The following is a 69,768-nucleotide window of genomic DNA, read 5'->3' as shown; positions in this document are numbered from 1 at the left end:
TAGTAAACAGTATAAACACAGTATGGAGTGGCTTTGAGGAGAGTCAGTCGAAACAGAGGGTCTGGAAATGTCAGGTTTCTTTCTACTGGACTGGACAGATCCCTCCACTAAAGCCTCTGCACTCAAGTGTAATGGCTACTAATTTCACAGTCTGTCGAAAACTAATGTAAGAGTTTGGAAACACTGTCGCTTCCTGCCGATCTGTGCCTAAAAACATAAAAGACACTGCAGCCCAAGCAGCCACGTCTATTCTTATGAGCGGGGAGGTTGTCCCTTATGTTTAAACAAGAGTCTCAGATTTGCCGATAATTGCCACGGCATGACATGGGGCTCTACCCTGTAATTTCCCCGGCTTCCTGCACAAGATTCTCTTCTTTCTGATGTAATGCAAGCGAGGGGAGAAACACACAATCCAAATCTGATTACGAAACACAGCGACACAGTTTGTTTGAATAAAAGAGGGAGCGAGCCACAATAAATGTCGACGCAAGAAAAAACAACAACAAAAAAAACAAAATATGGATTTTAACACACGCCGCATGCATCTTTTAATTGCCGAGCCGTTTACAAACACACATTCGCCTACATGCTGACTAATTGGAGCCCTCTGTGCAGGAGAAAGAAACTCCTTCAGACATACAGTATAATCACTGTACTCAGAGGAGCATGGAGACATGGGGACATCTTGTGGGCGAGCAGAAATGCAACACCATGAAAAAAAAAAAAAAAAAAAAAAAGAACATCTAATTGACATTCAGCAGGTGTTTTCTGAAGTATGTTCACACATGGCAACCAATTGACTGTTGAAATAGTGGTATTGTGTTTCATTTTAGGTGCCACCCAAAAAAAAAAAACGGTTCACTTAACACCCCCACAAGTGTCTGGAGACTCGATTCCTTGTGAACATTTAATACTTCCTGTGCCGCTGTGTTAGAAAAGTACTGAAACAGATGCTCTCATTTCAGCACGACCTCTTTTACAACACAGCCATTTAGTGGAAAGAAATGTCATTTCACATACGTGAGCTGTGATACGGAGCAATATTAGACAGAGCAACAACAGAAATGCTAAAACTTGAAAGAGTTGTGAAAACAGAACACGTCACATCACGTTTAAAAAAAAATAAACGAAAACGTCAATTCAATTTTTTAAAAGCACAGGCACATTAAAACATTTGGAATATTTTCTTCTCCATATCGTTGACTGTTAAAGGCTCAACAAGTCCAAGCATTCATGACCAATGGCAGCACGTTAAGGCCACATTAATACAACAAAAAAAACTATCTCAGCATTTCTCATAGTTTTAGGATATTTCCACATTATTCAAACATTTTAAATGTTATCACCAAAATGAAATAGCTGTGCTTTGTTCTACCCTCCTCCCGAATAAGTCATTCATCACATATGAACCACAATGTCAGTATCATGATGAGGAAGAAAACTTAGCAGATTTATTTTGTTTTACTTACATTTTTGTTGCGGCCATCTTTTTGTTGTTTCTCCCTCTGGTCCAGCAACCTCTTGGTCCATTCCTCCCTGGGAGGGAGCATCGTGACCTCGGCTGCCTGGTACCTGTCGGAGGGGATCTGGCTCATTGGAGGGGGCAAGTGATTTGTGCTCGCACTCAGGGTAATGGTGGGGGACCAGCTGTTAGGGGGCGTCCCTTGAGATTCAGGGTCACTGCTGGGGACTTTGGGCCACTTTGCCTTGGAGAACCACCTTTGACTGCCGCGGAAAGGCTCGGCAAAAAAGTTTGTTTTCTTAGTCAAAGGCTGGGGAGGCGGCGGGGGCTTGAACTGGAACTCTAGCCTGGGTGGGGGTCCTCCATAAAAGCTGGTGAGGGAATCCGGGCCGGGAAGAGACTCTGAAAGGGAATGTGTGCTGGCACTGTTCTCTGGATGAATTTTTTGGGCTCTCTTGGAGTGGTTTATTGGGGTGAGGTCTTCAGCCGTAGGAGAATCCCATGGACAGCTGGGGAGGTGGGCTCCTGCATGATTGTGGATTGTAGGAGGGAAATCCCTGTCGGCTCTCTCCTCGGGGGGAGAAGCGGTTCCAATGCCGCTGTCCCCGTTGCTACTGGCACTACCTTGTTTGTCAGTGCTGTCGTTTTCCTTGGCTTGCTGCTGCGCCTCTGCATCCAGTTTAACTCTAAGCCTCTCAACAGCCTCCCCCAAGTCGCTGTACAGGACTGCAACGAAGTGAAGAACGTCTGGGGGAGTCTGGGGGAATTCCAGACAGCCTAGAGCGTCTGGATCAGGTGTGCAATCAAAGCCAAAGCGCCCAGCGATTCCGACGTGGTCCTGATGGTTTCCCAGCTGTGGGTCAATGAAAAAAACATGGCAGGAGGCTCGCAGCGGACCGTCCACAGGTACACGGCCATTGATAACATGTGCTGTCGTGACCAAGCAAAAGAAACGGGGGTCTTCAGCACACACTGCCCCTAAGACAAGGTTCTCGGTAGGAAAGGCTGCCAAAACAGCTCCCGCGTCGTCACAAAGTCGTATGCAGTCAAACATGACTTTCATCATCACCAGAGTATGGGTGTCCTGTTCGGTGCCCAACTTCCTTATCCGCTCACGAATGGCTTTCAAACAGTCGTCCTCTGATTCATTCGTGTTCAAAATCAGCTCCGTGGTGCTGAGGTACCCCACAACCAGGGTCACGTTTAAATGGCTCCAGTCTGGATTCGCCTCTTCTGTGTCAGTAAAAACTGAGTCTGCATCCCCGACTGTGGAGGAGGTTTCCTCTTTCGGCTGCTTCGCCAAAACATTCCACTGCTGTGACCACTGAGACATGTCAGGCTCCGAAACTGGCCTCTGCTTCATTGCAGCAACGTGATGAGAGTTAAACGACGACTTGGTCGAATCATGCGAGATGGTGCGGAGAACCCCGGCTTTCTGGTAAATACCACTTTTCCCGACAAACTTGGCATCATTCAGAATGGGGTTCCCCATCGCGCGGCCTTCAGTGAGCACCACCACGCGCAACGGTCCTTTGCAGCCGCCGATCAGCTGCACCACGGTCTCATGTGAAGCCGCGGACACGTCCGTGCCGCTGATGGCCATGATGCGATCCCCTTGCTTGAGTCCAACCAGGTCGGCGGGGCTTCCCTCAAGGATGCCACTCATCACACACGGCCTCTGGCCCGAAATAGTAAAACCATATCCTGCACGACCACGGATGACCTCCACACCCCTGAGCTCGCCAGCAGCGCTCAACTCAAGACGCCTCCTTGCACTTTCAGGCTGTCCTTGTATCCTCATTTTTGAAGGCGGTGGGAACTTTAACTCTTGGAAGTTGCCAACACTACTGTGTTGTTGTCATCCTGGAAACACAGAAGAAAACAAAGCTGGTTTATAAAGTGAATGTCTGTAGCATATTTAAATAATAAGATGAATAATATCCCAGATGATAACCATGTGGGTAGTTAGGAGCATCATTCGCTTATTTTCCTCAATGTAATCATGTCCCAAGATTACTTGTATATTATGTTCGGAGCACTAATGCTGTGTAATAATGCAACTGGAGCGGACTTCTACAGTGACAATCTGAAATGTTCTGGTTCTGAACCGAGTCATTGATTCATTTATTAATTGTATTTATAATTGTTGGTCGTTTATTCCATTAAAACAAGCTGTCGGTCAGATTAAGGTTGGGTTTTTAACCGCATATTTCGGCTGATTTGACAAAGTAATGAAATAAGTAAGAAGTAACCCCTGACATGGATCTAATTTGACCAATTATCTGTCAGATATGAGACAGATCGAGCTTGCCTGTGCCTCCTCTTCACCCCTCCACCTCCATTCCCCCAAAACAAAGTGCCAGCTGGCTCCTACTCACAACCACACTGCTTTGTTTTGGTCGAAAACGGGTTTTAAATGTTACAAATCAGAACCATAAAACACTTGCGGAAACCATGCAATCCTTTTTTTCTCTCTTGTTAATGATATTTAAAACCATTAAAGTAACTAAATAATTTCATATTATGCGGAGTTATGATACGGTGTTTTGGATTAAGTGGTTTCCCTGTTAACTGGTGACCGACTTTCTTTTGCGCCCCTTGTTGCGGATACAACAGCAGATGTTAAAGAGCCGACAGGATACCGTAGCTGTCCGTTTCACCTAATCTACAATAAAGTTTCAAAATTTCGGTGCGTTTGTGAGTCAGTTATTTCAACATCGGCTGTTACGCTAAAACGAGTGGGGTCACCAGATAGCAGGGAAACGAGTTAATCCGAAACACCACAACTATCACAACGAGGCTGTATGAAGACGAAGTTTGAACATTACCCGCTCCAGAGGTGGAAAGTCCCGGAAACAGCTACAGCGGCTAAAAGGTCCACACTCTTTGTATTTTACAAGCCATTCCTTGCTTTTACTCGCTTAATTATTCAAAACCAAAGTTCCCTGCCGTGATTCGGTCGTCCATATGGCCATATGACCTCCTCCTCCCTCCATTCACATACAAAGCGTCTTTCACCGTTACCATGACAGCGTAACGTCTCGCGCGTCACGTGACGTGTTTTCAGGCCAATCACAGCGTCCGTTGTGTTCAATATTCAAACAAAAGGGGGCACGCTATTGGCTGATGGAAATGAAGCTCAAGTACTTTTATTTGCTCCTAAAGTAGATTTAATTTTAATTTTAACAACAGAGCCACTTGCAAACAAAAAGTATCGCCTTAAAACATACATTCCTGAAGCACTAATAATTTATTTTACATCTAGTAAACCGAGAATACAAAATACTATAAATTCTGTATATTACCAGGAAAATGCAACATATTAGAAGAAAGATTCACCTTTTAATTATATTCTACTATACCAATGATACCCAAATATTTTACATTGTAAACCAAGGTGACCCCCGACACGCCTTGTACAATTACAACAAAAAATAAAATGAATCTTGAACAAACTTCATGACACACTGGATATAAAATACAGTTTCTTTGTGATATTCTGCCACAATGAATTCCTTCAGCTTGCAGTTTCAAATGACATTCTACAGCGTTTCACAATGAAAGATGCACAATGATACACTTTTAACACTTAAACTTAGAAATGTTATAAAATAAATACATTTAATGCTGGCTTACCTACTTCCTAATACATACATATAAACATACCAACCCCCCCACCCCCGCCCCCGCCCCCCGCGGTTAAGAATCAGTGTACTATACCTTATTCGTGTCATGTGGAGCAGCGTCTTCCACTCTGGTAGAATCTCTTAGGAGACGTTGGTGTGTAAATATTAACTTAAAGTTCAAAGGGCTGCAATGGCTGGTCACATTTCCTTATTAGACATGCGCAGGCAGTTCACACATTGGTTGAAAACACAGTTTCTAGATCGACATCTTGCTGGGTTTAGTTCAATATATAATTCTTGTCCTTGTGGCATTCGATTCCAATGTCCCTTATTATGATTTTTTTTTTTTTTTTAAACGCTGGCGTGCAGCCTTTGCTCATTTCAATAGAGGAGCAACTTCCATTGAGCTGGTTTAGTGTGATGGAACTAACCTAATCCTTCATTTCTCCAAATCCTCTTAAAATAGGCTGAAAGGCAAAGACCTTAACGTTTCAGCTCCATCACTCTTTTACCCTCCGAGTATTTTGCCTTTCAGCAACTACTCTGCAGATTCACATAATGCTGTTAAAAACAGGAGAAACCACAATGAAATGCGGAGCAAGGAATACTTGCATGGTAATGAAATCAAAGAGAGAAAAAAAGTGCTTCTTTTTCTCCATAATACAGTTTGAATGCTGAGTCGTAGATCGCGGAGTGGCTCAGTGTTAATCTGTGCGGTTAAAGAAAAATAAAACATTGGATATACTATGAAGTGAACCAAACATTTTCATTTTTTTTTGCAATTTATATAAGCCTGATCATATTTCTCACAAACTTCAGGAGCATGTCTTTTGCAGTCAGCCTCTTGTGGAGCCGTGTCAATATGACATTCTGAAATCAAGGCCAGCCGCCATTCATCCTCTACCTCCTGAGACCCAAAGCCAGCGTGCTTTTAGTGAAATTGATGGCATTATAATACGTACGAAGTCAGCTTGTGTTGCATTTTGACAACAGTGCCTTTCACGTCAACAAGAGCAGGAACTATTCCCGAAATCTTTGCTTTCAGTCAAACCCGTTTTGGCATTAGATCTTACCAATGTATAATTATACTGGCAGAAAATGACGTGACAACATTTTTGCGGAGGCTGTTGTTTTCACAGTGATTTTAATAGAGTACTTGGCAAATGATCAAGAACGATCTGATAGAACTATTCCTAGAATGAAAACTCCCATCAGAGCTAGACCTACTGTAGATGCTAAAATGCTAACATATGTCACTGCAGGTACTGATGAGTTCATTATATATATTGATGCTTCTCTGACTCCTTCAAAAAAAGGCAAAAACTTATATTTGTCCCCGTTTATAACAGGCAATCGTTGTACACAATACACAATAAACTGTAAAATTGGCTAACTTTAAACCGAAGTCCAAAATAAATATTTGTTTTCCTGTAAAAGGTAAATGTGAGACAAAGCAATGACCTAAAGATCTCTGGAAAGCACACGTTCGATTTCATGGATTCTCGGGCTCTTTCACCTCACTCTGAACCAACAGCGCCGACATGTTGGCGGGAGGCTGGATCATCTTCTCCAGAAGGTTCATCATTCGCTCCTGCAGCTGCAGACACTGGACCTGCAGGAGGTTCTGTTGGTGCACGACCCGACGCACCTCCCTGCACGTCTCCTCGATGGCCCGGCTCGACCGCTTCTGTTGCATCAGCATGGACTGCATGACTCGAAGCTTCTTCTTCTTTATGGAAAGGTACTTGTTGGCATGTCTCTTCCTGGACGACATCGGATGGGAGCTGAAGTAAAAACAAAACAAAATAAATGTAAAAAGTATTTTAACAAGCCACTCGATCGCAATGGAAGAAGGATAACGGTGCTCGGAACCAGTGAAAACGCAACTTTTTGAAAACGCTTCTAAGGTGGGACTTTTTGAAAATGCTCCAACTCCCGTCACAGTGGGGGAACTTTTCTGAGAAGTTGCTACTGCGGCGTCCAGAGTGTCATGACTCCCAGTGCATATATTCCTGGGACTTGGTAGTTTTATAGTTGACATTCACCGGAACTCAGGAATCGGTTTCCAAACGGTTGCCATGGAAACGGGGCCTTAATCATCACAAAACAGCAGTTCTCCATATCATTACTTTATAATAGAAATAAAATACGGATAAACTGCTAACGATACAACAAATAAAGCTTAATATGGTGAATTTCAAAGGAACACATATTATGAGCAATGGAAAAACCTAAATATGCAAATATTTGATTTTCTGTTTCCATAACATGCATCACATTAGATGACCTAATGTACCGGTACTTTATTTTGAAGTGGCTGGATTAAAAAAGAGCATGTATGTTAAAGCTCATACCAATCCACCGAAGTGGCAGCAATTATCAACTTTTGAGTGCAGTGACTCATCATGAGGGCTGCGAGGTCATTTTAAATCATATGGTTATTAAAGTGTAAAGTGCTATTTTTTGTGTGAAATTTGAATAAATACTGTTAATACGGTTTCCATACAAAATCCATGCTCCTTTTCATAATTAAATCCAGATTGCATACATAGACAGATAAGATTAAAAAAAAAAAAAAACATTAAAGATATTCTAGATAAAAAAGAATAATTATTTCACCTGTTGAAAAAAGAAGAAAATTGATGAATTCCTTTCCTGAAATAATAGAAATACAAAGGTCAGCTGCTTAGCCTGCGATGACCTGCATCAGTCCCAAAAGTGATAAATCACTAATACCACGAATCCATGCAGCACGCCGTCTCGACTTCCTGTTACCTGGAACCCTGCGTGTTCTCGCTGTCGGAGCTCAGGGAGTCCAGCTCTTGTTTGATCTCCATCTCGTCTGACGAGCCCGTGTACTCCGGCAGGAACCCGATCATGCCGTCGTCTGACTGGGGCACCAGGTTCTCCGTGGGCAGGGACGAAGTGGAGGGACCCGGCGTGGAGACCTGAAACTCCAGAGAGTGGCCCCTGCCGTTCTCCAGCGGCTTGGAGAGGATCTTCTCGATGGGCTTGTAGTACGGCCAGTCTGGAACTCCACCTGCGTCGCCAATGGTGGCTTTCAGTCTCCTGTACAGAGCGGGTGCGGTGGGAAAAGAAACAAGAAAAAAGAGGAATGTTTATGGGCATGCAACAGCTGGAGTTTGGTGGAGCGGGTTTGGACGTGGTGCACTTGCCTGTACTGAAAGGACATGTTGGTGATTTTCATCTTGATCTCCTCTTTGAAACGCTGCTCTCCGGTCAGCTGGAAGAACCTCTGGGACATCTTCTCGTAAACCTTGGCGTTCCTCTTGCTCGTTTTCAGTTCGTTGTGGTGTTCCTCCCACACGTAGAGGAGGGCTTTCATTTCTCCGTCCGTCCAGTTCGGGGCCCGTCTGTGCTTCTCATTGTGGCCCGGCAGCAGGTAGCTGAAACCATCTTCTGCAGCCATGTTTTGTTGTTTTTTTTTTGTTGTTGGGTTTTTTTTTTTCTCCCCCCCCCCCCTGAGCAGATTTCTCTTGGCCTGCGATTGCAGGAATAGGATGAGAAGAGGTTGAATTTGAAAGTATTTTTACGGTGCTCAGAGCGGTTTTGAGTCTGCAGGGAGGGAGGGAAACATGCAGGAAGGCAAACACACACACACTCGCACACACACACACACCAGCGTCCTGCCTGTGCCCTTCCCTTTAGCCTAGCTGAAAGAGGACTCAAAATGGGGCCTAAGGCAGGAGAGGAATCCGGTTAAAAGCTTTTAGTACTGCGTGATGTCACCGTGACATCAAGTTGCCTTGGCAACGGGGAGGGAGGCTCATTCTTTTCCCGCCCCTCGCCTCTGACCACTCCCAGCAGCTCTCCTTTCCCCTCCGTTCTCCTCCAGTGGAGGCACAAAAAGCTTTTAGCTGAAAGGCAGCAGTGTATGCGCACAAGATTGCTGACACTTTTGAAATATGAGCCTCCGGGGAGGCGGGAGGGAGGGGAAAAAAAAAAAGGAGCGAGAGCGAGAGAGCCGAGACCACGACTATGCGTTTCCCTGGCAACAAGGCAATAGATTTGGTAGTCAGCCAACACACTGCTCTATTTAAAAGCTTTTAATAATAGACAAGTCATTTAGAGATTGGGGGGGGGGGGGGGGGGGGGGGATCTGGAATCTGCATGAAGCAGAAGAAAAGCAAAACATTTGCAGCCTGCGGTTTCCACCTGGAAAGCAAGAAAAGAGCGATCCGTGGCAATCGTGGAACATTTGAGGTGGAAAGAGAAACTGTAGTCATCCCCGTCTTCAGTAATCTGCTTTCTTTTCATAAGTTGCAGACAATGAACCCCTGCAGGAGGGTTTTGGAAGCCCCCTCCCCCATTTAGGCCTCTGCGTGGGGCGGATCCACCCAGACTCCACCACCTTAATCTGCAATTTTATGGGCTTTTTTTTTTTTTTTTCCCTCTCCCCCCCACCCTCCACCCTTCCATCTGCTTCTCCTTTCTCTCTGCCCCCTCCGCTGTGCTCCGCATATCTTTCAGGAACGCATATGTGCCGAAGCCACGCCGTTTTTTCCCCTTTCTTACCCAAAATAGAGAAATCGCACTGCCACTGCTGCATTTGGATGGAAACAAAGGGCAGTAATAATGCTGCAGTGATACAAATCATCTCATCTCAGCCCATCAATGTGAGATCTCCCGGTTGCCGTCGGTCCGGCTTATCTCAGCTGCAGCCTGATTAGATCCTTGACCCATCTGCTCCTCGGCAACCTGACAGGCGGCCGCTGCATTTCCATACCGCAAATTGGCGGCTTCACTATCAAATCTCTGCAGCAAATGGAGGAGTGAAGGGAATTTGATGTGTTTTTGTTTTTTTTGCAGAAGAAAATTGGAATAATCTTTCTGGTGCAACTCAACATTAGTCTTGTTTTTTTCAGAGTGTATAATCTGCCACCTTGGAAGAGTCGGATAAAATCTCAAAAATACTCCTCTTTTTTGGGATATTGGCCAGGTTGTATATGTTTCCACTTGCTGGGGACCTTTATAATTGTCTTTAGTTACCTCTGTGCATGCTTTGGCTCATTAGGATGCAAGTAATCCAGACTACTAATCCAGCGACCAGACTAATCTACAGATAAAGTGCTCACGCGGTGTTGGGACTGATCTATCCATTTAGTAAAATCTACCCCAATCTACTTTCCAAGAAGTTTTTATAAATCTGTCATTACAGCTCGCCAATGAGCCACAATATAAGAGCGACACAAAGACAGGGTTTTGTCTAATGTATTTATTCCTGAGCAAACCACACTCGAGTCAAACGTATGTGGGATGTAAAAATCATTTTGGCGGATTTCTCTCACTTGCATCCGCCTCCACTATGAAGGGAACTCAAATATGGGTCTGATAACACGGGAGAGCTACAGAGAAGAACTTTGACAGTCATAAAAGCTCGTTCACATTTTGTGTTCCACTATGAGCTTCTGGCCTGAGATAATCAGTCAAAGGGGGCGGGACCGAGGCAAAGTTGCAGCAAAAGACCCTCTAATCCCAGGAAACCACGCAACTCCAGCACGGGGAGCTGCTGCTGATGACACGATGGAAATTCATAGCATGCATAGCAAGTACGCTCAAAAACCCTACCTCAAAAAAAGTGTCACGTTTTCATCATAAAGCAGTGGTGGGGTTTTTTTGTGTGTTTTTTTAATGTTAAAGTTCTCAATGGGCAAAGGTAAGGTACATCAGAGTCCATCACTGGGAAAATGCAAGGATGCAGACTCCCACACCAACTTCTATTCACACTTTTCGCCAATATAGAGACGTGTGTGGAGGAAAGCTGTGCAGGAAATTTGGGAAAACATGCAAAAAGACTCAGAATCTCACTGGGGGATTTTCTTGCAATGAAGTAAAAATGTGTCTACTGTGCAGGTATACGGCCCCGTTTGCACGGCAACGAATACAAGTGTACGCACAAAACCTTCTTCACTTTTAAACGGTGCCTTTACCTGACACCAGGGTGCGGATTCACTGAATCCGTGAAGTTTTTATACCGGCGACCCGCGGTGGACAGATTCTTTCAAGGTCACTATTCCGTCCTGCAGAGACTGCCGTGGGTCATGGAGCACTCTTACTGCTCTGTCCCCATCCTATCCCATTGAAAATAGTTACTTCTGCTCATTAGTGATGAGAAACCCGACTCCTTAAACTGACTCGAGGGTTTTTGAGTCTGAATCATGAGTCATTTCCACTCTGTCCCAGAGCTAGACGCTCAGCTGATGTGCAAAGAAGACCATTCTACATGAGAAACAAAGCCACATGATGCTGTACTCAATACATCTGGACATACGCTAGATATGTGAAACTTATAGAAAAGATAATTTAGGAATAAAATTCTTAAATCTCCTCCGTGGATGAGTTGTCCTTCAGTCATTCGTTCAAACTCGCACATCACTACTGCCTTTTGTAAACAAACATGGCGGACAGTAGCGGTACGACTCACCGTCCGAATTCTAGTTTTATCCTCCATATCGGTAGTTTAATAGTTGAGACTCACCCCTGATAGCGTCATGTTTGTCCTCGACCCATAAGGATGTCGGCACATTTCCTTCAAGTTTTCTTCAAGTATTCTTCTCTGCACATGTCTGTGTGGTTTCATTACAAAAACGAGCAACAGCGCCCTCCCATGGCCCGGCATACTAACCACACCGTTGCAGCGTAAACACATTTTATATTATATCAATATGAGTCACACATTGCACCATAATAAAAACAATTATATATTTCATGTTCTAATATCTTTTCATGTTTTGGTATTTGTGCTCTTTCCGTTTGTCATAGATTTAATCATCATGTGATTTTATTGGGATATGGTTTGATTGATGTGTGATAAATAGATATAATAGAAAATAATTATAGTAAGGTTCGATTATCTCCTTGAGTCTTAGAAAAACATTTAATGCAAATTTGTGCACATAAAACACATACATACAGTACAGTGCATACATAAAGTCTCGTAAAGTATAAATGCTTTGAATGTTGGCCTCTGTCAGCACATACTGTCGTACCTCATGTTAAATCTGAACTGCTTTGGCCACAACGGGACCCGCGTCGATAGTCTCTTGCACCTGCCCACGGTTGGAAATGAACAAACGGATTTCTAGCAGTGTGATTAGAGCGTTTGAGGCTGGTGTGTTGGTGTGTCCCACACAAACGTACAGTAGATACAAGCCGTCTGTCTCCTCTTACATACTAAGTAGAAAGCTCTGTGCAAATCTGAGCTCAGGCAGGAGGTCCAATCCTAGCTTTTTGGGAATTTACTCCTCCTGTGCGGGGGGATAATATAATCCATTGTGAGTTCCCCTCCGTCAGCCTTGCAAATACCAGAAGACATAGAAAGCTAATAAATGCACCCATCCTCTGTGGGCCAGACCATTAAGGAATGTCACTTTATGAGCTTATCAAATACAAAATACTGCAACTGATTGTTTTAAAGAGGGAGGGGGGGGGGCATATAAAGTGTTGAGCAAACTCTCGCAGCTTATCTAAACTTCATGTCTCAGTCTCTCAAGCAACATCCATAGAACAATGCGATGAGATGCACCATAGAAAACAAAATGTAAAGTCAACATATATATATAAAAAAACATGGATAAATGGAAACAATATCATATAATTATATATCAAGTATTCAGAATATACAAGAATACGATTTAAAACTCAAACCTAAACAGGAATGTAGTTCTGGAAAAGTACCACTAGAGGTCAGCAAATATCCATGCTCAGATATCCAGTTATACACTTGAAGGTTTCATCTGCAGTGAAAAGTTGTTTCTGCATGTCAACTAACACAAAGAAAACAAACAAACAAACAAACAAACAAACATACAAACAAACAAAAATTTCTCCTCAGTTTAACTTACTCTCAGTCCCACACAGCAGCAGGAGAGGTAAACACTTCATCAGCTCGGAGAAATTCACTTTGTTTACATTCTTGATATGAAGTCTCACAGTATAAATGACAGATCTTTTTTTTTTTTTTCTTTGTTTGTTTTCTTCTTTGAACTAGCAATGACTCGTATGTGCACAGTGGTCTCAAACGTCTCACCGGATAACATCTGCAATCTTTTCACCGTTACTGCATCAGGAAACAAAAAGGATTCCCTCCACGTAACGAAACTGACTCATGCAGTCATTTGACAAACCGTGATCTCGGCACACGGCCGAAACTGTTTTTTTTGTTTTTGTTCTTCATTTTCGATGTAAATGTTTATTCGAACATTGTAAGGGAATGCATCCAGCTGTGCAGTCGTTTCCCAGAATTGCATGTTTTACTGTCTGCAGCCTGGATTCATGTGTCTTCTGTGCGTTGGATGTCCCTGCTCAGTCTCTGGGTAGACACTCCTCCTCCGTGATGCCCTGAGCCTTCAGCTCCTCGAGAACGTTGTCCAAGTGGCTGGGGTCCGGGTAGCCGTGGCCCGTGAGGTTCGAACCGAACTCAGTCTTGTGGTGCACCTCGTTCCAGATCACCGTGTCGGACTCCCCGGTAGTGCTGGACGTACCCACGGAGAAGATTAGCCTGCGGTCCCAGGCTACCAGAAGCAGCCTCAGAATCTGAAGAAGGGGTTTAAAGAATGCAGACATTTCAATGATACTATCCAACAAAAATACCAACAAAAAAAACAAAAAAAGAAGGAGAAGAAAAGAACTGCTTAGTATTTACCTTGCGCCCCTTTTCACTGTCGGGGAGGTAGCAGTGTCGGGGGAACCCACGTGCTGTGAAGGGTTTTCCTGGGTTTGGGTGTTCTGGGCCCTAAAAGCAACAGCACACATTATCTTTCCATCCAGAAAATAATACTGACATTACTCTATTGACACCTTCAGCGCCACTGCCCTCCACACCGTACCTGGATGCCCGGGGGGATGTTGTAGATGATGCGGATGGTTTTGCAGTCGGGGTGGCCGGGCAGCGAGTGGGGGATAACGTGGTACTCCATCTTGCCAGGGGGCTGATTGCCCGTCTTGACTCCGTAAATGGTCTTGCAGGTGGGGCACTGCAGGCTGCCGTCCTTGTTGCCGTTGTTGTACATGGCGACGAGGCACTGGAGGTGGTACTGGTGACCACACTGTGCCAGGCGGCCCACGGACTCAGCCCGGGAGATGCCACCCACGCCAGGGCCCTTGTAGCCCGATGGTCCCGCCAGGGCCTCCATGCAGATGGTGCAATCCTGAAATGGGAAGCCAATTATTATCCGCTTGCCTGCAGAGACCAACTATCTGATCTGTGCTGAATGCAACATAGGTTTTTCTAACATACTATATCCAGAACAGTCTGGAGAAGAGAGCATAAATGGCTCAGGCTTTAGACTGATTTCACGTGGCAGCATGCTGCTAATGGGCAGGATTAAGGTCAGACCGGACCCGAACCAGCGACTTACAAGCCCCACCTGAGACACAAATGCTGACCCTGAACCAAGCTGGTATTGGCATTACTGATGTAAAAAAACAGCAAAGCACAACTATTGTGACCAAAGCTATTCTTTTATACTCAATCTAAACAAGATCAATTCACCTCTTCTGGTGGGTTGCGGACTTTCTGAAGGTAGCGCTTCACCACTTCCTCTGGGGTCTTACCTAATGGAAGGAAACACAACATTTCATGATCAGATTTATGAGATTTAAGCACATGTAATGACCCACCCACAAGCGCAGGTCAACATTATAGGAATCTTTTATTTAAAGTGCATTTTACACAAAAAAAATCACGTGAACTCATTAAGATTCAGACAGAACTGTCCAGCGGATAAAGTTGAGCTTGATGACTGTTACCATGAGTCAACGTATCAATTGCCATCCTAATTCTTCACGGATTGCTCTCGTTGGAGGCGTGAGGAGAGGAGACACACCTTTGCGGGCTTGTTTCTTTGTGGTCTTGCGACAGCAGTGACCCAGACCGGGCACAGGCTTGATGTCGCTTTTGCTGACAGGTGGAGGATGAAGCACCAGCTTGGGAGGCCGGGTCAGGCAGACAGGAAGTCCCGCTGCGCTCATCAGGATCCCCGTAATACCTGGTGACAGACAGCAGAGGGAGCAAGTGACACCGACACGTTAGTTGTTTACTCAGGAGCTCCAGATCCAGAGAATGATCATCAACTATTATCGATTAACACCACAAACAAAGAACGGGGTTGCATGTGTACCTGCCAGTGCAGGATGTACGGGGCTGGATCCGTTCAGATTCTTCACTGGAACTGTTGGCACACTGAAACACGAGAGAACAAACTTGGATCAGTATACAAAATCGCCGAAACTCTTGAGTCGGCTGGGCCACGCCTGCCTAAAGCGGAGGAGGTCAAAATCTGTCACCTGCTAACAGGTGGGATTACACACAGCTGCTGGTAGCATATGCTCGTTTCCAGATTAGTCCGAGTCAGCGGGTTAAGGAGATTCTGCCGCGTCATGCGACGAAACAAATGGACGTTGCTCATCACAACATGACATACTGTCCCATAATTGCCAAACAAGGTCGAGCCAATCTCTGTGACATGTGACTGTGGCTGTTTGGTCCAGTTGGTATATTCTCCCTGCATGTGACTGGGTTTTATCCAGATACTCGACCTTCCTCACACAGGTCCAAATTCATACGTACAAGGCAAACGCTGTGATTCTAATGTGTCCGTAGGCGAAAATGTGAGTCAGAAGTTCTAACGTGGCTTTACCCAGAGTCAGCTGGGATCATCTGCTGCCCCGACAACCCTACGTTAATTAATATGTAATAGACCAGGAGTGTCAAACACATTTTACTAGACCACTAAAATATTGCCATAGAAACCTTTAAAGTGAAACTTTTTTCTTTTTTGTGGCGCAGAGTATTTATGATTCAGATTCTTACAATCTCAATATAAAATCTATTTATAACGAAACCTTCTGTATATACAGTGACAATATCCAAAAGGCTTCTCCTCTAGCTGTTGCATTGCGCATGTTTTTACAAACGCGCCCTGACAGCACGGCTTCGTGACTAATGCTGGTTTGTTATCTTTAAGAGTGCAGCCTCTTTGGCTTGCGTCGTCTCTTCCCAATACGAGGCGAAGCAGCTGTCAGACCCACGAAACCCACTTCAACCCGCCACAACAACTTCACATTCGGTATCTGTACAGCCAGACGTGGGTACTTACGGTCTGCCCATTTTAATAACCGTCATCTTTCTGGTTTGAAGACAACAGACACGAGTCAAAAACAATAATCCACTCGTTGAGGTGTCAGTGCCTTCGCTCTCCTGCTTCTCAGTTAGTAAGTCGGCTTGTGTGCTCCTGTCACGTCTGCTTCCTCTTTTATAGAGCTAATCCACTTGTTTCCATCTGTTGACCGCGGCCTGGCTGGAGGCTAGAGGCTGGCCCCGCGAGGGGATTACCTGTCAGCGACCACGTCACACGGCCAGGCCGCCATACGGCTGATCAACACTCGCACACACTCACAACAGCAGCACAACAGGTGTGACTCCGTGTTGATGCAGCAGGAACGAGAATTTTGACACTTGGAGAACCGGAAACGTTCAGTCACGTAACGAGGCCTACATAAAGCTGACCAGGCTGCCTTTAAGGCCTTTAAATAGGGTTAGAATTCTTCAACTGCAACGTTCTATTGTTAAAAACTTCATTAGGTTTTATCTCGTGTTGTTATTTAATCAATACTTATTTCAATTTCTACCAGTTGGATTAGTTGTTCTTCTTAATGATGCCACCTTTTGCATTTATAGTCTACCTTTATTATCAGTGAATAATATGAACAGATGCAAAAAATAATGTATCCTACATATTCACAAAGAGTTCTCAACTATAAAATGAAAAACAGTCTCGAATTAGTTTTATATCGGTGACGTTTTGGACAGGGGCGTCAAACATGAGGCCAGTTGGGCCAAAAGCTGGTTCCCAGATTGAAGAGGCTTCATTCTGGGAACCAAATCACCAAGCAAATTGTACAAATGTCAAGGAAAACATAGATCTTTTTTTTTTCTCAAAGTCGTTCTGTCAGGGTGAATTAGTGAAAACGTGCATACCAACAGCGATAGGAGACGTTTCACCGTATTTTGCACCAGAAAGTTTCATTAAAACTGGCTTTCTGTTGAGTTTGGAATCATTATCTATCGTAATTGTTTGGGTTTATGTGAAAATATAGACATTTTCACCATGTATACTCTGAGCCACAACAAAGGGAAACTTCCAAGTTCAAGTTTAAAGGTTAGTATTCCACAGGTCCAACTCAAGAGGAAATCGAGCTGTATGCAGCACCCTGAAGTAAAATGTGTTCAATTAATTTGAGCTATGTTAGAACATTTTAAAATGTTTTATATATTTTTATAGGTTCTCCTATTTCATTTGACGTTTGAATAACAATGTTTTTATGTGGTTAATGCATCGTTGTGTCAGCTTCTGGTATTGGAAAAGAACCATAGATATGTCTTAGAGCCGACTGGGACGTCATTTCACAGCCAGTCAGTGCTTCTTTATGCATAATAAGAATGAAAAACTTTAACAAAAGCCCAAAAGCAGCTTCATTTTCTGTGAGAAGTATAGCTTACAGAGTCATTAGTGATGCTCTTCCTCTCGAGGATGAATTTCAGATGTTTCCCTTAAGGTAAGAAATACATATCATTAAAGGCAAAGAGAATTATTCATAAGAAATCCTTTGTCCTTTTAAGATCTTTTGTTAAAAAAAATATGAGCTTCAAATGGAGGCTTTCTATCTGATTATAAATGAGATGTGACACAATTTTATATCCAGTAAAACAGGTTCTGTTGAGTCTTTCCCTTTTGTGTGTGTGTGTGTGTGGGAAAACTAAATAGAAATGTTCACATTCATAACAATAATAAACTTTCTTATGTTGAAACTTTCTGTGTGCGTTATTTTGATTCCACGTCGACAACAAGGCTCCCTCTGTGAACAGATGATGTAACGTGGAGCCGATAATAACGGCTCGCACTGTTCAGTTCCTGTACCGATCAATCTGATCGCACTGTGCCGTGTCACTGTGCTTACCAACTATCAAAGTGGACCATGGGAAGGTGTGTCAGGTCGGGAAAATGTGAGCAACATGATGAGAGGATTAAAACAGGTTGGGGGGGCAGAGAAAGAAAGGAAACAAGAGGAGAAGACGAGTGTCACCCAGTCACGTTTCTCTGATCTCGGCTCAGCTTGTGGCTTTAGGGCCGCCTCCATCTGGAGCGTTGGATGATGGCGGTGCGCAAGCTGCCGCGTATATGGCAACCACGTGCGGGTGCGAGCTCACACCTTGAATGAAGCCCGATTAAACGCTTAAGGCGGATGCGGGGAAAAAGGAAACCTCTGATCAGGGTCAGGAGAGCAAGACGACACCTGGCGCCACGGCGAGAGGGGAAAGGACCGTGACAGGTACGGGAGGCCGAAGGAGATGCTCGCCACTGATCATCTGTGACGTCGGGGGGACCCTGCAGACTTTAACGCTTGTCAGTGAAACCATCTGTTGCGTCTCACGGAAGGCGAGAGCTTCAAAACAACGGCGAAACGTGAGCATTGTAACTCACACACGCAGCTGATCCTATTAAAAAAAAGAACGCTGTAGTATTAGCAACAGATGCTTCTATGTATCTTCACTGCAAAATCCTGAATCAAGCAAGATTTGCTGTGATTATTGGTTTTGCTACATTTAAAATGGTCACATTCTCCACATTATTGGACATTTTTACATGACTGGTTGTGTCCTGCATACTTTACCTCACAAAAGTAGTGTTTCACAGTGGAAAGAGTAGTTCTTATTTACTCATTTTAAGACAAAGACTTGGAAAGAAACAGAAGTTCATAAAAATCATGTAAAAAATGGCCCTTTGGGAAAACTAAAATTGTATTTTTTGGACACGATAAATGACTGGAGGAAAGTACCCAGAGAAAAGCCCAATGTACAGAAATAACATGCAAAAATTCCACCCGGACTCAAACCAGGTAAATTCACCACTGGACCACGATCTACCGCTTCATTTGCACATATTTTTTATAAAACAGCTCAGCTGCTGCACCAGCTTCAGAAGAGTCTTTCCTCGAGCGCATCGGTGCTCCGGTGAAAACCGCGGGATGAAATTTGGAGAGAGCGAGAGCGCAGCGGGCAGTGAAATCTCAAGCTAGCCAGATCAAACGTCCTCCTGACCTGTGACGTCGACGGATTTACCACAACAGCAGGCGCAACCATCTGCTGGACGAGAAGACCACTCTCACCGGACGTCTCACCTGAATGCTCACGATTGCAGAAATATTCAGCTTTGCCTGTTTGGCGTTAATCTGAGGATTAGCTCTTGTTCAACAGTTTCATGTGTAAGGATTCAGAAAAGTTGGGTTAAAGCTGATTTCGGTCACATGGATAATATCCACCAGCTTGTGAACGCTGTACAAGTTTGTGACGCGAAATATGTGGCAGTAATTTCATTATCAAGAGTCGCATTTTATAACGAGACTTAATGAGTATGAGGAACATGGTTCAAAACAAAGAGTATGACTATATTATATGTTTCAGAATATAAAAAGAATAAAATAAAGAATAATAACAGATCTCCAGAGTGATGAAGACCAAACCAGAAACCAATATTAGCCTCTAATCTAAAACAGCCACGTTTGTTCGACATCTTCCTGCTCCAACACACACATTTCATGACGCTGTCTTCATGAAGCGCCACAGAAAGCCTGATAATTTAACTGTGCTGGAGCCTGGAAACATCGTCTGGCTCTTCAGTTCCTCTGTATTGGTTCTGTGAAGCTTTTTGAAAATTATAAGTGGAGCCATTTTCATCCTAATATTATCTTTTTTTTTGTTTCTAACCCTAACCCTCATAAAGACTCTCTGGAGGCTAAGATCATTCGTTAAAAAGGCTAAAACTGCAATGTTTTTTTCTTTTTTATAGTGAATGAAATAAACCTAAAAAAAAAAAAAAACGAAAATTAGAATGAAAATAGCCACAAAAGCTAAAACATCAACACTGGTTCTAAATCGTAGTGCTCTAACATCACGAATGTACGTTTAAATAAACAACTGTATGTCCTGTGTGATCTGGACCAGGGGTCGCTGCCTCGAATTTAAAACTCCATCTAAAACCTCCATGGACAAGTTTGGCAACCAGCGCCCTCTGGCGACAGCAGCGGGACACTGCACCTGGACGCCTCATGATTGGTCAGGCGCTGAGACTTTGCTTGACAACAAGTTGACATTTTCTTACAAGCTCTTGTTTTGACTACTTTGTCGAATATTTTACTTAAGTATATACTAGTCGATCACATTGTCATTTCCATGTTAATAAAGTGGAGCCCATTCCCTACTTAATTATACAAAACATTCTTTAGGATGCAAAAGTTGTGCATTCATTTTCTTTTTTCTTTTTTTTTAAGTTCACGTATTGGTTTAGAAGAAAAAAAAAGTCACAAAAGTGTGAAAAGAAAATCTAAGCTCAACCGTGCAACTAATATATTTCAAGCATCTGACACAACTGGAGCATCTCAGATATGCGTCACGTGCCTTTATTTGTTTATTTTGTGGCCGGGGGAATCAACCACGTTATCCAGATTACTAGTCAAATCTACTCTGTTAAACAGGCTGTTGCTACGGTTATGACCTTTTTTCCCCCCCACAGTCATAAAAGTTCCTTTTAACACTTTAAATTAGTACTTTTCTCAAGCAGATACACGGACGACATACAAAAGTCAATTTGTTTGTACTTGATTTTAGCTGCTGCTTTATTTTCCCCCTCAGGGTTTTGATCAGCACATTTAATAAGAAAATGACTTTGTTTGACTCGCACAGGACAACAAACCACATATTGTTGACATAAAAAGTCTATTCTTGCTATATTTAGAAGTGACTGTGTTAAGTTAAACACCAAACACTGACTGAATCTTAAATTCTCTCCGTTTACAGGACTTTTTTTTTTTTTATTTCCTTTCAGTATTTTGTATTTCAGCATTTGCATTTGTGAGTTTGTACACAGTACCATCATTAAGGGTTTTGCATGACAAATATGTGGAATGTGCCTGCGAGAGCTTGTTTGGTATGAATGCCCTTCATTGTTTTAGCGCGGCATTGAACCAACCCCGTGCACTCTGTCACAAGGATTAAAGGCTCCAAAATGCTAACGAGCGGCGATGCCAGTCGTTGTGTAAAGAGGGCTCCGAACGGGGAGGAAATTCCACACCGAGTGGCGGAGTGGCTGGCGTTCTCGGGGTGTGAGGCGAAAGGGTGACTTCCTGTGCAAGCGTCCTCTGGTTTCCTCCAGTAATGTGTGTTTTTGGGATTCATTTGGCGAGGCTCAATTGTAAAGATTCACCTGCACGTACTGTATAATGTGAACATGACGCTACGCCATCCACCGAAAAGGCCGATGTGAGTTCAAAAATTTGAAAAGATTTGCCCGTCGGTAGTAAAGAGGGAATGTTTGACGTGAGCAAATTATCAGATATAAAAGCGGCAATGCATTTTGAAGGTTCTTTATGGGCATTTTCTGCACTCAGTGACTCAGAAACACTCCTGAAGAGCTGCAACGCAACTATTTCTACTCACCCAGAGGCAATAAGTGCACGAGACTGAGCCATGGCGATGCGTTGCAGTGCAGGACGGCTCAGCCCAGCGAGGCTGGACCGCGGCGGCAGGGGGGCCGCGCAGGCGGCAGCACCGGATGAAGACACTGGACCCAGGACGCGGGCCGAAGGCGACGGCGTGCAGGTGGACGCGGCCGTGGAGATGAGAGGCGGGCCCGGAGCGGGCGCGGCGGGCGGCGGGCAGGAGACGGACAGGGAGGAGGAGGCGGAGGGGTGGGGGGGGGGAGGTGGCGACGGACGAGGGCGTGGTGGAGGGCGGCGGAGGGGGCGGCGGGGGGGGGCGGGAGGGGCGGCGGCGGGGGCCGGTTGGACGAGATGGAGAGGGCGGCGGTGGCCGACCCGAGGAGGGAAAGCGAGTGGGCGTAGCCTCCCCCGTAACCGAGGCTGGCGCCGCCGATGCCGCTGGAGCCGACAAGGCCCAGGCCCCCTCCGCCCCCCATCCCCCCCATCCCCCCCATCCCACCCATCCCCCCCATCCCCCCCATGCCACCGACACTGAAACCGCCCGTCGCCCCAACGATGGACGTCCTGTGCGGGGAAAGCGACCTGGACAAGGACGGAGGCCTGGGGAGGGTGAGGGAGTACGACCCTCCCGGGATGGGGAGGCTGCTGAGTTTGGGACTGGGCGGCTTAGTCTGTGGGGGTCTTCGACCGAGGGTGTGCGCCGTCGACATGGCGCCCGCCTTGACGCTCAGCACTAGCATACACTGTTGGCAAGCGCAGGGCTGTCCCAGTGAGGTGATGGCCGAGGCGGGCAGCGCCCCGCTGGGGTAGGCGCTCCCGTTCCCCGTGCCGCCGCCGCTGCTCATCCGGATCCCCATGCCTACTCCGGACACGTCCACCCCAAGGAGTCCCCCGTGTCCCGGCATGGACATGGGTCCCCAGGCATGGTGGGACTTGGGTAAGGGTCCGGACACCAGAGGGTAGGCCAGGTCGGAGCGGCGCTGGATGCGTCGGCAGCGCTGCGTCTGCCCATTTATCTGGGTCATGCTTTCAAAGTCGATGAGGTAGCAGAAACCCAGCGGCGCCAGGTCCAGCCAGGGCTGCTGGCGATCGCGCGCTGCCTGGATGGCGATGCCCACCTCAGTGTCGTACGCCGTCCAACTGCCGGCGTCGTTCTCCCACTCCCACAACCAGCCCTGGCCCGGTGCCGACGTGGGGTCGTAGAAGCTGCGTCGCACCGGTCGGAGGGTACCTGAGTCACAATGTAAACAAACAGATTACTGCACAAGCTTCTCTCGGTACACAAGCACCGGAGAGACCAAGTTTGGCGCTCAGGTTGAGAGAAACTCCCAAACATTTCCACGGTGCCGGACGAGACAAGAGAAGGTAAGTGGCTGAGCAATTATTTGCTCCTGACAAGAAGATTACCACCCTAACAAATTCAAAATGTCTCCGTTTGCTTTGCTAAGAATTTGGGCAAACAGGTTGCCCCTGGTAACAGCACACTGTGTTCTGATTTGTGATTGGCTGGCAGCTTTGATCCGACCCAAAGCTGGCTGTGTGTTTGCTTTGCCTGGGTGTCCAGAGAAACTCCACACACTCTTCGCACTGTAAAGCTTCCACTTCGCAAAATGAGGTATGGAGGAGTTGTTGGGCTATTCATACTGAAAGCTTTTAGATGTGCACAATGCATTTGACAATAACATTTTTCCTTTTCTCTTTTTTTTTTTTTTTTTTTTTAAACCTGTAACAATAACAACAAAAGCAGGATAAAGCGTAATATTTCTCAACACACACACACATTTTGTGGTGCAAAAAAAGGAATGGACATCAAAGAAAAAATTTATATTTTCAGTCTCTATTGCAATTATTTTTGATTCAAGATCTTCTTTTCCACTAGTAGTCTGACTGGGTTGGCCTGAAAAACACCTAAAGCAACCAATTCTGAGACAAAGACAGTAATGTTCGGGTAGAGTCGTGTGTTCAGTGTTGACTGGACCCTTAAGCTGCTAATATGGCACATATCTCAACAAAGTATAGCTGCATATGTCACATACCCCACTGTCATCATCGACTAGACAGAAACAGACAGTCTGCACTTGGACATTTAAAATGCAAATCATGCAACAGATGATCCTTATCCTTCACTCTGCAGTGAAACACTCCCAATCACAGTCATTAACTCCTGCAGGAGAATCATGACAAGGGCCTGTAAAGATACATAGATATTTCTACACATGAGCAATATAAAAAAAAAAAAATAGGCCTCCATGCACCTCAGGCCCGGCTGCACCGTTACATCCTCCATCCATGTGTCCAGTGTTTTTCTTACCTGTGTCCTGTCGGAACTGGTGCATGGAATGCAAGTCGATGATGTAGGGCGAGAGGCGAGGGTCCACCTGGCCGAGGACGACACTAGCGGAGCGCGGGTCGCTCCGGATGACTGCCTCGATGTGATGACAGACAGCCGGGCTGTAGGGCCGCCAGCGTCCGTGCTCGTTCAGCCATTCCCATACCACTACGGCGGATGCTAATAACATCCTACCCCTGCAAGAGTCGAGAGAGAGAGAGAGGGGGGGTGGGCGGCGGAGGGGGAAAAAAAAAAACACCACACACACAAATAAACATGTTTACAAGATCGCGGGGTTCATATGAGGGATTTGATGAGCAATGTTGATATACCCCGCTGCTGCTCCGCCGTGCATCCCTGCGCACAGCGGCGCTGCATCCATCTTGGACAGTTTGCAACCCAGATGTGTGTGTGTGTGCGTGTGTGTGTGTGTGAGAGTGTTTTTCATCTATCTTTAGCTGTAAGTATGTATTTTCGCGATGACAGCACATGCAAACCGTACCTTCCATGTTTGTAGTTTCGGATGTGCTGCAATTAATAGATCCTTTCGCTTATTCGGGTTGGAATCGCACGGCGGAGTCTCGCGGAGCGTTTTCGGGGCGCAACAAAACCTCGCAGGATGGTTGCATTTTACTCCCTATGCAGATGAGTGACGTCTGCTGAAATCATTTCTCAGGCACAGTCAAGTTTGGGTGAGAGGAGGGGGGGGGAAATAAAAAATGCGAGTTGGATCGGATCGGATGCTCGCGGTGGTGCGGCAGATCGCTGAAATGGGTCACTGTGACAAGACTTTAATCGCGTAATGCAAAGGCGCGTTTTGAAGAGGAAAAAAAACAAAAAAAACAAAACAGTGTTGACTGTGTGACATGAAGACATTACGAGTAAAAATCACCTGAATATTCAAGCTCGGATCCGATGTCTTCTGTCAAATCACTGCTTTATGAAACAGTTTGAGAGCGTTTTCCGTCTGTCAGCGACACAATGTCACCAGTGTTGTCATAAAGTCCAGCATTTTGGGTTGTATAATAATTTTTTTAAATTTGTTTAATAATGTATTTATAAGAGGAATTGTTTGCTCATTAATAATTCCTCCATCGCGGGTCCTGGGATTAATTCAGCTGAGGGAAAGAAAAAGAAGTGTTTGACATTCGTGAAAACTCCCACGCCTCTGAAACACTGAACAGCCAATCAGGTGCGAGTAAAAGCTCACTGTGGACCAACCGCACGAGGCCGCCTCTGACCGTGTTTACGTTCACGTTTTTTCGTTAAAACGTTTCACCGTGCGTGGGACGTGACTTGAACGGTATCAAATCCACGACGGGGTGATTTTTATTCACAAATGTTTTCAAAAGTGTGGAGATGCCGGGGATTGAACCCGGGACCTCATACATGCGAAGCATGCGCTCTACCACTGAGCTACATCCCCATTGGCTGTGAGAGGGGCACAATAAATCTCCTTATTGGCAGCAACAAAAAAGATAAAAAAGTCAATGGGAGTAGAGATTGTAGCAAAGCTATGTGCAAATTGTTACAAAGTATTTGCATCTCGCCACGTCTTTGGTATCACCTCAATGCCAAGCATGTTGCCGCATCGCAGACATTTGAGAAATATTTGTGAGTAAATTTGATTAAATTTCACACAGAGGTCAAATTACTTTGAATTAACAGAACAATTGTTTACATTTTTTTAATCTGATGAACACTGAACTTGAGGTTGTAGGAATGTTTTAATGAGTAGATACTTGTATACAGTGAACAGAAGTATAAATGCAAGCCAACATGTTGTCGCCAACAGTTTATTCAGAATGAACCATGACCGAATTGGCGAAGATAAAATAGAATAGAATAGAATAGAATAGAATATAGAACACAACACTGAGATCCGAGCTGTGAAATCAGCTATGCTGACATGAAAGTTATGGTGAGTTTGTAAAAACACAATAAAACAGGTTTTTTGGGTACATTTCACTGTTTTTGGCAGCAGGCGGTTTCCTTTAAATTGTCTTCATGTTGAGATTGTAGTCATTTTATGTCGTAAATGTTTGGTTTTGTGAAAATATATATATTTTCACGATGCAATATTCATCTGCACCACAACCAAAAAACTTCAAAGTATGAATTATTGCACTATTTTGCGGCCCCCTCAAGATGAAATTGCGTTGTCTGTAGCCCCTGCGCTAACATACGTTTGACACCTCTGGTTTAGGCAAACAAGGTGCTCCGCTCTGCAAAGAGGACTGTGGGCTGTGAGCTTCCTGTTCTGGAAGTCCTTTATAAATCCAGACTTTTAAACCGAGCACTTGGAACCGTCAATGACTCTTCTGGCCATCCTGGAAAAGCCTTGTTCCAGCTTCTTCCTTCTGGCAGAAGATATCGTTCGCTGAGATGCAGGACATCTCGATATGCCAGCAGCTTCTTTCCACAAGCTGTTATCAGCCTAAACAGAGCACTTTTATGAATGATCTTGCACTTTATTGAATCTGTTTCAGTCGATCGATTTCACAGTGTCAATTGTTTACTGTTCTCTTTGTTTTATTTCTGTACTTTTATCCTGTTTTATTTATGTACTTTTTAATTAATGTTATTTTATGGCTGTACCTGTCTTGTGCACACTGTGGACTTTTACAAATTTATTCCAATGTGGTTTTACTGCAAATGGCAAATAAAATGAATCTGAATCTGAATCTATTGTTTTATTTAAATTAACACACAATTGTCAGTATTATGTATTTGAAAAAATAAATAAAGACGTTGTTTTTTGTATCAAATGCTGAGATTAATCACAATTCCCTAATTAATATGTTGTCATCTCTCTAGGACAAAAACAAATGACAGACTCTCTGTATGCTTTCCAATTAGCTCTGGGAGATTGAAGAGAATTTGATGGCTTGAAGATCCAGAATTTAACACAACGACTGACTGCTGTCAGTAGGAGGCCAGCAAGCTAAATAGGAAATGTGACAAAATCAATACAAACACAGTATAATGTACTTTTCTCCTCCTTTAATTTTTTTCAATGTAAAATAGAATAAAAAAAACATGATTGGAAAAAGGTATGTTACAATTCACAATATTAAAGCTTAAACAACTTTTACACACATATTCAAGATTCAAACCAATCAATCACAGTTTAAATCCTCGCTATTAAAGAACAGCTTCATGCTCAGTCCTTTTAGTTTGAAATTGTGAAACGTTTGATTTGAGGTCAGGACACTGAACAGGTTTCTGTAGAGACACAGGCACACTCAAGCTTATGAGCAATTTAGAGTCACCAATTAAACTCAAATATGTTGTTTTTGAAAGAAATCATGCTAACTTCTCATAGAAAGTCTGCACTTGAAGCGGAGACTTCTTGTAAGGCCAGTACCTTCAGATCAGACTGTAATGTTGGGAAAACAATAGAAAAATATTTTCGTGTCAATTCGGGGACACTTGGGACGCTCCCAGCTACGCGATGGTTTGTGTATCTTCCCTCACAACGCAGTCCCTGTCATGCCCATATCCACACCGCCATGTTCCTCAGACCAAATCGCACTCCCAGAAAGGTTATTCAGGTCTATGAGCAACTCGACTCCTTTAACTTTGCCCTGCTTGTCCTCGGCCTCCTCCGCCTTCTCTTCGTCTGCCTTCGGCTCGTCCTTCAGCTTGACACGCTCCTCCGATTCCTCCAAACTTGACCCGTCGTCTGCGTTTCCCCTTCCACACGAATCCGTGTTGTCGTCGTCCTCGTCCGCGTCGTCCTCGTCCCCCTCCTCCTGCTCCTCCTCTTCGCCTCCTTCGGTGTCGCACCCGCAGCTGCCGTCGACCTCCACATCGCGGACGTCCTGCATTTCCTCTCCGTTGTCGTCCTCGTCGCCGCGAGGCCACAGCTGGATTCCGAGTCGCGTCTCCAGGGCCAACGCTGCCCGTCTCATCTGGTCCCTGACCCCTCCTTCCTTGTACACGATGCGTCGGGCGGTATATTCGCCATTGGATTCCTTGTTCAACTTCCTGTACAGGAAGATCAGCAGTACGACGAGGCCTATCAGGGTGAAGAAGAGTAGGAGCGCAGTCGTAGTGGACGACATCCTACCAATCATTACCTGCAGTGCAGAAAAGAAATAGAAGTTAAGCATCCTTTTATAACATCCTCTTCTTGGATAATCTGTTAAATGGTTGATTTAGTGAAATGCATTGGGGTTTTTTTTCAGAAAGTTATTCTTGCAAATTGTGACACTACATTTTCAGGCTACATGGGTGTGGCTGATCGTTCCACAAGAAGCCTTGGTCTTGAGAAGAAATTAGATAATTAGTGCAAATGTAACACCTTCTGGATTTTGCTTTGCACTTTTTACCAATTCAACCTGCAACAAGCTGATAATGACCCCAAACATCAGATATCATTTTATTTATTTATTTATTAAAAAAAAAAATTCTGGTTAGATGCTAAACTGCATTTCATTGCATTTGTAATGACGATAAAGCCAAATCTAATCTAATCTAACAAACTCTCTATTAACGGCTGATTCCTTATTGCAGCACATGAAGTCCTCCTTTTAGATCTCACACTGTTGCATCTGATGGGTTTGAGAAAAGTACAGTACAATACCTTCTTTTAGAAAAATTAACCCCAAAAAGCTTTCAGGTGGCGGCTGAGCTTTGTGCTCTCAAGCTGCTGGTACATTCAAAGTCATCTGAAGATCTATCGGGACATTTACATTCAGCATCTGGAGGGAAAATGATCAAATATCAGGTTTACTGGAGAAGATAAACTCTTTAGATCCTTGAAAGTTGCATTGCAGTCGCCTCGTACAGAATGCACTTCATTTGCGCCATTTAAAGGATATGCAAGTAAAATTTTCAGGATGAAGTCTCCGCTCTAATAAATATAACAGTTTTAACTGTAATGTGAATACTCACGGGAGAGATGAAACAGGAAACGTTGCCTTGCCTTGTTTAACTCTGAGCTGTTTGAGTTGACTGATGTGACAGGAAGCTGAGCCGACCGCTCGCTATGTGGCTCGTTTCCTGTCATGATAATTGCACTTGAAAAAATCTGTCTTCCTGGTTATGAAGACAACTTATATCGTGTACTATACTTATATACAGGGTTCCTAAAACCTAAAAGAGCCATTGTGACACGAAACCTCTTCCAAACACTAACAAAATAACAGTGAACCACTAAGAATAGGACTTAATGTTTGTCGCATGAGTGTGACTGAAATATATTTTGTAATAAATCATCTAAATAACTCTCTGAAGTAATTTTTATGTTGATCAAACATAAAAAGATGAAATTACTGAACTTATGGAATTCGAGGTTTTAGAGAACGAAGTGTCATTTAGGGTTAATTTGAATACTGTGACAACGATGGTGTGGAGGAGGGTAAGTTGAGTGTGTGTGTGTGTGTGTGTGTGTGTGTGTGTGTGTGTGTGTGTGTGTGTGTGTGTGTGTGTGTGTGTGTGTGTGTGTGTGTGTGTGTGTGTATGTATGCATGAAAAGTAGCTTATTGATAGAAAGAGGAAGATTGAATTCTAAATTATTCCCCGTTAAGGCTGACTTACATTTCTCTGAGGGCTGTAAAAGAAGGAACAATACAATTGTACACTTTCTTGGTATATTTGAACCCACCCACATGAGAAACTTTTGTATTTTTCTTTGAATGTCTTAGTTGGGGAAAGATGAGTGATGTTAACAAAAAGTCTAAGCTTAATTTTTTTTGTTTTTTACAATATGTTCTTTTATTTCTTGCATATAAACATGTTTTTAATAGACATTAACATATACAGGTCTTGAGATTTTACCCTAAATCAGCTCCAATCTGGCCAAACAACCACACAACTGATGAAAATATCTTAGAAAACATGGATTTTTTTTTTTTAAGAGTAGCACACAACACAAGACTGAGACCCGGTAATGCTGCTATGAAAGATTCCAAACTTCAGGGTGAGTCAGGGTGAGTTTGTAAAAACACCCTCAATGTTTTTTTGGAGACAATTCAGTTTATTTAACACCAGAAGGTTCCATTAAAATTGTTTTAATGTTACGATTGTCGTAATTGTCAGTATTAATTGTGAAAATATCGACTTTGTCATCATAGCATACTCTACATCATGACAAAGTTCAACTTTTTAAAGTATAAATTTAAATGTGATTATGTCACTATTTCACCAGTCAGACCCACTCCAGGTGAACTAAAATGCGTTTCACACTCCGGCCGTAAACATTATGACAACATTGATTTATGATTGTTCTTTGTAATGTTTATTGTAGGAAATTCAAACATCTTTTGCAAAAAAAAAAAAAAAAGGAACATTATTGTTGACTGCCACCAAATGTGATAGTTCAAGTACCGGTACACACAACTTTTTAGCTTCACTGACTTGAACCAAACAAAAGGATCTGAAACCTCAAATCTTTTTTTTTTTTTTCTTCTTCTTCACACAGTGCATTCATTTCCTCTCACATACAGTTACACCTCAGTGATTCATCAACACCACTTGAACGAGAAATTTGACATCTGCCCGTGGGAAGACATTAAGCAACTTTTATCGGCTTTTAAAGTGTTTGTCGTTTTATTATCAATCACGTGCAGCATTAAAGGGGATCAAATCACCCGGGAGATTTAACAGTGATAGGAATTTGATCGTGGAAGATGTAAATCATGCATTAAACATGCTCTAAATTCAGGGTTTCAACGTATCAAACAAACGCATCAGACTGAAAGGTTTGTGCGCTCGAACAAGACACGAGCCGACCACATCCTGCTCGTGCACTGAAGCCTGACGAAGAAGAGTCGAAGCAAATCAGTAGAGCGCATACGCACTGACGTGTAGTTTGTGACTTTTTCCTCTCGAGAACTAAAAACCTTTTATAACGGCACATATACATGAATGCTCTGGTTCATGTAAACAGATGGTCTTTGATTAACTTCAAACCATAAATGCTAACTGTAATTACTGACTACAATTACCCGTTCAGACATGAATGAAATCTTAAAAACAAATCTTGAGCACGCTCAAAAAGGGGCAACGTGATTAGGGAGTCACATTTATCCATTTAGCTCCAGCATTGGATGGTGCGGTCAACGTACTCAAGGCCAGTTCCAAGCAAATGATGAATAAACAAGAAAAGCCACTTTTGTACAAAGTAGGAATTAATGTTTATTGACTTTTGACAATGTAGTTTCATTTTACCTGCTACTTGTTGTACAATTAGTGTTACAAGAGGTCAGTGCACAAAGAAAGTCATCAAGGGACAATAATGAGGAATGTACCATTGTTATACTATATCTGAGTTAAATGATGGATTAATGCTCCTAAGTAAGCGATGGCAAAGACATAAAACTGGAAAAAAAACAAATCAAAAGGTGCTTATATTTCTTTTAAAAATATGAGTGCAACCACAAATGTAAAAAAAAAATATATATGTTTCACACTGTGTTACTTCATCTTTCTTGTGGATGCAAACGCTGAAATGCAATCCTGAACAGAGAACAAAAGCTGACTTCACAGCATAGTCGCTCTTCTTTCAGATAGAACATGGTTTTTTTGTTTGTTTGTTTTTTTACATGTAATGTATAGAGCACATCTTGCTTTGCTTTATTTTACCCCTCTTCTACACAAAAGAAGTAACAGCTATCAAGAGTGCAGGGAATGTTCTGATTCACAATAAGTCATCCTTTTCACATATTTAAGAAAAAGAAAAAGAAAAAAAAGAACAAGGAATCTGATCTGACATCACAGTTTAGCAGCTTAAACTACCTGATTAAATAGCCCTAATGGTTATGTAACCCACATGAAATCTATGGTTACTAAACCCAGTACGACTGATCGAGAGGGTGCAATTCCCTGGCCGGCCAGAGGGGGCGTGAACCATCTCTGTGTGGCTGAATTGCACGCTTCTGAAAAGCCACACGGAACGAGCTAGAAATCACGACATAGAAGTAATAAAACACGATGAAACACTCCATATCAACCACTAATATGTTGTTTATAATCAGAAACTGAACTTTGGGTTTTATCACATCCGCATCCGGCTCGTTTTGTAAACCAGATAGCTACCTGTTAGTATTGGATAATTACAAGATTTATTTACAGTTAATATTGTGAGTGCGTCAGAGAGGAAAAACAAATAGGACATTGGAGGTACTTAATTACTTTGCTATAGTTAGCTAACCTTCGTTCAGCATGCTTTTTTTTGTGTTACTAACAGTGCATTAATTTGAGGCAATGGTGCCACTGTGACTCGAGAGTTCCTCTAAATTAAAGCACGGATGCTGCAAAGCTCAAAGCCGCACAATATGCACCACCAAACAGCGACCACGACGTCGTCCTTATGGAAAGCAAATTCGATATGCTACTCTACGCAGATGACACCCAAAATTCTCAACCACAGCCGGGGGGGTGGGGGGTAAATTGTGGCCTTCATAACATCGGTTTACGTTGATTCAAATCCACTGTGATTCAGTCAGTTGCTACACTTCACTACATTCTTCCACTCACACAGCTTTAAGGTACTCTTGATTCTAGTAAGGCTATGGTCTATGGGATTTAGTAAGAACGCCGTCTGAATGTAGTGAGTCTCCTGCCCCCCTCCCCTCATACGTCTCCGTCTTCGATCCGAGCGAGCTGCCTCTCCAGCAACTCAATTCTCTGGCTTTGTGCGAGCACGACCGCCCGCAAAGCCTTCATCTCCGCTAACAGCTCGTTCAACAAGTCGTCCTGAAAGAAGACAAAGGACAAGTAGAAAATCAGCTTTGGGTGTAAGAAATGATAAAGAGTGACCGTTTCTCTTGACGCACCTCTCTCTTCGGCCTTTCCGCATTTCCATCCGTCTCTCTTGTGGGAGCTCGCGGCTGTGGCGCCTCTTCGTCCGCCTCCTTGGCCGCAGAGGTAGGTGTGGAAGTCGGGGCTGAGGATGTGACGGTCCCGGTGCCAGAGTCCTGCGAGACCAGCTTGGGCTTGCCTCTGAGGGTGTCCCTGTGTTTGGATGGAGGAGCCGAGTAGCCACCGCTCAGGGAAACCAGCAGTGGCGGCGCATCCTGCCCAGCAATCCATTCATCGGCCAGGAGGGCCGGCTCCAAGCCGGCCGTGTCGGGGTAAAGGTCGCCCTGGAACAGATCTGACTGAGAAGGCAAAGGGGTGTCAAGAATTCTGCTCATCCGCCGACAAACCTCGCATGTCGTCATTTCATAGTGATTCTAAAGGCTGTTCCAGGTTTACCTTTCGTGGTACAGTCATAGAAATGGGCTCCACCTTCCTCTCATGAAGTTTATAGAACCTGCAAATAAGCATTAAATAGTAGGGAAGGTTTTCCATGGATAAAACAAGGCTTTATTTGTTTTTGAATGGTCGAGGTCATTCAATGCAGGAATGGATACTTCAATTGTTTTCACATTTAACACGTGCTTGTAAGGTAATATTGCATAAATAATCTATTTGTGAGTATTTAAAGCAACAAGACCAATACATAAGAGACACGCTGAGGCCAACTTTACACGTTTTCAAGTTAAAACGCAAAGCTTTAGTTGTGTTTAAATAAAAACGGGGCTCGGGGTGTGAATGAAAACACACATTGTTGAAAATGGCTCCCAAAGTGAAACCTTTTGAAATTTTTTTGACTCCATCTCCATGAAAACATGGAACTTTTCTGAAACGCTGCCACTGCACATGCCTATACCATAGTGAATAGTTCTCCAGCGGTTAATTATTTATAAATCAAGCATTTAAAAGTCCATCCATCCATCCATCCATTTTCTACCGCTTTATCCGGGGCCGGGTCGCGGAGGCAGCAGTCCGAGCAGAGTTGCCCGGACTTCCCTCGCCCCAGACACTTCCTCCAGCTCCTCCGGTGGCACCCCAAGGCGTTCCCAGGCCAGCCGCGAGACATAGTCCCTCCAGCATGTCCTGGGTCTGCCCCGAGGCCTCCTACCGGAGGGACATGCCCGGAACACCTCCCTCGGGAGGCGTCCGGGGGGCATCCGAAATAGATGCCCGAGCCACCTCAGCTGGCTCCTCTCGATGTGGAGGAGCAGCGGCTCTACTCCGAGCTCCTCCCTGGTGGCTGAGCTCCTCACCCTATCTCTAAGGGTGCGCCCAGCCACCCTACGGAGGAAGCTCATTTCAGCCGCTTGTATCCGGGATCTCGTTCTTTCGGTCATGACCCATAGTTCATGACCATAGGTGAGGGTAGGAACGAAGATCGACCGGTAAATCGAGAGCTTCGCTTTTTGGCTCAGCTCCTTCTTCGCCACGACGGACCGATACAACGTCCACATTTAAAAGTCATCTCATCTAAAAGTCCTTTTCACTTGAAACGTTGCGTAAAGGGGGCCTGAGGGTCTTTGAACAGAACAGCTAATACTGAAACCTGGTAAAGTTCACTGTACTCACCTGGCAATTTCACACTTGTTGACATCCACCCCTCTTTTACAAAGAAAGCCCGCTCCTCTCTGAGGCTCCTTGCTGCTGTACAGGCTCAGAAAGTGAACGTACGGGGATTCGTCCGTCACCTCAAAATACCGGATGGTGCAGTCGCCCTGAAAACAATTGAAAACGAGGAGTGAGGGCAGACACTAGGTCGCGCAGAAAAATCCGCACATGTGCTTTGAATGTCTTACCTTTCCACACAGATAGACCATGTTTGTGTCGGGGTCATAAAACGGTAAGAGAACACCGTTGCTTGTATCCATTTCCTGCACAGCCATCGGCTCGGAGAGGTCATTCTGGAAGACACGAGTTGTATTTGTGAGTCTTTGAGGGTAATTATTTGACATTTACTTCAGGTTAACAATCGAGGAAAGTTTTTAGAAACTACTGAAAGAAAGTCCTACCTGCAGATTTACTTGATACAAATATACAGAGGCTGGATTCTAAACTTGCAACTCTATGAAAACCCTCGGCGAAGCGACGACTTACCGTATCCCACAAAGCCAGCTGTCTTTCACTCATACGGCTGAAACCTGTGGTCAGGATTTTCCCATCGGAAAGAAACACAGCCCTCATCGGTCTGGTCCCGTCATGGACCTTCTCTTTGACCTGAGAGAACGTTTAACTCGTGAATAAACAACATAAAAGCAGCGTGGACCTTATTACGATTGATCGGGGAAACGAGCGCCGACGGAAACACTTCACGCAAAGACGGAGAGTCGGGGAGGCGGAAATCTGATATGACCTTGAGCACGGTGCCTCTCCGAGGGTCGATCACGCGCAGGGCCTTGTCTTTGCAGACTGTGCAGACGGCGCTGCCGTCCTTGTTCCAGCTCACGCTGTAGATGAGGTCCGGGTGGGCGTCGGGGAGCTGGTACACAAGTTCTCCGGTGCACACGTTCCACACGCAAATCAGGTTGTCACAACCTGCACCGAAGAAGATTTCAGTTCGGCTGTATATGGTGCTTGAGAAAATTGTTAGACGCCAGAGGCGAACAGGTTAGCGACAACGCTAAGGCTTGTTTATGTGACAGGGTTTCAAGTAAAAATGCTTTTGTTTCATAAAAACGGTTTTGCGTTTACACGATAGCATTTTGAAAATTATGTTTACACGGAAATGACAGAAGTGCCGAAAACAATGGAGCTGTCATGTTGAGCCACTCGGAACTCTCGGTGCTGTTGTTTGCTGCCATTATTGTATGCCGAGAACAAGACGCTATAAACATCAACAATGGCGAGGACGCGGACATTTGTTTAGATAGACAGCGACGTTCGGTTGCCAGGCTGCTAGTATTTTGTCATATTGTGGCATTATTATTACAAGTAGACGATATAATATATATATATTTTTTTCCCCCCTTGTATGGCAAAATAATTCTCTTCAATTTATAAGAAATAATAGGATAAAAGAAAATCGAAGTGTATTACCAACACATATACAGACAAAACCTGGTCCACGGCTGCACAATATAGTAAATCAAATATTATGTTAAATATTATGCTAAATACAGGCATTTGTAGTATAAATAATGTAACTTTGACAACTCGGTACCTTAAAATGAACCCACAGTGCCTAAAGAGCCTTACACTATTCAGCACGACGGCTTCGGATTGTAATAAAATAAGACATCGCATCACAATTTACTTTTAAAAAGGCCTCATATAGAAAGGAGGCAGATTAAAAACAAAGGAGCAGAACTCATGTTAATGCATCCCGCAGGGATATCGTATAAAAGAGCTTTATAGGATTACATAACTGCAAGAATGAGTGCCTGACTGCGTATACTGTATACATCAATGCTTCAGGTGTTTGAGAGGAAAGCTTTGTCTAAAGAAGTGTTTTGAATAAGGGTGGATTTTATTATGTGTGCCTATGCAAAGTGAGTGAAAACCTGGCGGATTAAAAAAAAAAAAAAAAAAAAAGCCTCTTCATTTCCCTTGTGTTCTGTAAAAGGTTCGATTAGCTGAAGCGACTGAGTGCTTCAGCTAAACTTTTTTATTTTCACAATCATTACATGGGATTTTCAGCACATTACTTTATATATTACGGTACAGGAAGTAATGTCAGATCCTTGACACAAAGCAATAATGCTGAGGATAGTTGCTGCGTTGCCTTCTGGGAATTGACATTTAGCGTGATGGGCCTAATCGTTAGTTACCAGTAAAACTGGTTTAGTTTGAACAACGGGTTCCTTCAGGCTTGTGAAAAACTGACTTAACGTCAGCTACATTTCGAATTAAAACGATTCTGCGGCAAAGTGTAATTATTTTTCAGGTTTGTCACACCCGCCTTTAAAGTTGCATGGCGGCGGTATGATTGCCGAGGAGGGAAATCCTATTCCGTGCCTGTATTATGCAACAGTATTTGAACCGGCTGTCACTGAACACCAACACCGCGAGACAAGAGACGCTCTACAACTCTCACCGTTTACACACAAACGGGTCACTTTTGTCTGGATGATGTCAGACGTTTCATGTGGGGACGCGACACCTCATGTAACACTATTGGCTCGCTCGTAAATGCCGACGTCATCGAACATGTTGCCTCCACGTGATCAGCACGAGCTTCTCCGCTGTTGCTTTGCATGCAAATGCATGTAAAACAAGATTTAGACAACGCAGCACAGGCAAGAGGGGGGGGGGGGGAAGGATGAGTCGTGTCCTCTCACCTGCCGTTAGGAGGATGTTGAAGGCAGTCGGGTGCCAGGCCAGGATTCCCACTCTTTTACTGTGTCCCTCCAGGGTCACGATGGCCTCGGTCATCGGGCTCGTCAGCCCAGAATCGGGGATCTGCCACACCTGAGAAATTAAGCACAGAGATCTGATCATCAACTGGAATTTCGTTTGTAAAAAAAAAATCACGTGCGTCCTTGTAAACTTGATTGATGGCAACATAAAACATAAAACGTTAACAAATTCTGATCGGCATGTTTACATGGCGGTCACATCGCTGATTTATTTCCACATATAAATGAGGCCTGTGTCTGATATACTAATATAATATCTGAATCCATGCGTCTTTTTCCTGCTTACATTGTCCAAAAGCAGATTTGCTCTGTGCCACATAAGAGCAAAAAAAAAAAAAAAAAATCAGACAGTATTATTAGGTAAGCCTACTTCATGTAAAGTGCTCCGGCACTTTTGCACCATGAAAAATAAAGTTCAGTGCAAATAATACCTTCTGTGAAAACATTTGAAGACACTGAACACTGTGCGGTAAAATAACGTCATGCGCTGTCCAAACCTTCACGAATACATTTCATACATTTACAAGGTCGAGTGATAATTTAACCTCGTTCCTAAGAAGCTCCCACTTGTCAGGATTTCCACACAGATGTAGAAATGTTTATAAATGGATGATTTCTAGATCTGGACAATCACGAAGCAGTGGGTGAGGTTGGAGCGTTGTGTCTCACAGGTTTGTATGTTGTTTCTTTTTATTCCCGTGTCCACCGTCAATCCAAAGCATTTAAAGGTAATAAATCACCCGTACAGCGCAGGTGTGTGTGTTTGTGATCGTCTTGTCTCGCTCTGTATTTGTTCTATAATGGACCGACATCCAGTTCAGTGTGTTATTGAATTGATATTTCAAAATTTGTTCTTGAAATGCAAAAAACCCCCCCCAAAAAACCACAAGGACGCCCTTGCAGTCTTATTGTGGCCTTATGTTGAGACAGAGATTCACTCGCTGTGATGATCACGTCTTTATATGAAAACGGGTGACATAACCGACTGATCTGAACTCTCAACGACCTTGACTGTGCAGTCCTCCGAGGCACTTGCGATGATATTGTCGTCGTGGGGGGACCACTGGATGTCCAGCACCGGCGCCGCGTGGCCGCACACCGTGGGACAGGACTGGTCGATTCTGCCACTCTGCAGGGGGGGAAACAAACAAACATGCTTACAACACCTAGTTGGGGAAGTCAAGAAAAGATTACAAAACGCCAACCTTTGCTCTCCGTTTATGTTTAACCTGTAAAAATGCTGCATGACTCATCGCTTTTCGCGGTGGACGACGCGGAGCGAAGCGGCGGACTTTAAAATACGATGCCTGACCTTGCTGAGGGGAACCACGAGGAAGGCCCCTCCCCCGCCGGCTTCGATGATGACGGCGATGAATTTGGGGTTGACGGCGCAGAGGGGACCGTCCCACGTCACGCGGGACACGCGCACGTCGTCGATGCAGTGCTCCGCCTTCCACGCCTGGGCGAAGACGTGGCGGAACTTGCTCTGGCGGACCACACCCCGCCGGAAAGACATGTCTGCGGAGGGACGGAGGACAAGGGACACAGGCGAGGACAGATTAGCGTCGCGTGTCCTTTTAATGATTTATTGCAGACATTTCTGCTCCATGCAACTTCATGGATTTTCTCCCTGCAAAAACAAGAACCGGTCGATGATTTACAGTTCACAGGTTTCAAGCTATTTAGACGGGAAAAAACAGATTTTTAAAAAAGTTTAATACATGGGTGTCAATCATAAGGCCAAACTACCAAGCAAATTGTAAAAAAACAAACAAACAGCGAAAACACTGATTTAAAAAGAAAATTGGAAATCGGTGACGCTGCCATGAAAACTATCAGGGTGAAAAACACCCATAATGCAACAGTGTTCTGGACATTTCACTGTATTTTGCAAAAGTTTGTTTTTTATTTTTGTTGTTTTAATTAAAATTAGCTTCTTTATGTTGAGATTGTAGTAATTTTCTGTAGTAATTGTGAAAATATCACATCAATTCTGTGCCACAACAAAGACAATCTTTAAAGTTTAAATTTAAAAGGTTATGTAATCTATTCGGTTCAAGTAGCTATAAAATAATTAAACTGGGCTGGTCATGGGGTGGACTTCAGTAAATGTATGGCAACAAACTGCTTTGGATGGGTGTTTTCAGGTTATGAGATATGGTATAATGGAATACTTGACATGGGCTACTTTCAAATATAATCTAGACCAGATTTGACCCAGTTTTAGCCTGTGGAAATGTTGAGTTTATGGGTGAAACAATAGTATAATCGAATTCCGCACATCTGCTGGTAAGAGAAGAAATTGAGTGGCTGTCCAAAAAAAAAAAAAAAAAAAACTGCATGCAAATTCTTTCATACTGGGGGTCTGTCCTGAAAAGTCCAGCCAGGCTTCAGTGGACAAAAGGGCATGATCCGCCTGAAACCAAAACATGCCGAGGCAGTGAGGGGAGCTGGGGAAGGGGGTTGGGCATGGAGGGAGGACACACTGTAACTCTATACACTATCCTCCTAATGCCACACAGTTAGCAGGTCAGTCTATATTGTCAGGTACGAGACTGGCGGCGGATGCGTCAAGGCCTCTGCTACAATATGCAACATTTTTTTTCCACATCAGGTTTCTATTGTTGTCTGCGCACTGCAACTGTTTTTTTTTTTCCTTATTATTATTCTTACAGGAGGAACAAAGAACACGCATTTTGCGCGTCAGTAATCCGACAATGACAGGTTCTCGAGGGTTACAATAACTGAACAGCATACCGACCTGGCTTATGAGAGACCTCCGTTAATTGGAAAAAGGATCACCAAGGTCTCGGGCGTGACAGGAGGAGGCCAATAAAATAATCCTCCGCCAGCAGCAGTAACTTAATCCTCTCCTGTGTCCAGGCAGCCGATCGCGTCGATTGCGCAGATCTGCAACAACACCAAAAAAAGGAGAAGAAAAAAATGTAGAGAAACGATGTTCTTATCCTCTCCTCGCCCTCCTCACAGTTTGACGGTAATTACGCATGTCTATGGATACACACACACACACACACAAGGCGAACCTGATGGCGCATGTCCCGCGTTGATAAACGCTGCGCGGCGCTGAATGGAGACGCACGGAGACGCAGACGACGTGCTCTCGTCTCGATCTCTCTCTCCCTTCCACGATCGACCGTTTCGGAGCCTGTGCAGAATCCCAGACACTTCCGCTCATGGCAGGATGTGTGAAAGACGCGCACGCAGGGATCAGGAGAGGAAAGCCCCCGGATCACTTTGCCAGCAGGCAGCAGGGTCCCGGGCCGACAGCGACGTGCGCGTTCCTCTTGCGACCCCCGAGGACACGTCGCGCAACGACGCACAGCAGAAATAAGGCACAAAAATTCACGGACTAAAACAAAGTGGTAAACCTGGACAAGTCCAGTCTGCGCATGTGCGAAACGCGTTTTCTTTTTTTTTTTTTGTCAAGACATTGTCTGAAAACCATTCCGAAATAAAATAAATAAATACACGAATAAAGTTTCTGTGTATGCGTTTATTGTCTAACGTGTTTCATAAACGTGTCATTCTGTGTTATTTTCTGTGAGAATCAATTATAGGAATTTCCCCCTGTGGTGATGATGTTTTGAAACGATAGTGAGATCGCATAATTTGTTGGCCAATACTTTGCCCCCATCTAGTGGTTACATTTAGGAGATGCAAGTTGGCTGTTAGGTTCTAGGACGTTGTTTCAAGTTTGAGAATGTAGTTTATAACAGCCGATGAAGGAATGTTTAAAATGCGTCTACACAGCAAATTAAAAAATTATTCGAGGCATTATATGATTAAGAGACGTTTAAATTGGATGCGCATACGTCATGCAACAGGTGGCTCCGTGGCGCAATGGATAGCGCATTGGACTTCTAGGCATGTCTGCGAGGTGATTCAAAGGTTGTGGGTTCGAGTCCCACCGGAGTCGACTTTTTGAAATAGTTTTTCCATTTGATATAGTTGTGGGTTCGAGTCCCACCGGAGTCGATTTTTTGAAATAGTTTTTCCATTTGATATAATTTCAAACCCTAACAAGATTAAATAAAGCGACACAACAGTCTGTAAATAAATAAAAATAATTATTCTTTAAATTCAAATCTTAAAGTTTTTCTTTGTTGTGGGTGACGCACGGCATACAAAAAGAAAGTGTATAGAATTTTGCAAATTCAAACAAATACAACCAAAAATTACTACAATCTCAATATGAAGCCAATTTTAAACGAACAATCTCGTGCAAAATACGATGAAATATCCAAAAGAAAATCCCTTACAGCTTTTGCATGATGCGTGTTTTACAAACTCACTCTCCTGACATCATCAAATTATTAGAATTTTATAGTTTTTCTTTTATGTATATCTGTATTTTTATGTTTGTTTACATATCTGGGATAAATCAACAATAAAACAAAAATGTTATTAAGTTTGTTTATTTATTTTCTTCAGCTGTGGTTGTTTCTATGTGGTTCTATAAATAAAGTTGAGTCAACATCTACCCAATGCTAAGAGACAGTGCTATTACATTGAAGGTAAAAACGTATATTTTTATAAACAAGATAGCACAGATAGCGATATCTCCGCGGCCCTAAAAGGGAACGCACAGTATTGGCTGCTCTGTGTTTCTGCTCGGAACTCTTGATTTGTTGCACCGGGTGTAACCAACGAGCTAACGTTGGGCTAGTTAGATGTAGCCAGCTAGCTTTAGATAAAAGCCACCTAACGAACATGATAGACTGTTTTATTGAGAGTCGCTATTAAAACTGGTCGGCGGCCGGTTGTTTTACAGTCGCCGTGCTGCTGCAGTCACCGCGTGGGGCTCAGGGGTTTCAGGTGTAAGGCAAGTTAGCCTGTTAGCCGCGGCGGCTATCAGCGGATGGGTGTCAAAGTTAGCCGTGACTTCTGATCTCGCCGTTTGGACACGTCAAGGTAAACATCCAGCCGTCGCCCAGGGTTTGGAGGCTTACAGCCGAGCTAACGACACTGAATCGACGACGTGTCTTCTCTTCTATTGGGACGTTACCATGCAGAAACCAGCAAACGTGTCATTTTTCGAGACTTTAGCTGTTAGCAGCGAGTTGTTTTAACCGAGACTCTCTCTGTATTGTAACAGCAGCTAATGGAGGCTAACTTCTGCTGTCAACCTCTTATATTTTCATTAACTTGATCTGCTACCACCGCCACTATTTGCTTCTTTGTGATGAGAAAATTCCACAAGAATGTCAACCGTATGAATGTAAAATTGTGTATTTTCCGGCATACACGTTTCATGATGTCAGATGTTTGTTTTCCTTATTTTTAATTCCTAGTTCCTGCTTCATATATCAATTTTATCAATGAATTGTGTTGCCAACTGAAGTCGATCTACTTCTAGTTTGACCTTTGACCTGTTGCCAAGCATCCAAAGATCAAAAGCTCCAATAATAGTCGTCATGAACAACCTCGAAAGTGCTGTTTTTTCTGCATTCTTCATTTATTTTATACGTTTCACATCAGCAGACCTGCTTGATTTATTCTTTTACCCTTTTTGTAGAAATATATGTGAACCGAGGTGCTAAAAAGTGGAAAGGAAATGATAAATTCCACTTTGTGTTGTTATTTTGTTCATCGCCTTCCTCGGATTTAGTAGTTTCTCTATCGGGTTGTGCTATATCTTTAACATCTCTATATCTTTACATTTATCTCATACTTGCTTGTAATCTTTCAGAGTAGATGTAAAAGCCTGCTTGTGTCATTTGTTTCTTAGGTCTTTTTGTAATGTCCTGTTGTTGTCAATTTACACTTAATTTTAAGTCATGTATTTTAGTTTCAAATGTTTGTGTATCTCTTTTCTCCCTTTTTAGGTTCCTGAAACCCGTATCTTTAACTTTGGGGGTGTGATGTCGGAACCCAAGACCCCCACTCCCACCCCTGCTGGCGACACATATAAAGGATGGGTGTTCAAATGGACAAATTACATCAAGGGGTACCAGCGGAGGTGGTTCGTCTTGAGCAATGGCCTCCTGTCATATTACAGGTATACATATAACAGCAAAGGAAGTAGATTTTTGTAATTGAATTTTAATTTAATAAAAGTCTTCCTGACTGAATAGAATATTTGAACATTTCTACCACTGTAAGTCAGAGTATAATGCTACTGATTTATGCTCAACAAAACAAATACACAACAAACTTGCTCCTGGCAATCCAGATTAAATTAAACAGTGATTGATATTAAGAAGCTCTGAACTGCAGTCAATCTCCATGCCTCAAACAAAATCAGTCACTCAGGTGATATATTACTGAAATGAAGTACACAAATAACACAAATTCAATCACTTCCTTCCTCGGTTATTTTTAAATCCTGAACTCTGTAAATAACCGGCATCTGGAGTCTCTCAAAGTTCTGCTGTTTATATGTATCTTATCCTGCCTAATGATAAGCTTGACAACATTGGCCTTATCTATTGCTTCCTAATTGGTCTATAATCTGAGTTCCATAACAATGCAATGCATTTTTTCACTGTTATCAGGTTGAGGTTGATAAGTGTCCCCATTTTAATTGATTTTGTGAGTTTTACATCCAGTTAGAAAAGTTTAGCATCTCATAAAATGTGTTTGGAGAGAATATTATCAATATATATATATTTTTTTTACCTCTTCCCAGATTGTTTTAATTTCCATACATTGCCATATACAATGAAACGATGTCCCTTTGACCTCTATACTATTCTAAAGCTTCAAAACGATCTATGTTTTTGTCTTATATATTCATTTCCATTGGGGTCATACAAGTCTGTGTTATCCATTTATATTGGGTTATTTTTAGACATGCGTTGATAAATTGAGTTTGAGCTGGAGTACAAACTGTTTGCCAGCGTGTCTCTTGATATTATCCATCAAGTTAAACCAATTTGTTCTGCTGCGCAGGACCCAGGCGGAAATGGGCCACACGTGTCGGGGCACCATCAACTTGGCCACGGCGACCATCACCGTGGACGACGCCTGCAACTTCGTCATCTCCAACGGAGGGGCACAGACGTATCACCTGAAGGCCAGCTGCGAGGTGGAGCGCCAGCGCTGGATCACAGCCCTGGAGCTGGCCAAAGCCAAAGCGGCCCGCATGCAGGCTGAGTCAGGTAAAAAAAACAAAACAAAAAAAACATGTGAGAGGAAATGGATGCATCCAGGCAAAAAAAGAAAAAAACCAAACACTGTTTGCCTTGTGAGCCGTGTCCAAGTGAATATGTGGGGCGACGTCTCCACCGTACAAAGTCGATGAAATCAACGTTAAAGTGATCCCTCTTTGTGTTTCTTTGTGACTCTGAATTGTTTCCAGACGACTCGGGTGACGACTTCTCACCGTCCTCCCCGCCCGTGGCTCCCGGACAAGGCGGGGCATCGCAAAATTCCGAAGTCCAGTCTGCTCTCAGGACGCTGGGCAGCAAAGTGGAGGACCTCAGCACATGCAACGACCTGATCTCCAAGCACGGCTCTGCGCTCCAGAGGTCAGACTTGAGCTGCATCCACTCACACGTGAAACATGCCAGCACTCACGAAAAGAAAATGACTCAGTGTCCACATGCCTGCCTCAGGTGTGGTGCGTTATTTGCGTGAGACACGGATCCAAAAGTAAATACGGCAGCTGTCGGACACAATGTGAATTATATTAAATTTTTTGTCGGCGCAAATACAAGGCTCATATTTGGATTAGAAAGGATTGCTGACTAAATATTGTTAAATACATGTGCATAAGCACGTGTGAAGGAATATACATGTTCACGCAGACTCATGCAGCCCTTTTGCTGCCGACTTCTGTCGGGGCAGTTTGGTGCTTCAGGACAACGGACGGAGGAATTTCTTTATCAGATTTATGACTTCTGGGTGTTTGTTTTCCTTAGACTGACGACACGAGGTGAACCGTGTCCGACTGCGTCTTTTTCTCCTGAGATCTTGATTATAAGACGACCTCACTTTTTCAGACAAAATTTCCCTGAAAACTAAATCTTGGCTTAGATTGACTAATGCCGTAATACAGTGATTCCCAACCGGGGGTACACGGACCCCTAGGGGTACGCGAGGGTATTGCAGGGGGTACGCAGAAAGATTATAAATTAGCCTACAGTATCCACACACACACACAAAAAAATTATACTATATTATATTGTATTATATCATGAATTTTAGTAAGGCCATACGTTTATTTTCCATGAGTAGCAGTTCGTCCACAGTGATTGTAACACTACAATGCACATAATATGAAAAGACTATAAAGTGGCGCGCTTTAAAAAAAAAAAAAAAAAAAAAAAGGTTCACATTCTTGCTGCGGGCGCGCACGATTCGCGAAGCTAGCTAACTCTAGCTGCATACCGACTGTAAACATGGATGCATGGCTAGGCAGGAGTAAACGTCCAGCTACCGCTACTGCTACCGTCGCCTCGGACGCAGGCACAGGGGAGCCCAGTGAAAAAAGGAATTATGAAAGACTTATGAAAGACAAGCAAGCGCAAGTATCTCATTAAAAGGTATGTTTTTACACTCACAATAATTGTTTTATTTAAATGAGCAGTTGGATAGATAGAAAGACAAAGGGTTAAATATAAGTACACATTAAGGCGAATAATCACACACGAGAGAGGGGGTACTTTTCACATGGAAACCAGCTCAAGGGGTACACTGGTCAAAAAAGGTTGGGAACCACTGCCGTAATACACGGTTCAGCTTCCGACACAGTTGATGGTTTACTCTCTTAATCGATGTATAAAGTATTGACCAATCACTTCATGCATGTTGTGCATCGCTGTATTTCGTTCAGGTCTCTATCGGAGTTGGACGGTTTACGTCTGACCGGTGAGGCCGGGGATAAGATCCGCCAGGTGACGGAGAGGGCCACGTTGTTTCGCATCACCTCAAACGCCATGATTAATGTAAGTGTCCTCTCGGTGCAGGCGTCGTTCACCGCTGCTCCACCGGAGTCCCGTCGCCGTCATTTACACCCGTATGACCTGCGATCGTGACGGTTTTCGTGTTTGGGGCCTCCCCGCAGGCGTGCAGAGACTTCCTGGCGTTGGCTCAGGCTCACAGCAAGCGATGGCAGAAGGCCCTGCAGGCAGAACGGGATCAGAGAGTGAGACTGGAGGAGACTCTGGAGCAACTGGCCAAGCAGCACAACCACCTGGAGCGAGCGTTCAGAGGGGCGGCGCAGGCCAACGCCAGTCCGGACAACAAGAGTGAGTCGTGGCCCTGAACTTGTGCACCTGCTAATGACCGTGGGGACTTTTTTTTTTTTTTCTTCTCAAAATACTTCAAATACTTTCCGTCCATCTTCACGCTTGCATGCAGAAGCTGCATTCCCTCCGCGGTCCGCTTCCTCCGTGCGCCGCGATGCTATCGCGTTTGTGGCGTCACTGACGCAGCAGGACAAAACAAATCTCGAAAACGAAACAAATCTTCAGTGGTTCTCAACACAATCCACCCACTTCTTCACTGGATCCTGCATGGTGACCAGGGCAACATGAAAGCAGCTTAATTTTCCTAATTTCTAAGGTTTTTTTTGCTCGTAACCTTTATACGTCATCGACCCCAAATCTAAAACCACACGGTCACTTCCTTCCTGAGTTTGAATGATCGTAACGATTTGAGTGTTGAATTTTTGAAGAACAGAGTCTGGAAATGTTTTAGTCTAAAGTTTGTTTGGTTGTTTTGTGAAGGTGCTGCCGGTCCGGGAAAAGGCGAGGCCAGTGATGAAGACGACGACAACGAGTTCTTTGATGCCATGGAGGAAGCCCCCGAGTTCATCACTGTACCGGCAGATCCACAGTTCCACAAGTCAGTAGCTTAAAGAGCCACTTTCACACCAGCAATCCAAACATTGATATGATTAAAAGGCATGAATCTAACAGTATTGTATATCTTTCTTTTTTTTTTTCCCCCCTCTGGGAAGAAATTTACTGTAAACATTGAGCACAAGTTCATTTTATCAGCCAGATTGACTGTTCATGGTCAAACCAACCTCCAGGTCACAGGGGAAATCGTCTCTCGCTCCTAACTGGTTGTCGGCACTCATTTTTGTCTCTGATAATCTGATTGTAGATTAGAGTTTGGTATTTTAAACACGTGGAGTCGATAAAAGGTTTTTCTACTTCGGACTTGCGAATCACCTTCCCTTTACCACACGTACAGTAGTAGCGGCTGGTTTACAAGGCGACGATTTCAAGTGAATTTGCTGCGTTTTTTTGGGGTGTCTGCTTATGCGACAGCAGTGGTGGGAGCCAATGAAATTAACCCTTTGGAAATGGCTTCTGCGCATGCGCAGCACAGACACAGTAAATAGTTCTTCTGCACATGCTCAGTAGATGGACAATAACAACGTTTCCTCCAGACTGTCATGGCTCCCAGTCCATCTTCTCCTGGGACTTGACGGTTTTATCGTTGAGTCACTCGTCTTTCCATACAAATGTCCGTGTCCTCGCCAGTGTTATTCTTTATAGCGTATTGTTCTTTGCACGCATGTGTGTGTGGTTCCATTCCAAAAACAAACAGTACGCTACTGTCGCCCAACATGAAAACTACATCATATTTCCATTTCACTTGAAACGTTGTCGTGTAAATGAGGCCGAAGACTCGTGTAGATCAAAAGTAAAAAAAAAAAAAAGACTTGTTGCTTGACTTTATAGACGTTGTTCTTACAGGCTCCGCTTTGAATCGTTTTTTATTTATTCGTCTGCACGAAGGAGCCTGGAAGCCACTCACCAGGCTGTGTTTGTGTCCTCTCTTCCAGACGCTCTAGCAGTAACGTCAGCGGATTCAACAGTGAAATGTGTCCTGACGATCAGTCGGTACGTCCCATTCTGGCTAACATGGTTCATGGAACCCGAATTTTTACAGGTTTACGCCTTGTTGTTTACGCCGACTCAGCGAAGAGCCTTTCCATTTGTGTGTTGCAGCTCAACGAGGAGCCTCTCGCAATGAACCAGGAGTCCCCCTCACAGGAGCTGGTGCCCCTGAAGAAGAGGCGGACGCGCATCCCCGACAAACCCAACTACTCCCTCAACCTCTGGAGCATCATGAAGAACTGCATCGGCAAAGAGCTCTCAAAGATCCCCATGCCCGTGAGCGAGGCGGCGCCCTTTGATTAAGTTTTTGATTCATTGTGTCGACAGCGACTGCAGAGCCCCGAGGGAGTTTCGGCCAACCCTCTGCTCTCGTCGTTGTCTATATTTGTTGTGGCTGCGCAACAATTGCACTCGCTCGCATGTTAACCACATGACAGGTGTCTTGTCAATAAAAAAAAAACCCCCCCAAAAAACATGTCGATAAGTTGCGTTCCCAAACAGAACACGATTGTCCTGTTAAATAGGTCGGTATGTGAGCAGTGAAGGGACACCGCCCAGTGTATTGTCTGTGTGCTTGTCCTTTCATGTGACGGATGTAGCGATCGTTTGGTTAATCCGTCTATTAAATCAAACCTGAATGTGTTTTATTACGATAATTGCACATTAAGTTGTAAGATGTCACGGTTACACACATATAACACGGATAATTATCCTTGGTTAGCACACAAACAAACTACATTCATTCCGATACTTGAATAATCATTTCAACTTTTATTTTTTTCTTTGTGTAAAAATGTTTTTGTTTTTTTTCGGTTCCAACCCTGCAGGTGAACTTCAACGAGCCCATCTCGATGCTGCAGCGGCTGTCCGAGGACCTGGAGTACCACGAGCTGCTGGACAAGGCGGCCAAGTGTCACAGCTCGCTGGAGCAGATGTGCTACGTGGCCGCCTTCTCCGTGTCGTCCTACTCCACCACCGTCCACCGCACGGGCAAGCCCTTCAACCCCCTGCTGGGAGAGACGTACGAGCTGGACCGCCGGAGAGAGAGCGGCTACCGATCCCTCTGTGAGCAGGTGAGAGCGCGGGGGGGTGTTAAGATGGTGTCCGTTTTAACGAGGAAGCGAAACCGGGTGATAAGTGCAAATAGGATGAGCTGACTAATCCCGCTGACTCGGCATCCGAGGAGAACTTGGCTTCCTTCACGCCCAATACTTGTGCGGAGAGACACAAAACTGTGTGAACTGAGTTCCACTTTTAATACAGAGTCACCTTATTTGTTTGCAAGAGTAATGATTGCAGGACTTTTGTGTTGTGGGCATGTGAGCATGGAAATTCTACTGTAAGAATGCAAACGGTCGATATGTAACAGCAGAATAATATTTTGTTGTACGTCCAAAAAAGTGGGAAGAGGTATAACTTATGAAATAAATTGGATATATATTTTTTTTAACTTCCACTTATTTAATAATCAATTTATTTAAACATGGTAGAACTGTTATTTTAAGACTGATGCTCTAAATGATTATTATTCAACATGACAAATACTGATAGGTTTATTAAATATAATTGACAAAAATAGGCAAAAGGGCAAAGAGAGTAAAGCATTTCAGTGTCATGCATTGAATTTTATTTCTTAAGCACCAGATAAAACAGTATTTTCAAAGTACTTCTCCAGAGGAAACCCCAACCATTCGCTAGAAAGGAAGAAAAGCTGCAGAACCAGATTCAGGTAGAGACTTTGTCCTCTTCCAGTTTGGGTTAGAGGACAGAAGGAGAGACGGATTGATCCCATGTTTATGCAACAGACAATCACACCATTCATTCAAACCTAAAACATGCTTTTGAACTATGAGAGAAAAACACGTAAACTCTGAACAGGAAATCCCAACAACCTGAACCTGGACTCTCACTGGCTACGACGACAAGGTGCCGCATGTCGACACTGTAACTGGATTTAAGGTTTTAAAGCTGCGTCTCAATTCTCCCCCATAGCCCTTCATCTTACCCCTACCCCTCTGAAATGCGCGTTCGCCAGAGTCTGAGGGGTGTCCCATTTCACTACTGTGCAGAGGCGGAGAGGTGAGGGGAAGGGCTATTCACCCCTCGAAACTAAGTGTTTACAGATGCACACTTTAAACAGAGGGGAAGGAGGACGTTTCACATATATACACTTCGATATAAACCTGTTGTGTTTTATACTAGTAAGAGCGGCAGTAGCTCTGCCGTATGTAGCTTCTGTATGTATTTGTTTCGTAGAGACCATGTTTATAACATTTTATTATTACACTGTATAGTTCCAAAGTCTTCTAATATGGGTGTTTTGAAAACAGGGACCCCCGAGCAAACAAGGAAGCTCCTCTGCTTTCACATGAGAAAATATTTCTGAAGTCCAAATACGGCACAAAAACTGAAGTAATCCATGTCTCCGTCTATTTCTTCACCTTGATGTGGGAAAGGCGGAAAACGAAACAAAGCAGCCAAGCTGCTGCAACACGTTGAATTTGGGACGACAGGACGATGCTCCTGCTGGAAAATCAATAAATATCCGTGGTTCAGCTCTGCTGATAGAACGGCGCCGTATTATGACGTCAAAACTGTGAGACGGAGCGAGAGGGGGCGGGGCTGAGCAGAGGGAGAGGGGGGGTCCCACATCTAAGGGCTGAAACTTTTATCCCTTTGCCTTTGCCCTCGTTTTGGAGGTGAAGGCAATGGCGGAGGGCTAAGGGGTAGGTGGAGGGGTACAAAAGAGAATTGGGACTGGGCCCAAGTCTCTGTTTGGTAATATGCAAATAGACTTGATGTCAACGTGCCTTTTAATAGGTCAACTTGTAGGAGAAAGTGAAACGATACAGTTGAGTAAGAGAGTTGATTTTTTTTTTTTTTTTGATTTTTTTTGTCCCAGGTGAGTCACCATCCCCCTGCTGCAGCTCATCATGCCATCTCCGACCGAGGCTGGACCCTGAGGCAGGAAATCACCGTTGCCAGCAAGTTCAGGGGGAAGTACCTCTCCATTATGCCTTTAGGTGAGCGACGCGACTCGGAGCGCGTTTTGCATATTCAGTTTTGGCACTACAAGACGGGCCCACATCCAAAAACAAACACTTTCAACACCATGATGGATTCTGAGCTGAGTGACCTCCGAAGGGTCTTTGTGGTACTGATGCTCGCCCTCTCACCCGGCAGGGACGATACACGCCATCTTTGAAAAGGGCAACAATCACTACACATGGAAGAAGGTTACCACCACGGTGCACAACATCATCGTCGGGAAGCTGTGGATCGATCAGGTAAAACTGAAGGAAGCACATATTGAAATGACGGGTTGTCGTGGTAATGAGTCTTAAATTCAATCTGCTGTAAGATGTGTGCGATCGGAACTTGATTGGCGTGAGATCCCGCATCAGGCTCACGTAGGATGAAGCGTCTCGTTCCCACGGCGGCAACAAGAAAAGATCAAGTCTGTCAAACAGAGATTTATTGAATGTGAATGTGAATGTTTACAGCATCGTTTGCATCTTTATTACCAACCTCTCATGTTGTGCCAGTCTTCCCGGATGCCAACAAAGCAGCACTGCTCTCTGTTGTCCGGCTGTGTGCTAAAATGAACGATTATGTTTTGTCCCCCCCCCCCCCCCCCCCCCCCCCCCCCCCCCCCAGTCTGGAGAGATAGACGTGGTGAACCACACCACTGGGGACCGCTGCCACTTGAAGTTTGCTCCTTACAGCTATTTCTCCAGAGACGTTGCCCGAAAGGTGAGAAAGAAGCAGAATCGTGTGGCCGGTTCATAGATTTCTTACATCTTTTTTTTCACTTTCCATTCCTGGAAGTCCACCAGAAATGATGCGCCACAGTAAAAGCGCCACGCTAAATTGTGAAAAGGCCCAACAAAATGGGTAATTGGGTCAATTTATGCAGTTTATCTATAAATCACGGGGTGTCAAACATAAGACCCCGCAGGAGGCGCCAATCCCTTCCTCTCCCGATCGTTGTAAACGATCCGAGCCCCTCTCTCTCCCCCGCCGTGACAAGGTGACGGGCGTGGCGATGGACAAAGACGGCAAGGCGCACTACGTGCTGTCGGGCACGTGGGACGAGAAGATGGAGTTCTCCAGGGTGATGCAGAGCAGCCGGGGAGGCGAGAACGGCACCGAGGGCAAACAGAAGACCGTCTATCAAACCCTCAAAGCCCGGGAGGTGTGGAGGAAAAACCCGTTGCCGTAAGTTTATTCTATTTCTTCTTTTCTTTTCCCCCCCTTTCTCTTTTCCCATTTTGTCATTTGCCTTTCTTTCATTCCCTCCTTTATTCTTTTCTTTCCCTGGGTGACGGACCTTCTGTTTCCGTCCCAGAGAGTTTTTGAAAATACTTACTTGATGCAAATATTTTCCCTTTTCTTTCTTTCCCACCCTTTAATTATTTTTCTTTCCCTGGCTGACTTACCTTCCGGTTCAAAGATTGACAGATTTAATGCAGATGTGCATTTCCGCGACTTGCTTTTGAAGCTTCGGTGAGGAGCCGCGGCGCCGCGGCTCCAAGGCCCCGGGCCTCGTTGGCATCGCTTCCTAAAAGCGCCTTCTGCTTCCCCTGCGTTCCACAGTGACGGCGCAGAGTCCACCTACTTCTTCACCACCCTGGCTTTGACCCTGAACGAGCCGGAGGACGGCGTGGCGCCCACCGACAGCCGGCGCCGGCCCGACCAGCGCCTGATGGAGGACGGCCGCTGGGACGAGGCCAACTCCGAGAAGCAGCGGCTGGAGGAGAAGCAGCGGACCACCCGGCGCGAGAGAGAGCGGGAGGCGGCGAGCCAGCGGACCTCCAGCCAGTCGGACGAAGGTGAGAGCAACGAGTCCAGGCGCTTCGCTTCCCTCTTCTTTTTTTCTTTTTTTTTTCTTTTGATTCCTCTCTTCCTCGCATGGGAGAAATCCTGTAATCAAGGGGTAAAAAGTCTCTGTGGTTCCCCCCTCTTCTCTTTCAAAAGCTGTCGATGAGGATTCTCTTACTGATCCCTCCTTAAAAAGCAAGTATCCCTCGTTTTAATCTCTCTCTCTCACCGCCGCCCCCTCCCGCGCTTTTGATTCGCCTTTCTCAGCCCGCGGCTCTCTTCCGCCGTTCGTAACGAGTGAATTCTCTCTTCTAGCCGCGCCTCACGACAACTACCAGGCTCTGTGGTTCGAGCGCTGCGAGGACCGCATCACGGGCGAGCAGGTGCACATCTACAAGGGCGGCTACTGGGAGAGCAAGGAGAAGGGCAGCTGGGACGGCTGCCCGGAAATCTTTTGACCCCGGTACTGACCGAGGAGTGCCCCGAAGAGACTGACCATCACAGGACCGCTCTCTGTTCTAAGAGATCTCCAGGGAAAGCAGGATTTTTCCCTCCGTCACCCCCCCCTTCTCTCCTCCTCCTCCTCCTCCTCCTCCCTCCCCACCCTCCCCCCCCTCTTCAGTTTCCACCTTAATTTGGACAATATCTTAGCATCCGCCCCTTTGCTGCTGTCGCATATCGGACGGGAGTGTCGAGGGAATGAAATGAGCCGTGCTTCCAAATCCAGTTTCTGTCCGATCGGGTGCAGAAGAATTTAATGTCGTGCTTTTTTTCTTTTTTCTTTTTCTTTTCTTTTTTTTTTTTTTTGGGTCGTCCGCGAAAAAAACAAAAAAGAATTCAAAGAACAGGGGTCAAATGTGCTTAATATATAAATTTATATATAATTATTATTCAAATAATTTTCATTACAATGTCAACTGGTGGCCTTCAATATGTTAGCAAGGATTATTATAATTTTTTTGTTGATTTACTGTCTTAATGTGATGAAGTGAAGGTTCTCGTGTGCTTGTGTGTATGACTGCTTCTTATCTGCTCTTCCATCACTACAAAAGGGGTGAAACTCCACAACCGTCATGCTGTTTAGATTCATTTTTCAGGCCTAAAGGAAACCACACGAGGCCGAAGCGTTCGCCTTAGCAACTCGCGCCACAAGCGGCTACAGCACTTAGATGTAAAGTAAACGGATCAAATGGTAAAACTCGTACAGTTCCAGTGATTTAACACATGAAATGACTTTTTATGTCTCGGCGGAATAACGTCGCGCAGTCTGCCGAGTTAGAATGAATGCAAACTAAGTTTGATGGTTTTTACACGACTGTGGGGTTCTTGGTGTGTCGTTTTGTCGTCGGTAACACAAAGAAAACAAAGTGAAACGCAGTGAAAATCTCCTGATACATTCATCATTATGCAAGTACATCTTGACACCAAAAACATGGGAATAATGAGTGTGTGTGACTGTGTGTGTGTGTGTGTGTTCATTTCATAATTCTGTTTGTAAGTGTACTTAAAAATGAAGAATAAAGAAACAAAGAATTTAAAAGCGTCACAAATAACTATGATTTTATAAATGTAAAGAAATTCATATTATAGTATTGATAAATGTGAGGTAGTTTCTTTCCTTGTGTCTTGGGTTCCTCGTGATATTTGATGGGGAGTGTCTACATTCTGAGGGGAAAAACAAACTAAAAAAGGGAGTTTGCTTACTTGACTCTGAGACGAGAAGTGACATTGTCCAGTATTTTGTATTAACACACAGAGAAGAGAAATCTGTAATAAATGCTGTGATGTCGAACAAGAAGCTGCTCACGCCGTTCTTTCATTTCCATCGACCTTTCTGCGAGTCATTAATTTGGGAACACCTGGAAATTTGCCAGTTTGGTTCTTTAGGAATTCATGTCCTTGTGTCGCTCCAGATGGAACGCCATCTGTTGATGATAAAAAATACTTTGAAAAAAGCAATGTATTGCTTTGTAGATGCAATCTTAATACTGCAAGTTGTACAATTGTGTGTTAAAGGGGAGACAAAGTTTTAATTAGGCTTCAAAGGGTGTCTTAACTTTAAATCTGATATATTTTTCATTCATTTGTGACATAATTGCCTTTAAATTTAAAGATTTTCTGTCTATGTTTTCATAAAACCAGTTTCTCCTATATAAGTAAAACCACATAGAAACACTTTGACGTTTCAGTTTAAAGGTTATTATGGTGCTATTTTACCAGTTTGGCCCACTGAGGATGATACTGGGTTGTAGGAGACTCCTTAACTAAAATCTGTCTGTCACTCCTGGGATGAATCTATGTTGTGCATAGTCTGTCCACTCGAGGGCGCTTATTTCAAATCATACCAGACAAGAAAACACGTTCTACACTTTAATAATTTGTGTTTTTCTTATACAGTATCTTCACAGAACCATCATGGGGTTGCATTTTAAAATTTGTATTATTTATATTTGTACTAAACCTTTATCATAATCCTGATTCCCCTTAATGTCGTAGCTTGTCATTGTTTGTTGGCTTTATTTGGCTAAATATTCACATAATACTAGTAATTTTCACAACAAACTAACAATAAACACAGAGTCTCTGGTGTAAATACCACAGATTTTCACTATTAAAGAAAAAAAATACACAAAAGGATGGCAACTTTTTGAGTGAATCCAAACAAATACAACGCATAAACAGGCAATCAATAGAGGAAATCAGTTTTCTATCGGCTGTCGGCCTCCTTGTGGTTTGAACTCCCTTCACGTCCTCGGCTGGTCCTCTTGTTATTCCGCCACCTCTCCTGCTGTGTCATGCCAGCGGGTTTATTTTTAGCCGATTGAGCGAAAGGCACACTGGAACCTACCGCCGGGGCCGTGGTGACCAGAGGAAGCGGGCGACGCTTCTGCATCGCGCTCGGGACGGGACACACCCTAACCCAGAGTGCAGTGCGCTGCGGTGGACGGGAGGCGCATTAGAGACGGCGAGAGTGTGCATAACAGCCGGCAACAGAGCGACGGGTGGAAATGCTGAATCAGTGAAACTGTATGAAAGCCAGGCAGTGGGCGGAAGAGGGTAAATGGTTGGGGGAGGGGGAGGGAGTGGAGGGGTTGAAAGGTAACAGCTGGGCTCGATGGGTGAGATGTACAGTATGATTCCTTGTCGTGGATGTGAGAGATCACTTTGGTCGAGACTTTCACTCGTCTGACTGCTGTTCTAAAGTCTGAGCCAGTGTTGAGGAACCCAGGAGAGCGAGGTAAGATCAATATCTCTTTGCGTTGCTGCGACGTGGACCGTGTAGCCACTTTGATATATCGACACTGATGGTAATCGATCGCCGCCGCTGTTCCCCTGCTTGCCCCCAGCCGGATGGAGGTGGACGAGGCGGTGTGTTTGCCGAAGTTGCCCCGGGTCGCCGTGTGCGGCGGCACCCACGGCAACGAGCTGTCCGGAGTGTACTTGGTGAGAGAGCTGCTGAAGGCGGCGAGCGACGGAGGTCGGGAGGTGCTGACGGTCATGGCCAACCCCAGGGCGGCGCAGCGCTGCCTCAGATACGTGGAGACCGACCTGAACCGCTGCTTCACGCACGCCGTCCTCAAGTAAGGCCGGCGGCGAAGACGAGGCCGACTCCTCTTCCGACTTGGTCTGAATGTTGTGTTTTGTCTCTCTCGCAAAGCGGCCCGCCGTCAGAAAACCCCCCCTACGAGATCGCCAGGTCTCGAGAGCTGAACGCCATGCTGGGCCCCAAAGGCAGCCCGGAGGCGGTGGATCTCATCTGTGACCTCCACAACACCACGGCCAACATGGGCCTGTGCCTCATCTCCTACTCCGACCGCGACTGGATCTGCCTGCACGTATTCAGACACCTGCAGGCGAGTGTTCCTCTCTCTCTCTCTCTCTCTCCCTCTCCCCCACATCTCGTCCCGCACGTCCGGGTGGAAACCCGTCAACGGTTCTCTGACTTCCACAGAAAGCCATGCCCGATATGCCCATGAGGTTTATCCATTTCGATGTGGCCTGTAAAGAATCCTACTCCCTTGATTCGGTGGGCAAACACGGCTTCGGTACGTAAGAAAAACAACAACCCCAAAAAACCAAACTTCCTTTAAATGTTTGATGAGATGTGAAATTCTTTATCGAAGCTCCCATTTTCGCCAGCCATGGAGATCGGCCCGCAGCCGCACGGCGTGGTGAGGTCCAACGTGTTCACCGCCATGAAGGCGGGTGTCCAGCACATGCTGGACTGGGTCCGCATGTTCAACTCAGGTACGCGGAGGTCACGCGGACGGAGGAACCCCACGCGGGGCGAGCGACACGTCCTGAGGCCGCCTCTCGTTTCAGGCACGGCGTTTGAGGGAGGGTGCGTGGAGGTGTACACCATGGTGAAGAACATCGACTACCCCCGAGACGCCGAGACGCGCAGCATCACGGCCGCCATCCATCCCCAGCTTCAGGTCCTCCGACTGTCGTGGAATTCATTTGTTGTAGACGTGGCGCCATCGAGACCGTCGCTCCGTGACGCAAAGAGGCGACAATGGAGTCGTAATATAGACATATGAGCGGAACCGGATCTGTTCAACACTTTTCATTGAAGTCAAGAGACTCTTCTTAGCATTCGCTGCTTGTTAGGCTCTTGCTTCCCGTCACCTGCAGGGATAAAAGCAGATTCTAACTCTCAAAATATCCTGGGTGTTGTGCCCTATTTTTAGCCAGATTTTAAATCTCAGAGGAGCTCGCTCAACGCCTTTTTGTTTTGTCTTCTCCCGTCACAGGACCGGGACTTCTGCCTGCTGCAACCCGGAGACCCGCTGTTCCAGACGTTCTCGGGAGAAACGCTGACGTACAAAGGCAAAGAACCCCTCTACCCTTTCTTCATCAACGAGTGTGCGTATTACGAGAAGGGCATCGCCGTGTCCCTGGCGAGGAAGATGCACGTTACGGTTCCTGCCATCCGGGCGCAGACGGGCGAGGAGCAAGTCCAGTTCACTTCAGAGGAAGAAGAGTGAAGACATTTCACTTTTTTTTTTTTTTAAACAAAGCCTTTATTGAAATGACAGCATGTAACTCACACACAAAACCGAAGCGCACAATAATGGACTGTTGGATCACAGCTGGAGGATGGACGACACTTTCACCGCAGGTTCACACATGTACGTTATTCTACGATGCGCTCAGGGAAGGAACCGCCTCTCGTGTTTGAAGGCTGGACGAGTGAAATACAATCGGATTCATCCTGAAACCTGTGCATCTTTTAATAGAGCTCTATGAATGTCACCAAACTTTGCGAGTGGAGGTTTCTCTATATATTTAATGGAGACTGGAAATAGTGTTCTTTTGTTTCAAATATATTTACATTGTCAAAAAAATAGAAATTCACCACTACAGCAATATTCAGGATATGTTCAAAATTAATTTAAGTGCAAAGGAATACTGTAGCTTATCATTATATGGCCTTCAGAGTACATTCATGACGCCATAATCCTGTTGTATCAACCCATTTTCCCACAGAATGATAACAAAAAGAAGAGTTAACAGAACCAAGGGGCAAAGAAAAATCAAATAACAAACCGGATTCACGGACGGGCTTCAAATTGAGAGCGACTTAACGACGAGGGCAATTCAACTTTCTCTACATCAACCAAAGTCAAAAAAACATGCAAATACAACCAAAGGAAACAATAAGCTGGGGAAATAAGTCATGAACAAACACATCAGAATGCCTGTTTGAGGCAAGTAAACAAATACATAAATAAATATCAATAATATAAAATAAAATAAAAAAGATGGAAATGTGTTGTAATACCAGGGATATAAAAGTCATGCCTGCCATTGTCTGCGGCGCGGGACTCCTCCCTGATGACACATTATCGGACAAAAGCTTGAGACAACAAGGTACGTTCGCAAACTGGGCGCCGCAGTCACAATAAAGATCTTCTTGGGTTTTTTTTTTTTTTTTTGTCTTTTGCTTAAGAAATATCGTACAGGTGCAATACTGTTGTTTTTAAAGGGAAGGAACAGGGGAAAGGGTCACCTGTCATACTCCTGGGGAGTGACAAACGTCAACCCAGCAGGGGGCGCCAGAGCAAGCGAGAAGCGGCCCAGGTCTATCGTCCTGCAGCTCTAACTTGCATGACATTAAAACACACTCAAAAAGCATTACGGATCAAATTCTCCGGGTTGTAAAGCAAACATCAGTTTAAAAGTCACCCTGTAATGCTGGAGCTTAAATCTCATTAGCACCTTCGGCAGGGATGGATTAGACTGAACGCAGCCACTTGTCGGATCTTTAGAACTGGGACGCGCCTCGTCCCGCTCTGGACTGAACATATGTCACATATTCTACACTTCTCTCTGGTTGACCTTTTCAAACCAACCTCTGGAGGGATATAAAAAAAAAAAAACCCAACAAACCTCAAATCTTTTAATGCAGCCGATAGGATCATGACTATATGTGCACTTTAATCCGTCAGAGGGCAGAATGTGCAGATTAACCCACATCTTGCTCCTCTGAGGCCAGTAGAAAACGCAACTTGGCGTCAGATTTCAAACCGGCGGTGGAGGTCGGGGAGGGGGTGGGGGGGTGGAGGGAGTAGTGTGAGACTCGAGTCTACGCCACCCGGTAGGCGGTCATGCGGTAGTAGTTCTGGCTGTGGCTGCGCGCCGCCCACACCAGCAGCGCGGCGGCCATCATGTGGAGCGGCGAGGAGATGAGGGCCAGGTACAGGGACCAGCCCAGGGAGCCGTCCACCCGGTCGGGGAGCATGGACACCCTGTGGAGCAGGTCCATCCCGGCGAGGTAGCAGCACACCGTGGCCAGCGTGCAGAGACCTGCGGGAGAACACTCGCGTTTGAGTCGACGCGTTCAGGCTCCGTTTGCACGGCGGCGACTTGAAGTGAAAGCGACAATATAAATATGTCGCCGTGTGAACAGAGCCTTACGCATTGTCGCGCTGAAATTATGGATTTACATCATTGCAGGAGTTCTTAAAGTGTGTTAATAGCAAACAATTAACACTGCAAGCAGATTCTAATATCCTTGTGACATCAAATAGTGAGGGGGTTTCTGGAAACGGCCAGAAAAGATGGTCCAGTTTGAAGTCGGAGAACCGGAAAACCCAAAAACAAAACTGAGAGGTTTAAGACGGTGTTGTTGTAACTCAGGCTCAAAACTCATAGTTGTTGGCTTGAGAGGAATTAAAAATCCATTCTGATTTACTCTGGGATATCAAATTTCATTTTGATCAATTGTACAGTTTCGCAATCTCCCAATGAGAAGTTCCTCCAGTTTAAGCCCTGTTTAACGTGACAACATCACAGCGGAAAACTAATCGCTCTAATTTCGCGTTTATACGGAAACACCAGAAATGCCAAATACAATGTAGTCAGGATGTTGGGCTATAAACATGAACAAGTTGCATTCGGCCCCATTCACACGGAAATGAATTTGGAGCGTTTAAAAAAAACAAAAAAACCCAAAATAATTCCGTTCGAGCATCGCCCTGAAAACACAATGAACTTATTCCATTTGCACTTGAAACCCTTTGGACGGGCTCCAGCACCCTGCTCCCTGCTATGACCTCAAATTAGAATCGAAACTTGAATAGATGCATGTCATAATTCCAGTGACTCACACATTCGTGTTCACATGTTTTGAGTCAAGCATTCCGTTCCATCTTCAGATTCAGACACGGAATGCCCCCGGTTTGAAGATTTGATTTACCGCCGGTTGACACGAAGCAAACGGCGCGGAGCCGGTTCTTACCGGCCAGCAGGTGAAGCACTCCGATCCCCAGGGTCGGCGTGAGGCTCCGGCAGAGGCAGGCACAGAACCCGGTCAGCCCCGCCAGCACCACCAGGCCCAGGGACACCAGCGGCAGCAGGAACTGGCACCTCCACAAATCTGTGCCTCGACGAAAAGGGGACGACTTAGTAAGAGTGGCGGTGAAAAGAATGGGCCGCGACAGCGGTGGCTGAACTCACAGGTCCGCAGCATGTCCTCCCCACTGTTGTGGTTCCCCGGCTCTTTGTACTTTGGAGTGAACTGCTGAGGGAGGGTGAAACTTCGACACTCCAGCGCCAGCTTCACATCTGAAACAGGACAGTGAAATACTGTAAAAGTGTTCTACTGTTTGTTTTACATCCCTTGATAAAGTACAGGTTGAAAAAAAAACCCCACCAGTATAACCTACATCAGGTACCTGAGTTGAAGTGCATCAGATAGTGAGTTTTGAAAAGGATACAGATTTTTTTTTTTCTTCTTCAGAAATTAAAAACGTATCAGTCTGATGTTACAACAAATTCTAGCCTTAAAGTTAAAACCTGGTTCAGGGTCTCTTACCCCTGTAATCTAAAAGGACATGCAAAAAATTAAAAAATAAGTAGATAAATAAAAGGACATTTAAAGTGCCATTACAATTAATCAATTTCCCTCTTTGAAATCATGTCATTTTGAATTTTCTAATGCATGAAAATATGATTAGTCACAGTTCAATTCGACTTTTACAATGTAAAAGTTTAAATTGCGACACAATTGTGCATCTATACACTCACCACCAGAAAAAAGAATTATGTGAATGTGCCAGTGAGCAATACCATCATTTAAGATGCTTTTACCAACTGCAATGATGATGTTGAAGAAAACAGTGTAACTAAGGGTGGATTTATCCAACCCAGTGGTGGGAAAATAATATTGAAATGTTAATTCTACTATTGAGGACTGAGACATTAGTTGACTTAAAAAAATTATCTCATGATAAAAACCTTTTTCTTTCTTTTTTTTATTTAAACATGATTTTTATGGGCGACTGTTGTTCTGGGTCACTTCTTCCTTCCCTGTCTGTCTGGAAAACCGGATTAGTTCAGTAACTTTATTTTTTTCTCACTCACTTTGCGAGGTAACGAATGCTTGACATAACAAAAAAGTAATAACGGCTAATAATGTGAAACAAATTGACAATTTTGCATGAAATAAAGTCAATAATAACAGTCGATTTAATTCACATCCTTTTTTTTTTTTTTGCACATTGAGCCGCTGTAGCTGCAAAGCATCTATTTGGGTTGAACGCAGGCGTCGTTCTGAGCAGTTAGGTCACTTCATACTGCCTTTCCATTGGTTAGTTAGTTGATGAAGGTCGCACCAGCAGTCACCATCCCTGATTTCTCAAGCGGTTGGAGTTTCATCGCAGGTTGTCTTTGGTCAAAAGACAACAACCGTCCTTGAACGTGGCAGTGCAAGTTGGATCATCATCAGAACAAATATATTACTACGATTCTGTCCCGATTGTAATCTTTAGTCTGGGACGGTGTGGAGCAACAGTTAAGTCTTCCTCAGCTCCACTGAAAAGGAGATTGAGATCACCTGTGAGCTGAGCTCTGGCCAATCAGGAGCAAGGAGGAGAAATAGGGAACGAGCAACTGTTTGCAAGGAGATTTCATTTTTATTTTTATCTTTTCAGAGCCTGTGAGAAGAAACTAGTTATTTGTAATTTTAGTGCTACTGCCTTAGCAAAATAAATCAGTACTTTTTTATTTTTTGCACTATTACCACTACTCCTGAGTAATCCAGGATCTGGTCGTTGCACTGTAATCCCACTATCTGAAGTGTGACAGGAAATGTAAGTGAATTCAACGTGAAAGTTTCACCCCTTTTTTTCACAACTCTTCCCGTGCGCCCCTGGAAGGTGCGCCTCCAGAATGCGCGCACCGCGTCCTGCGCGTTTATTTTTTTTAATGTTTTTTTTTCCTCCTTCCTGTAATTTAGGCAGGGTCCGTTACATAAACTCACCTGGCTCCTTGTACCACTTGGCACCGCCGGGCACGAGCACGCACCGCCACCAGAGGCCCACGGTGCCGTTGAGGCGGAACAAGGTGTCGCTGTACGTCTTCTCGTCGAACTCGTCGTCCATGAACTCCTCGTAGAGCGAGCGCAGCTCGGACACGTTGGCCTCGCCGCGCACGGCGGGGCTGCTGTACTGGTACCAGTGCTGCGTGCCCACGGCCACGGACAGATACACGGTGGCCAGGATGCTGAGCACGCACGCGATGACCAGAGCCGTGGCGTAGCGGTTGTCAACCATTGTTCGCACGGGGGGGTAAAACGGGAGACGCGTCAAGAAGGGATTAAAGTTGACGCACCGTCCGCGCGCATCAACCCGGTCGATCTGCGATGCTGCTCCCCTCCTCCTGTAACGGTCACTCCGACATTGCTCAGCCAGGGGGGGGAAAAAACAACTCGGCAACAGCCACTGGCGATCTATTCTTCTCCTTGTTATTATTTATAGATTGATTCTCATCGTGTTCCCACAGTCAGCAGCCCCGCAGCCCGGCTCCGATGCGCCATCTGTTCCCGTGTCCCACTTCCACAGATGGTGGGTGGCGCACCGACGCAGCGACCGATATTGTCGCGCACAACACCCGCTGCACACGACGGGACCAACTCCTCGTTCGCGAACGCGAGAGGGAAAAACCGGGAGGGAGGGGAAAAAAAATTAAAAATCCACGATTCGCAACTTGGCGGCGCGCGTGGCGTGTTTTTTGGACGCCGGCTGCGGGGCTGTGCAGGATGCGCCGGGGATGTAAACACACTAATCCCCGTGTTTTCCTCTTCCGGTTCCGCGGATCGTCGGGGTTGAAATCTGCGGAATAATCGGTCATAAGCCACAGCTTTTTACGTGTGTCTGTATTTGGTGCGGTTCTCCCCGGGTTGACGCGTACATGGAGGGTCGCTATAGATAGCGCGTCTGTGAACTAAATAACGGCCACGTGATCCGTCAACTTTGTGACAGGGGCGGAAATAAGAAGGGGAGGGGGGTGAAACTGGTCACATGGACACCAATCTAGTAAAAAAAAAATTGGGTCATGTAAACCGACCTGTGTGATTGGATTGGCCTGATCCATTTGAAATTGCTCTGGGATGTGAGGATGTGCGGTGAACAATCCGTATAAATGGGGCATCAGATTTCTTCTGACTGTGAGATCAGTACGCATCATCATTTGAGGATCATCGTGAAGAGTCACAACTGGTCGATGTGTTCCACACACACAAATATTACAAGACCTTAACACTTAAAGAAACCCACCAAGATTGAATACTTTAGCTGGCAAATCCATTGTTAATACTTACGTACATTAAGGCTTCTGGGTGAAACTGGACGTCACAGTGCAAAGCATTATGGGATTGATCGGATGATGGTCAGTGGTTTTAAACACAAGGCTTGTGGGCCAAAACCAGCCCACAAGAGGCTCCAGTCTGGCCAAACCGCAAACAAACTGTTGTAGCCTTTTGCATACAAAATGTAACTAGATAGATTTTTTTTTTTTTTTTACATTTCACTGTATTATACACCAGAAGGTTCCATTAAAATGGGATTTATGTTGAGATTGGAGTCATTTTCAGCAGTAAATGCATGACAATTTTGACATTATATTCACATATAGTCCATGTCACAACAAAGAAACACACACACACACACACACACACACACACACACACACCCACATCATAGGGGTCATACGTTTTATTTAATTATTTTAGTTTTTCTGCTTAAATATTCAGAGCCTGAAAACTTCCGAAGCACCTCTTTATGGATATTCGATGGTTAATAATAATCTTCAGCCAAGAGCCATAAGACAAGTCAAATTAAAACTGTTGTATATATATATGTATATGAACCGTCAAACAAAAACTCTTCATTTCTTTTTTGTTTCTGGGCTTTGTAGTTCTTTGAGAAGTAGTTTTATTATAAATAATGACTATAAAAACACAATTTCACCACCTGTGCAAATTTTCAGTTCAATATGGTTTTGATTTTCTTGTAAATATGAATATTTGGTGTTCATATTTATAAACCAATGACTGATGGTTGAAGTGGAAAAGTGGTAGGAGTAAATGAAATGTACAAGTCATTATTTATTTACTTATCTGTTGTTCTTTTTATTTTTTGCTTCCTTCACTTATTTTGTTTGTTTGTGCTTGTTTGCTATTAACATTTCAATAATAAAAAAAAGTGATACAAAATTTTTTAGAGCAGTAGTGTCAAATTGATTCCAGGCACCGCAGTTGGACTGATAAAATGGTGACATGATAACCTTTTGTTTCAAAACGAATTAAAAAATAAATAAAAAAATCACGGTCATCTCAACAGTGAATCCGAACAAAAACATGCAAAAGGTCTCATTTTTATGTATTGACTCTGTGGCTTTGTGCCGTATATTACAGTCCTAAACTTTATTCCACTTTCTAGCGTTTCATTCAGCCGGTTTTTCTTGTTCTGCCACTGGAGGTTGAGATGACTTTGCCAATTTCATTTCCTCAGAATGTCATACAATGGATCTTGTCAGTTTACAAATCAGGCAGAACATGCTTTGAAAATAATTTCAGACTAAAGTCAACAAATCATTCCCTCTATGGTGAGCACTCCTTTTTTTTTTTTTTTTTTTTTAATTTCTGCAAGGCTGGTATGACAACATTCTGCGTGGAATCCTAACATATGACTCTGCAATGGTATTTTTTTTTTTTTTTTAGTTACTTGCTCATTCTCAAGCCATTTTCCATCTCTTGTAAATGATCTTACTGTCGAGGTTTTTCCTCCTTTGTGAAAAAAACACACGAGCAGCTGATCACAGGTCATAATGAGGTTTGTACTTGGTTTAACAGCCTGAACACTCGTGACAAAATTAAAGTTTTGGGTGTAAACTGCCTTTAGTCAATGCTAAAATAGACTCGTTGTTTTAAATACTGGCTGTGAAGCGGTGTGTGAAACGGTGTGTGAAGCGGTGTGTGAAACGGTGTGTGAAGCGGAGTGTGAAGCGGAGTGTGAAGTTGTGTGTGAAGCGGTGTGTACACTACCGAGTAGATGGGCAATAAAAACAACGTTTCCTCCACAGTGTCATGACTCTCAGCCCATATTCTCCTTGGACTTTGTTTTATAGATGAGTCACCGTAATAACAATTGAACGTCTACGATATCATAATTCCATTTTCATCCTTTTCATTTGACGTATAAACATCGTTTTCAGAACGTTTCCGGAAAGACAGGAAACTTTTCTGAAAGAAAAAAACCCCGACATTTTCAGAGCCTAAACTGCCCCCGGGTGTGAACGTGAGTGTGCGTTTGCTCTTGTCACAAACGTGATTCACTCAAAGGCCCGGGGTCCAAAAGATTTATCCCTTGTCACAGTGGTGGCGGCTGAGGAATCCAGGAAGGGTTTGACAAGAGGAAAGTACAAAAAAAAACGAGTGGAAATCCAAACACGAGACGAAACGGTGACACGAGGAGACGCAGGGCGTCTGAGTGATGGGGACGAGGTGTTAAGTGTTCCAGTTCATAAATAAAGCAACTACAATACTCAGCAGGTCTTTGCAGAGGTGGAGCTTTAAGACACCGAGATGCGCCAGCAGGATTATTTAATTGTGAAAGTCTGAGTCGTAATATACTAGTTGAACATCTTTCTACTTAAAAAAAAAAAAAGAACATCTAAAGCTCTGTTCACTCACAATTCATTTCTATATTAGCTGTCATTCTGACGAGGTGAGCTCTGAGAGGATCGCTGTCTAACTTCACAGAGTGTCGCACCATTTTCTAAACAACACAACCGCAACATACATCAATAAAATCGAACATGATGTTTAATTACATGTGTCAGTCAGCACTTCCTGGAATGTGTTTATGTCTCCGGCTGTACAGTTGTTCCAGCGGGTTGCACAGCTGAGGAACTCTTCACGCGCAGCGAAAACGCGGTGACACTTCAATGTGTTTGGGTCTTTTGTTCAGACGAAGCTTCAAGTCACCGTAAAAACAATTATATCTGACGAAGTGGAAGTTTAGAAAAACTCCGTCTTTACGTTTGCAGGATGCGGCCGGAGCGTCACCGGCGTCATATGTGAGCGGCTTGTGTTTACAGTTTTGCTACTGTGATGACAACAGATGCTGTTGAAGCACTTCTTGTTTTTATTTTTGTGCAAATGCTTACACTTGTTTGCATTTACGATCACTAATTCTCCATTATGTCAAAGAACAGAGGCTTCATGCTTCACCTACCAGTTTGTCCTGCTGATAGAGGCTCTTAACCAGGTTTGCTTAAGCAATATCAACAGTTTTAATAGTGAAAATAGAAGATATGACAATTGACAAAGCCAGACATTTGCAATCTTTAACTTTTACTTTTTGTATCACTTCAAAAAACTATAGGTTCTGTTTTAGGAGCAAAATGATTTATTCTTTACATGAATGATATTTGTAGTGTACCAGAAACATTGAAAAGGGTCCTTTTTGATACAAACTTATTCTGCTCAGATCAGGACCTCAATCAGTGAAAGTAGAAATTGAGCTGAATCAATGGTTTGATCTGAATAAGTTATCTCTAAATGAAGAGAAAACGAAATAGATTTTTGGAACCTGTGAGGAAAAACTGTAACACAAAACTGTTTGAATAGAACTTAAAAAGAGCGGGTTTTTGAAACTAAGTTTTTGGGGATAATAATAGATCATCAGCTATGTTGGAAACCACATCTACTGTATCTTAAGTCAAAGCTATCAAAAACCATTGGTATATTATATAATATAGTGTCTGCACATTTTGTACTCCTACTTGTTATTTTGCTCAGAAATTTGGCTAAATGCTCGGAAAACATACATAGACCTAGTCGTTAAACTACAAAAAAAGAGCTATTAAAATAATTAAATAATGCTGGATTCCGAGAATTCAAAGCATCCAAAACACTTAAAATTTATGAATATAGTTAAGTTAAAATTGCTGGAAATGATGTGTCATACTGTGAACGGGAGCATCCAATTCTTCTTCAGATTAAGAAGAGGACATTATAGTTTTCTCCATATATATTCTCCGAAAGGATTCAAACACATCATCCAGGGCGAGAGCAACACTGTTGCTGCAACTGCTTTGGTTGCAGCAAGAAGGAATCCTGGCAGAAGATTGCTGACTCTGTTAATGTGTGACTACATAAGATTATATTAATATTAATTCAAAGGACAATAAAAATGGACAGAACTCTGATCACTCAGTTTCACTTTATCATGGCACAGACATTTCCAGCAGAGCTTCCTCAGTGATCTTCCTTCAGTTTCGTGGTACAAACCTCTGGTTTGGCGTCAGAATAAGTGTAAGTTAGACACATATTCCTGTCATTTCTACACTCGGTCAGCCACATTCTGTGAATAGCTCAAACAAGACGGAGCTTTTGAGCATTCTCTTTTTTCCCAAGGTATTTTCTATGTGTTCAGCTTTTAGACATGCTGAAACACAAACACATATAAAAGCAGAAGTTGTAGTAGAGGAACGGACAAAGAAAGTTACACTATTTTAATTATCACAATAATTTCCAAAGCTATTTTTGTTGTTATTTATGTTGTTTGCCACAACAGTAACACAATGCGTTTACTTTGTAGGCTATATTTATCTACTTAAACCATTCAATTGTAAAAGGAAATTAATTTATTACAAATACGATAATTACAATTGTATGGGGAAATCTTTGAAGAATCTATAAAAAGTAGATGTGGTTAATATGTGGCTACTCCATCCGTTGGATGCAGGATGATAGAATACTGCAGTGCAATTGAATATTTAATTAAAAGTATGCATCTAAACAAGCTTCTAAGTCAGGGGTTTAAACACATTTCAGTTAATAAAGTATTTTGTGGTCCTGGGACACATGCACACACACTAAAATCAAATTATTGTCTCATCACAAAGAAACTATGAAGAAGGTTGGATTTTATAATCAAACTCGCTGCATCGCATTTTTACTGCAATGTCTTTATTTCAGGTTGTTTCAAAAACACCGACAATGTTCATTGTTAGTTTTATGTATATGATACATAAATGAAGCATGTATATGATAGCGTTTGGTAACAGTTTTCCCAAGTAACATCCAATTTGTGGTCCTGCACTTTGTCTGAGGGATTTTCATACATGTATGTAACAACACTTTTATTTCTTTTTCTTCATGCTTCACAATTTGTTCAGAATGTCTTTGATTTCAAGACTGTATGTGACTCATGACTAAGAGATCGCTCCAATACCTACAGACAACGGCCCTGCAGGGCCACAATCCCAAATCCCAAGAAGGAGTAAAACTTAAAAACAACAACAATAATAATATTAACATCAACAGAGTGCATAAATCATTGTATTGAGACCATTGTATTGCATCAACTCCTCTTTAAAAAATATAAAATCTATCATCTACATCACGTGACGTTATCTGTCAGCAATGTGGTGGTATCGCTGCGTCCCTCGTTTCAAAAAGCTTTATGTATTTATTATGATCAGGATCTCAGCTGCTCAACAGTTTGACGACTCCTTTACTTCATGAATCTCTGATGGTTACGGGTGAGGTTTTATTTTTGAATGTTGAAATCATGAGGGACGCTACGGATGACTTGACAGCAGCCACGACGTCAGCACCATGACGGCTGCAGTGACCAGGTTGACCGTATGGCTGACTCCAGATGAAGCTGTGAATGAAAGATGAAGTGTGAGCTTAAGCTACTGAGATGCCTTTTTTTTTTTTTATATATTTCTCTCACCAATGTCCGTGGTAACTTACTTGTGCCGTCGATGATGATGGAGCTGCCGTCGATGTCAAATCCGGTGACGACTGAAGCCGCGTTTACCAAGGTGGCCCTGAGTTGAGTGGTGGTGGGAGCAGACGAGCTCTTGAAAATAACATTGATGATGTTGATGATCGAGCCGTTGCTACGAGCAAACAAACAAAACATGAGAACCAAACATTACGTTTAGAAAACCAAAAATAAAACTATTAGAATAAACATTCTTGAAACGTACCTGAATGATACCGTGTTCATGGTGATGTAGGAAGAGTTGAATTCCTTTTCAAAGATTGGATCCAGCTGCAGAAACAACCACTTTCACTTAGTTTGTATGTACAGTATGTTTTTTTTGTCTAAAAAGGGTGAAACATTTTTTTTTCTCATGATAGCAGACAAAAACACACATATGAGCCAGAAAGCATGTATGTATGCATGCATGTATTATTTTACCAACTTTCCGCAAAAAGTATTAACCCGAATTG

At 44.1% G+C, this 69,768-nt stretch overlaps 6 protein-coding genes and 1 pseudogene across 9 annotated transcripts in view; 2 read left to right on the top strand and 5 right to left on the bottom strand.

The window, feature by feature from the left end:
• LOC308147049 (regulator of G-protein signaling 12-like) overlaps positions 1–3,263 on the bottom strand; it is a gene marked incomplete at its 5' end in the record, with an annotated part of 37,359 nt that extends 34,096 nt beyond the window's left edge. Inside the window, one exon of the mRNA XM_080519105.1 lies at positions 1,470–3,263. Coding sequence (XP_080375231.1) covers positions 1,470–3,263 — 1,794 coding nt within the window. The remainder of the gene's footprint in view (positions 1–1,469) is intronic.
• Positions 3,264–6,449: 3,186 nt separating this feature from the next.
• msantd1 (Myb/SANT-like DNA-binding domain containing 1) lies at positions 6,450–8,518 on the bottom strand (the record flags this gene model as incomplete). Its single annotated transcript, XM_080519346.1, has 3 exons — positions 6,450–6,872; positions 7,864–8,157; positions 8,265–8,518. 3 exons carry the CDS (start codon positions 8,516–8,518, stop codon positions 6,581–6,583), a joined length of 840 nt encoding a protein of 279 aa, XP_080375472.1. The 3' UTR covers positions 6,450–6,580.
• Positions 8,519–12,036: 3,518 nt separating this feature from the next.
• LOC308147325 (E3 ubiquitin-protein ligase DTX4-like) lies at positions 12,037–24,927 on the bottom strand (annotated as a pseudogene). Its single transcript, XR_013937242.1, has 9 exons — positions 24,828–24,927; positions 23,918–24,132; positions 21,605–22,837; positions 15,231–15,292; positions 14,937–15,098; positions 14,603–14,664; positions 13,938–14,258; positions 13,754–13,843; positions 12,037–13,644 (listed from the first exon to the last, which is right to left on the bottom strand). The product of XR_013937242.1 is annotated as an E3 ubiquitin-protein ligase DTX4-like (transcript).
• Positions 24,928–31,059: 6,132 nt separating this feature from the next.
• Positions 31,060–40,397, bottom strand: coro1b (coronin, actin binding protein, 1B). Of its 2 annotated transcripts, XM_080518866.1 has the most exons (12): positions 40,137–40,397; positions 39,854–40,002; positions 38,405–38,610; positions 38,099–38,221; positions 37,015–37,144; positions 35,091–35,272; positions 34,835–34,954; positions 34,537–34,641; positions 34,310–34,455; positions 33,140–33,197; positions 32,719–33,042; positions 31,060–32,638 (listed from the first exon to the last, which is right to left on the bottom strand). In XM_080518866.1, exons 3-12 carry the CDS (start codon positions 38,606–38,608, stop codon positions 32,516–32,518), a joined length of 1,515 nt encoding a protein of 504 aa, XP_080374992.1. In that variant the 5' UTR covers positions 38,609–38,610; positions 39,854–40,002; positions 40,137–40,397; the 3' UTR covers positions 31,060–32,515. The 2 variants fall into 2 exon arrangements, with proteins under 2 accessions (XP_080374992.1, XP_080374993.1); XM_080518867.1 differs by lacking the exon at positions 40,137–40,397 and having other exon boundaries at positions 39,854–40,022.
• Positions 40,398–41,756: 1,359 nt separating this feature from the next.
• On the top strand, positions 41,757–54,483 carry LOC308147132 (oxysterol-binding protein 1-like). Of its 2 annotated transcripts, XM_080519219.1 has the most exons (17): positions 41,757–42,024; positions 42,939–43,111; positions 44,005–44,213; positions 44,414–44,582; positions 45,890–46,001; positions 46,121–46,304; positions 46,785–46,902; positions 47,855–47,912; positions 48,021–48,185; positions 48,737–48,982; positions 50,812–50,932; positions 51,093–51,196; positions 51,567–51,662; positions 51,940–52,127; positions 52,506–52,741; positions 52,887–52,925; positions 53,046–54,483. In XM_080519219.1, exons 2-17 carry the CDS (start codon positions 42,975–42,977, stop codon positions 53,186–53,188), a joined length of 2,325 nt encoding a protein of 774 aa, XP_080375345.1. In that variant the 5' UTR covers positions 41,757–42,024; positions 42,939–42,974; the 3' UTR covers positions 53,189–54,483. The 2 variants fall into 2 exon arrangements, with proteins under 2 accessions (XP_080375345.1, XP_080375346.1); XM_080519220.1 differs by lacking the exon at positions 52,887–52,925.
• Positions 54,484–55,840: 1,357 nt separating this feature from the next.
• Positions 55,841–57,751, top strand: LOC308147216 (N-acyl-aromatic-L-amino acid amidohydrolase (carboxylate-forming) B-like). Its single transcript, XM_080519323.1, has 7 exons — positions 55,841–55,968; positions 56,078–56,311; positions 56,389–56,584; positions 56,683–56,776; positions 56,871–56,978; positions 57,054–57,166; positions 57,485–57,751. The coding sequence occupies exons 2-7, from the start codon at positions 56,082–56,084 to the stop codon at positions 57,716–57,718; spliced, it is 975 nt and encodes a 324-aa protein (XP_080375449.1). The 5' UTR covers positions 55,841–55,968; positions 56,078–56,081; the 3' UTR covers positions 57,719–57,751.
• Positions 57,752–57,755: 4 nt separating this feature from the next.
• Positions 57,756–63,395, bottom strand: LOC308147217 (claudin domain-containing protein 1-like). Its single transcript, XM_080519324.1, has 4 exons — positions 62,497–63,395; positions 60,693–60,800; positions 60,475–60,612; positions 57,756–59,540 (listed from the first exon to the last, which is right to left on the bottom strand). The coding sequence occupies exons 1-4, from the start codon at positions 62,786–62,788 to the stop codon at positions 59,320–59,322; spliced, it is 759 nt and encodes a 252-aa protein (XP_080375450.1). The 5' UTR covers positions 62,789–63,395; the 3' UTR covers positions 57,756–59,319.
• Between the last annotated feature and the right edge of the window lie 6,373 nt (positions 63,396–69,768).

The sequence above is a fragment of the Blennius ocellaris genome (genome assembly GCF_963422515.1).
Source record: "Blennius ocellaris genome assembly, chromosome: 23".
In the NCBI taxonomy this organism is placed as follows: Eukaryota; Metazoa; Chordata; class Actinopteri; order Blenniiformes; family Blenniidae; genus Blennius; species Blennius ocellaris.
Note: the sequence above shows the minus strand (reverse complement) of the source record. Positions and strands in the feature narration are given on the sequence as shown.

Excerpts from the sequence above, each read along its gene's own strand:
- coro1b (XM_080518866.1), bottom strand. The coding sequence starts at position 38,608 with ATGTCTTTCCGGCGGGGTGTGGTCCGCCAGAGCAAGTTCCGCCACGTC. Across the intron at positions 35,273-37,014 it reads CAACATCCTCCTAACGGCAG|GTTGTGACAACCTGATTTGC; the intron begins GTGAGAGGACAC and ends TCTTCGGTGCAG. Across the intron at positions 32,639-32,718 it reads CGGAAAGGCCGAAGAGAGAG|GACGACTTGTTGAACGAGCT; the intron begins GTGCGTCAAGAG and ends GTCTTCTTTCAG.
- LOC308147132 (XM_080519219.1), top strand. The coding sequence starts at position 42,975 with ATGTCGGAACCCAAGACCCCCACTCCCACCCCTGCTGGCGACACATAT. Across the intron at positions 46,002-46,120 it reads CCTCAAACGCCATGATTAAT|GCGTGCAGAGACTTCCTGGC; the intron begins GTAAGTGTCCTC and ends GCCTCCCCGCAG. Across the intron at positions 51,197-51,566 it reads GGAAGCTGTGGATCGATCAG|TCTGGAGAGATAGACGTGGT; the intron begins GTAAAACTGAAG and ends CCCCCCCCCCAG.
- LOC308147216 (XM_080519323.1), top strand. The coding sequence starts at position 56,082 with ATGGAGGTGGACGAGGCGGTGTGTTTGCCGAAGTTGCCCCGGGTCGCC. Across the intron at positions 56,585-56,682 it reads ACGTATTCAGACACCTGCAG|AAAGCCATGCCCGATATGCC; the intron begins GCGAGTGTTCCT and ends TGACTTCCACAG. Across the intron at positions 57,167-57,484 it reads CCATCCATCCCCAGCTTCAG|GACCGGGACTTCTGCCTGCT; the intron begins GTCCTCCGACTG and ends CTCCCGTCACAG.
- LOC308147217 (XM_080519324.1), bottom strand. The coding sequence starts at position 62,788 with ATGGTTGACAACCGCTACGCCACGGCTCTGGTCATCGCGTGCGTGCTC. Across the intron at positions 60,613-60,692 it reads GGAGGACATGCTGCGGACCT|ATTTGTGGAGGTGCCAGTTC; the intron begins GTGAGTTCAGCC and ends GTCGAGGCACAG. Across the intron at positions 59,541-60,474 it reads AGTGCTTCACCTGCTGGCCG|GTCTCTGCACGCTGGCCACG; the intron begins GTAAGAACCGGC and ends GTTCTCCCGCAG.